The 72,089-nt window shown below is 38.5% G+C and overlaps 2 long non-coding RNA genes across 2 annotated transcripts; both read right to left on the bottom strand.

Moving 5' to 3' along the window:
* Nucleotides 1-45,361: 45,361 nt before the first annotated feature.
* On the bottom strand, nt 45,362-46,332 carry LOC128659408 (uncharacterized). The gene is made up of 2 exons (XR_008402369.1): nt 46,212-46,332; nt 45,362-45,544 (listed from the first exon to the last, which is right to left on the bottom strand). It is a non-coding gene; the product is annotated as an uncharacterized LOC128659408 (long non-coding RNA).
* A 1,541-nt stretch (nt 46,333-47,873) lies between these two features.
* LOC128659407 (uncharacterized) lies at nt 47,874-54,910 on the bottom strand. Its single transcript, XR_008402368.1, has 4 exons — nt 54,803-54,910; nt 52,612-52,753; nt 49,521-49,636; nt 47,874-47,893 (listed from the first exon to the last, which is right to left on the bottom strand). It is a non-coding gene; the product is annotated as an uncharacterized LOC128659407 (long non-coding RNA).
* Between the last annotated feature and the right edge of the window lie 17,179 nt (nt 54,911-72,089).

Here is a 72,089-nt window from a genome sequence, read left to right as displayed (position 1 = left end):
TTCCTTTCGTCTGTATCTAGTATGGTCTCGATGTATCATACTTTATGTCTTAGTGTTTTTAGGACACTAATATACATATTTACTTCTATGGTGTTAGGAATACGATATCATGATTTTTCTAGTATTGTGATAATATTTACTTTTGCCCGTGACATGTTTTCATGTCTCATGCTCAATTTGTTAGTGTTTTTGATCATTAATTTATTTATTTTTATTAGTATAGTTTTAATGTATCATACTTCTCGTCTTAGTGTTTTTAGGGCACTAATTTATATAATTTATATATAAATAGTTATTTCTATATTATTTCTATATATTTCTATATATAAAAAAACAAAGTATGATACATGAAATTATACATATTGGGTTGTTTCTCTGCTGGAGCTAGATGTCTAATTTGGCTACCATCGGGTGGCAGTTCAATCTGAATTAAATTAAATATGTGTATGCTCTCAATCTCTTTTATGGTAGGAGATTATTACACTTTTGATGGCATGTCAATCACTTTCGGCTAGATTACGAGTTTTGCATTATGGCTGGCTCGCTAATTACTTATTTCCATTGCATATCTTTTTATAATGTAGGTATTACGAGTGTGAAAACAACCTCTTAACGCGTTGCGGTAACACGACTAATGCGTTTATTTAATAAGCGTAATTACAAGCTCGTTAAACATTCTCTCATAAATGAAATAATCACAGAATTTTCAGCTAACACTCGATCTCGCTAGAAATATGCACTGCTCTGTCATATTACGTATACCACATAATGCACAACAAAAACACAGCTCAAATGTACAAACAACAATCGCTCACGCAACATAGCACATATGCATTACACATTCAGAATCAGAAAATAAAAAGAATGCACAACATTTACACGAAACCAGGAATCGATATATACGTTCAGATCTTGCAACACAGAACAAAACATGAAAAAAGAATTGCACACTGATACACAAACCAAACATTTGCATTGACGATTACGTAACATTAGTACAAATAAACATTTACAACACTTGACAAATACGAGACCATCACAAATCACCATTTACAGATAATACTTTTGGACAATGTTATGCAAAACGATCACTATGACATAATCACATTATACACATTCCACAAATACTAACTCAATATGAGCATGCGCAAATTCACACAACTAATACACATTGCACACATACTAATTACTAACAAAGCACACCTGAACATACTTTACTTTGCAAACCGGTACATCATTAAACATTTATATAGGGAATATAAGCAGGCTCTAAGCATGGCTTCTTTGACTGTATTGCTTTTTCGAGTTAGGTGCAGGTCTAGGAGTTGGAGGGTTTGGTGAGATTTGATAGGAGAGAGATTTAGTGAGAGTAAGTTAATGTGAGAGAGTGAGTTAGTGTTAGTGTGAGAGTTAGTGTGAGTTAGTGTGAGATAGTGAGTTAGTGAGAGAGCGTTAGTGAGCGAGAGTTTGTTTTGGTGAGTGTGCCAGTGTTTTTTGTTAATACTTATATAAACACATTTACATGCAAACACATTCAATACATACATACACTTATCACTAACACTACATACACTCCATACCCCATACCCTCTCAAACTACACTCCATACCCCATTCCCTTTCATCCCATACCCCATTCCCTTTAAACCCATACCCCATTCCCTTTAAGCCCATACCCATCCCATAGTTAGATTTTGTTGGATTTACAACTTATTGTTTACATATCCTCATTTTAGTCTTTTTCTACATATACTGTACGTTTGTCTGTTTAATACCCTTTACCCTCTTTTATTTATATCCCTTTCACACTTTTAGCACTTTTTACTTTTTGTTCATTATTTTGTCCCCCTTTCATTTGGGCACATTCACTTTTTGTTTGAGTATGTCGGGAGGGGGGATAGGGGGCAGATTAGCCCGGAACTATTAGAGTTCATTAGGCAGGAGGTTAGAGAAGAGCTTGTAGAGGAGGTTAGGTAGGAGGTTAGTCAGGAGAGAGGGAGGGGGAGAGGGAGAGGGAGGGGGAGGGGAACTGTACAGGAAGGTGGAGAGGAAGGGGGAGTGGAAGGGGTGGGACCCGGCCACTTTGTTGAAGATGAACTGGGCCCAGTGGTGTGCAGTGTAGACAGGAAACTTCACAATCTGAGAAACAGAGGCTCACACTGCATGGGAAGCCCAGGCAGAGGTAGGAGAGATATACCATGGATGAGAAGGAGGCCCTCATAGAGGCTTATATGAAGAGGGCTAGGAGGCTGCAGGCACAGAAGGCCACCCCTTCGAATAAGAGGAAGTTGTGGCTGGAGATCAGGGATGCCGTTAATGCAGTGGGGGTCCATACCAGGGATGTCAAGTCTATCCAGCATCGTTACTGGGACTGCAGAGCTGAACTAAAAAGAAAGCTCTCAACGGAGAATGAATACCTAGCAGGGAGCCGTCCGGAAATTATATTTGAGTATTCCCGCTGGGAGGAAATGCTGCGTCCCAACATTTCCGAGGTGGCACTGGCCATAGTCGGTATTGGAGGAGTTGATACAAGGAACCTGCCCCTCTCATCTGCCAGTAAGCTCATTTAATAATTTCTTTACATCAACCTCATAATCCATTCACACACGAAAATTATTTAAGGATATGACTATTACGCTTTTTTATACATTATTATCTAAACACATTCGCAATTACCTTGAGAAAGTTGCATTTCAAGAAAAGCCATCACATTAGTATCTATTCTACAGATTAGGTGTGCATTTAACCCCTTAACGACCAACGACGTATGGGGTACGTCCTGCAAAAAAATGCAGTTAACGACCAAGGACGTACCCTGTACGTCGTTGGTCTTTGAAAGCAGTGGAAGCGATCCTGATCACTTCCAACTGCTTTCATGTTATAGCAGTGATGCCTCGATATTGAGGCATCCTGCTATAACATTTTTTAGCCGTCCGATGCAGAGAGAGCCACCCTGTGGCCCTCTCTGCATCGGCCATTGATGGCCATGTTCGTTGGTGGGTGGGAGCTTACCAAGGGAGGCGGGTGGGCGGCCATCGGTGGGAAGGGGGGCGGGATCGAGTGCGGGTGAACTGGAGCAGGTGCGCGCGCGTGCACGGGAGCGTGCGTGCGTGCGTGCGTGGGTGGGAACCCTACACTATGGAACAATGATGGTACTCGGTGGGAGTGAGGGTGGGCATCTCAAAACAATGTTTAGCGATCTGGCAGGGGTTGGGGGGTTGGGGGTTGAGGGAGGGCAGCTACACTACAGAAAATAGTATTTTTTTTAAAAAAAATAAAAAAAAACATATTTGATTTCAAACTGGGCACTGGCAGACAGCTGCCAGTACCCAATATGGCGCAATATGGCAGAGAGAGGGGGATTAGAGAGCTGTTTGGGGGGAATCAGGGAGGATACTACAGAACAGAATTATTATTTAAAAAAAAAAAAAAACCCTCTTATTTTAGTACTGGCAGACTTACTGCCAGTACTTAAGATGGCGGGGACAATTGTGGGGTGGGGGAGGGAAGAGAGCTGTTTGGGAGGGATCTGGGGGTGTGATGTGTCATGTGGGAGGTTGATACCTACACTAAAGCTAAAATTAACCCTGCAAGCTCCCTAAAAGCTCCCTAATTAACCCCTTCACTGCTGGGCATTATACACGTATGGTGCGCAGCGGCATTTAGCTGCCTTCTAATTACCAAAAAGAAAAGCCAAAGCCATATATGTCTGCTATTTCTGAACAAAGGGGATCCCAGAGAAGCTTTTACAACCATTTATGCCATAATTGCACAAGCTGTTTGTAAATAATTTTAGTGAGAAACCTAAAATTGGGAAAAGTTTACGTTTTATTTTTATTTGTTTGCATTTGGCGGTGAAATGGTAGCATGAAATATACCAAAATGGGCCTAGATCAATACTTTGGGTTGTCTACTACACTACACTAAAGCTAAAATTAAAACTACAAGCTCCCTACATGCTCCCTAATTAACCCCTTCACTGCTGGGCATAATACACGTGTGGTGCGCAGCGGCATTTAGCGGCCTTCTAAATACCAAAAAGCCATATATGTCTGCTATTTTTGAACAAAGGGGATCCCAGAGAAACATTTACAACCATGTATGCCATAATTGCACAAGTTGTTTGTAAATAATTTCAATGAGAAACCCAAAGTTTGTGAAAACATTTGAGAAAAAGTGAACATTTTTTTTTATTTGATCGCATTTTGTAGTGAAATGGTGGCATGAAATATACCAAAATGGGCCTAGATGTCTTCTAAAAAAATATATATACATGTCAAGGGATATTCAGGGATTCCAGACAGATATCAGTGTCCCAATGTAACTAGCGCTAATTTTGAAAAAAAGTGGTTTAGAAATAGCAAAGTGCTACTTGTATTTATTGCCCTATAACTTGCAAAAAAAGCAAAGAACATGTAAACATTGGGTATTTCTAAACTCAGGACAAAATATAGAAACTATTTAGTATGGGTGTTTTTTAGTGGTTGTAGATGTGTAACAGATTTTGGGGGTCAAAGTTAGAAAAACTGCGTTTTTTTTCCATTTTTTCCTCATATTTTATAATTTTTTTTATAGTAAATTATAATATATGATGAAAATAATGGTATCTTTAGAAAGCCCATTTAATGTCGAGAAAAACGGTATATAATATGTGTGGGTACATTAAATGTGTAAGAGGAAAATTACAGCTAAACACAAACACCGCAGAAATGTAAAAATAGCCTTGGTCCCAAACGGACAGAAAATGGAAAAGTGCTGTGGTCATTAAGGGGTTAAACAGACTGAAGTCAAATGCAAAAAGACATTCAGATTGACCATATAGATATCAGAAACATGGGTTTGCAAATGCTGAAATCGTATTGATTGCTTTTGCTTACAATAGAATTACAAAGGCAGCCTCATTAATACACTTTCAAATAGAATATGTATATCTTTATTTGGAACTGTGCTAATATCTCGATTTCTTTCTTTTTACAATATACAGAGTCTGAGCCCGGGGAGGAGGCAGCACAGCACCCACAGGCTCCTCCTTTACCCAGGCATGAGAGTGGTGCAGATGACTCGCCACCTCTGGGAGACATGGAAGACATCCCTGTACCATCAACCCCTGAAGAAGCCCGCGCTGCAGAAGAGATCCCTGCAGCAACCCCTCGTGAACCAGCAGCCCGCCGTGCAGCAGCTCCTCAGGAGAACATACCCCAAGAGATACCAGAGGTGCAGATCTTAAATGATTTTCTCAAAGAGATGCGTGCCTCCCGGAGTGAACAGGCGGAAAGCAGAGTCTACCTGACGGGAGTACTCAATGATATTCGCCAAGACCAAAGAGAGATTTTGAATACTCTTAAGTATATGTTGCAGGTCCTCCGGGAGGCGCAAAACACACCATCTGCTGCTGCCCCATCTGCTCCTGGACCATCTGCTCCTGGATCATCTGCTCCTGGGCATCCTCCATCTCCTCCTCAGCCTCAATCTCCTCCTCAGCCGGGTGCTCCCTTAACCACTCACAGTACTCCTCCTCTTCCCCAAACATCTCCTATGAGAACTCATTGGAGGGGGCAGTTGCCCCCCCAGGCCTCAGTCTCGTGGGAAGAGGGGAAGGAAGGGGAAGTCATTTTTTATATGTTTTAATTTATTTAATGTGTAAAGGATAGGTATGTGGTGATGTGGTCTTCTTACACTTGTGGAGCACACTCTGTATTTAATAGGCTTCTATGAGACCGGGTCCATGGAGGCAGATTGTTTGCAGAGTGTGTTTTACAAGTTTGTGGAGACCACATCATCACATACCTATCCTTGTTGATTACATTGATTGGTTTTTGCGATGTGATGTTCAAAATGTTTCCCTAATCTCAAACAAAATGACCATTATAATTATACATGATTGCATATCACTGTTTTGATGTCAACAACACAGCGTAAAGGGACATTCATAACATGAATTATTGTTGGTTACAAAGAAAACACTGTATTACGCATTATCAAGTTTGTAAAAACAAGACTTAGAGAAATACATGATTTACTTCTTTGATTAACCTTGTATCTATGCCTCTGCAAAATGACCCCTTATTTCAGTTCTTTTGACAGACCTGCATTTCAGCCAATCATTAATGTTTTGCTTGACTTGACTGTCTCTTTAAACAAGAACATATGCTAACATATACTAATCCTTAGGGCTTGTTGGTATATCTACACGTACTTGTTCAAACAAGAAAATATTTGAATTTGATACTAAGCCTGTATGCCCAATTTCTCTCGACGTGTTAAATAAAGTCTATTTTATTAAAGCTATATTATAGTTATATTATATTATATTATAGTGTTTGAATTATTTAAGAAAGACATTCCATTTAGAAGGAAATCTGGTTTCATGTCATTTTAAGAGTTACATTAGAAATATATGCTCACAGTAATATATTTGGAGATTAACAATGTGGAAGCCATACATGACATGATACTGAGCATTTACATTAAGAAAAAATATCAGGACATAACATCTAGAATAAGTAGACATCTCATATATTTATAATAGGAATTATATATGTAGAAAATTCAACACAACACAGTAATTATTTATTAAAGTAAACATATTGTTGACAAACATATTAAACAAGATGGAGTATATTCATGGATTTGCACTTGACTCAAAATATATTCTGCATGAAAAACATATTGCCTTCATTCCTTTCTTCAATGGGACAGCCATCAAAAGAGATTTTTCTGTTCTTTATCAGCTATGGTTCAACAATGTACATGATTGACACAATCCATAATACAAGAAAGTCATGGTTTTAAACTTGTGTTCTCATTCGCAAACGTCGGTTACGTGGAAAATCAAATATTGCGGGACAACGTAATTCAATCAGACGGATTTAACACCTTGGCATTTGACGTCTTAAGCAACATGGCGTATCCGAGATCGCATAAAAACGTCATCCAATCAAAGGCGCATCCAAGATCGCGTAAAAACGTCATCCAATCAAAGAACTCATTTTACAGCTTGACATGTGACATCTTAAGAAACATGGCGCATCCGAGATTGCGTAAAAACCTCATCCAAACAAAGGTGCATCCGAGATCGCGTAAAAACGTCATCAAGTCCAAGAACTCATTTTACAGCTTGGCATGTGACGTCTTAAGCAACATGGCGCATCTGAGATCACGTAAAAATGTCATCCAATCTAAAGGCGCATCCGAGATCGCATAAAAACGTCATCATTTTACAGCTTTGCATGTCAATAAGAAACGTATTTATATTTTAAAAACTAGTATGTGCTATATTGTTATCTATGAATGTCACGCTAGATAACGTAATACTGTGATATATGAAATATAATCCATTGTTGGTAATAACTATATATTTCATTAGAATAGGAGGATTCAGAACTATTTAGGAAGCAGCAGGGTTGAAATGGACATGAAACCCACATTTTATGTTACACGATTATGTACAAGATTGCAATTTGAACGTCCTTTTCAAATTTAATGATATTATTAAAATTTGCTTCTTTCTCTTGTTATCTTTTGATGAAATGTCTTTAGAGGTAATCTCAAGAGCACCTATGTGTTAATTTAGAAACCTGTAGTGCACTTTTGCTCCTTAAAAAAATGATACAAAGAGACTGAATCAAATTTGAGAATTTAAGAAAAATTTAATTTTGTTTAAAATAGTATGTTATACCTAAATGATAAAATAGATTATTGTGTTTCATTTCCCTTTAAATGAGAAATAATGCTACAAGATACATTATGAAAATCTGGATTGGTTATACATTATATGTTAACTATAGCTCTGGTGTACATCATTCCGCTTTAAAAAGGGACACATGAGAAATACATATGTCAGGGATGTTTTAAGATCTGTTTAAAGATTTTGTTGGAATAAGAATAATGACATTTGTATTTATCATATGTGTCACTTATTCAAGTGGAAATATGGTCAGCCTACCTATAGCAATATATTGTTGGATAATTAAAGAGAATCAATAATAAGAGAAATATCTTAATCATCTAAAATATGTGCAATACACACAGTGATTTCTTTTGTTAGACTACTACAATAAGATATAAGTGAAATTGGAATACATGTGCTGTCAACATTCAAATAATAGTCTGTTTTAAACATATGATATGTCTATGTTGATTTAAAAAGTAAAAAAATACATTAGAAATGCATATCCATTCATTAAGAATTGTGGTCAGCATCACTTAAAGGGACATGAAATACAAACAATTAAGTTCAGGATTCACAGAGAGGATACTATTTCTATCAACTTCATAATTTACATCGATTATCTCAGTTTAATAATCTTGGGATCATTTGTTAAAGGTGCATCAATTCACAAATAGTTTCTAAATTAACACATGGATGAGCCAACAACAACCAATATATATATGCAACCAACAATCAACATGTAGAACCTCGGTTCTCTGCTACTCATGATCTTGCAAAGATAAACCTTTCTGCAAAGTATATCAAGAAAAGGAAGCAAATTAAATAAAAGATGTAAATATGAAATTTCTTAAAAATTGTATTATATATCTGAATCATGAAAGACCATTTTTTGTTTTCATGTTCCTTTAAAGATTAACCACACAAAATATAGATTTTAATAAATGACATGAATAAATAAAGAGGAAAAATAATATATTAATGACATTTTTTTTATTATGATGTCATAAAACATAAAGAAATAAGATAACTTTAAAAAAAGTCATATTGATAAATTAGCCCCATTGGAGCCATCTGACAAGGTGAAATAATGCATCACAGCCCTTGGAGGGAGTTGACAAGGGCAAACAAAGGCCAGCACAGCCCCATTGGAGCCATCTGACAAGGTGAAATAGTCCATCACAGTCGTTGGAGGGAGTTGACAAGGGCAAACAAAGGCCAACACAGCCCCATTGGAGCCATTTGACAAGGTGAAATAATGCATCACAGCCCTTGGAGGGAGTTGACAAGGGCAAACAAAGGCCAGCACAGCCCCATTGGAGCCATCTGACAAGGTGAAATAGTCCATCACAGTCGTTGGAGGGAGTTGACAAGGGCAAACAAAGGCCAACACAGCCCCATTGGAGCCATCTGACAAGGTGAAATAGTGCAACAGGCACAACAAGAAAACAACAAAAGGCCAAATGGCAACAAATATATAAAAAAAAAAACAACATGTGGATGGAGGAGTTATTAGTTCTCCCTCGGGCCATCTCCAGATCCTCCACTTATGGGGCATCAGCATCACCCTCATTGTCCTGTGCATTTCCAGCTGCGGCTTCATGCATTGACTCTAAACACATTGTGCATTTTAGAATCAAGCAAAGAAGCCGCAGCTGGACATGCATGGCGTCATGCATCTTTCCCAGCAACTGAGTGTTACTCAGCATTGTCTGCTCTATGTGTGCTAGAGCCTCTAGCATTACCCATGCTGAGTCACAACCTAAACAAAAAGAAAAAATACAAACTAATAATAATTACAGAACATAATAAAAAGAGAACAAAGAGACACTGTATATAGAAGATTTATATAGAAGATTTACACATTAAATATGTTCTTCAGAAATAAACCATTAAGATATTAAGACAAATCAAAACACTATCAATCGTGACAAAGATATTTCTTTGGTTTATGACACACTGTGAAAAGGACAGTGATACTAAATACAAAATATTGGCATATATATACATAATAGATATCCAACATCTAGGCAATATCATTTAGATATTATAAAATGTGGATGTTGATTTCCCAAACTGAAGATTGGAAACATTTACATTAATCAAATAAAGAAAATGTTTATCAAAAACATTTTCAAATCAAATTCAATTTATGTATAATTAGATCAGTATAATGTCCCTTTAAGAAAGTATGTTATAATGTGAATTTGTAATGATACTTACATCGGTGGCTGGGAAGGAAAATCCGACACCCAGGACAATGAAGGTGGGGACTGGGGTTAAAATTCTTGATGGGAAGGGATGGAGTGAGGTGGGGGATTGGGCTGCCGCCCCAGGGAGCCTACACAGCTAGGGAGACAGGGGCCTGGGGAGTTGGTGGCTGTGCAGGTGGGGGAGCTGGACAGTTGGCCAAATGGGTGGCGTGGGGGGCAAGGCCTCTTTTTTGGGAGGGACAAGACAGGAGTAGGAATGGAAAGGGTCGGGAGTGGGTTCTGGCTGGGGAGGGGCGGGAGGGGCTGCTGGTGTGGGAAGGGGGGAGGGGCTTCTGGAACGGGAGGGGTGGGAGGCTGATGCCCAGAAGGGGAAGATCCATCTGAAATATATAACAAAAATATATATACATATATGATATGAAAATATATTATTATATTTAAAAAAATCAGGATTCAACATTATTTAAAGTCAGGATTCTTGTTCTCCTAAAATATTTAGACAAAGTCACAATAATGACTATGTTTTAAGTTACTGATTGCTTTTAATCAAATATAATTAATAAGAAGATTTAATTGATCCTTTAAACTCTGAATGTTCACTGTTATTTTTCCTGTAACATTTCGTAAATACATTACAAATTATATTTTTTAAAGTCAACATTATGTGCTAATATTTATGATTTGATAATATATTTATCTTTTGGACAATATTTTGGTATGCATGTATGCATTTGAGATTGAAATGCAATAGAGTTCTTTTAGACACATGCCCGTGGATTGATTTTTGAAAATCAAACAATTGAATAATATGGGAGTGTGTAATATGATCAAATTTAAATGGCCACTACGCCTAGCCTTTGAAACCAGGTAAACACTGATTTACATATCTATTTCGGTGATTGCCTTTGTAATCTTAAATTGACTAATTGGAAGATTTATGCTTCAATCAATACTACCGTTCATATTAAATATTAAGAATATAATCTTCTCTATCTGATATTACATTTTCTGAGTTTTTTTTGGAATCTCTCTTTAACATTAGGATTAAATGAATGTCATCCCAATATTAATAGACACATTCCGAAATGCATGCTTTATTTCTGAGGAATATTAATGTTTGTTTAATTGAAATGGACAGTCTACACATAAACTTTTATAAAAAAAAACATTTACATATCATACATCATGAAATTAAATCAAGTAATTTCAATATGATTATGTTTTATGTATACTTAGAAGTGGTTTAGAAGTTCTAAACAATGATGACATAATGATATGGTCTGCATCTAGGCACTCAGATGAATAGCAATGACTGTCTGTACAATCAGAAGATGATTATTGGGGGTTTGCATGGAATATGCATGTGACATCATGATGTCATTAGTTACAAATAATACATAAATTTAATAAAAAATAAAAACACATGTTCACGCTGCATGATATAGAAAGGGGGCAGTAGTGTATTGAAAAAATAATGGAAGAATATATTTTAAAGGGACAAAGCTGTAGACTTTATTTTTTCATCAAGAGTATGTTTTGTAAACAATGATACATGTTAGATACATGTTCTATATATTTGGCGTACCATCAGACTCCGAGGGAGCCACTTCCTCCTCCATCACACATGTTGTTACATCAATCTCTGTAAAACATAATATGTTGTGTACATGTTAAAATCAAATATTATAACATATTTTACTGGAGCTCAAGGACACACATCAATGTTGGATTAAAGAGATACGGAACCAAAGTTAGGAATTATATCATTTTGATGGAGCATGCAAATGAAATACGATTTGTAATTATCGATGAGTAATAATTTGATTTTAGTGACTGTATTTTGAAAATATTCACAAACGCTGAGTACATGGAACATTTAAGAGTTCTCGTGTGTGTATCATTTGATGATTGTTGTCTAAATATATACTAAATATAAACATGTGCTAGCCATGTTCTGAAGCACAAAGGTGTAGACTAAGAAGCTTTGAGATCTTAATCTTAAAATAATAAAAAATTATATATATATATATATATATATATATATATATATCTATCATCAGAGGAGTACATTATATGTTTTATTCAAATGGAATGCTTCATCAGAATCATGATCATAATATTTATGAAAAATACACCTTTAATGACATATGAATGAGTCAATGGACTTATCAGAAGCCTGCAAAGGCAGGTCACCATCGTTGCTGGATTCCTCTGTGCTCGTCACAATAACTAGTTCTATTAATGATATTAAAAAATATTAGTGAACACAGTTTGGACATCACTAAATAACATTAGTCTAAAATATTCCAAAGAATATACTTAGAAATTTGAAGATTATAGCACTAATATGAACAATACATTTATGAGTTCATCAAGGTAATTGTAAAGAAAATTATGTCTTTCACATATGTTGGATTTCATACTATATTAGACAGCCAATTCTTCTCATATGAATCTATGGCATATCTAAATATAACTATTGATCCCTGTTATAAAAATAATACACACACAACACTTTGAATAACAACTGGTGACAAATAGAACCTAATCCATGTGGCACATAGATCCATTTGTGCAATGTACAGTAATCTGTTTTAGAACACAACACATATTGATCACAATGTAAAACATAAGATATTTGTAAAACTATGTCATCATGGTGCTGTTAGAATATGCTTATATATATAAAGGTAGTCCAAGAGTGAAAGATGTGATTTAGATATCAATATTGTTTCATCAAAACAGTGTAAGGATTAATGAAGATATTTTTTATTAAAGGGATACTGAACCCAATTTTTTTTATTTTGTGATTCAGATAGAGCATGCAATTTTAAGCAACTTTCTAATTTACTCCAATTATCGATTTGTCCTCGTTCTCTCGCTTTCTTTCTTTGAAAAATAAGATATCTAAGCTATTTTTGGTTTAGAACCATGGAAAGCACTTGTTGGTGGGTGAATGTATCCACCAATCAGCAAGAACAACACAGGTTGTTCACCAAAAATGGGCTGGCATCTAAACTTACATTCTTGCATTTCAAATAAAGATACCAAGAGAATGAAGAGAATTTGATTATAGGAGTAAATGAGGGAATTTATTAATATTGCATGCTCTATCTGAATCACAAAAGACACATTTTGTGTTTAGTGTCCCTTTAATATTAAATATTAAAATATCTTTATTTGACAATGTCACTGTTAATGACTTGTCTAGTCCATATGTTGATGTAATGAATGGGATGGAGCATGCAATTACAATCAAGTATATCATTTCAGGATATCCTCAGGATATCATGAAAAATCTTTAATTATCCTTCTCTCTTAAAGGGACATGAAACTCCAAATGTGTAATTGTATTTATTTTCATGATTCAAATCCAGCCTGTGAATTAAAAAAACTTTCAAATATACTTTTTATTCTTTATTTTGCTTCATTGTCTTAGAATCTTTTTTTTAAAGGAGCAACTATGCACTACTGTTATCTGAAGACATGTGTTGAACCAATGAAAATAGGCAATTTTGTGCATCAACCAATCAGCAGGTTACTCACAGTAATGCATTTCAGCTCCTGAGCCTAGATATGCTTTTCAACTACGGATACCAATAGATTGAAGCAATTTAGATAATAGAAGCAAATTTGAAAGTTGTTTAAAATCACATGTTGTGTCTAAAAAAAGTAAAATGTTGGTTTTCATGTCCCTTTAATGATAAGAAGACAATATCAAAGCAGATGAGATGGATATTTATATAATCTGCACATATGTAAAAATTTGTTAGTGTTGTCTAAATTTCGCCAAAAACTGTCAAGCACTACCCAGGGGCAGAATAAAAAATTGCCATGAACCTAACATTACATTAAAATGAAAATATCAAGAATCAAAGGAATATCTTCAAATACTCATAAATTGAGATTTGTATTACAATGGAATCCCAACTCTGATTCGTGATTCTTATTTTAAAATAACAAGAAAAGAGAATTAGAGTATCCATATTAATATAGATCAATGTGAATGGATTATGTAATGTTATGTCCAAGTTTGTAAGACAAAGGTAAATTAAAATGAGACATACTATACTCTGACGAACACGGGCTTGAGGTTCCAGCACCAACATCCATATCTGTAAATATTCAATCAGGATTGGATATCATTAATACAAATCAGACCATGGACAAGAACAGTCAGATTTTTTTATTCTGATTGACAAAGTAAAATAAGATTTATATTCACGTGAGTTCATTGTTTTCTAAATTAATGTATAAATAAAGAGATCATGTATTCTTATTTTCAATCTTTTATGTTGTTGACTGTCGCTTTGTCATTTTTTGTCTTCTTGCATTGTCATCAATTGATAGACATTGATTCATTTTTATTTTGATCTTTGCTAGCATAGCTTTTCTAATGTAGAAGATTGTACATAAGGATACTGTATTCTTCACATATATACTAATTCACGTATACATTTGACCAACGTCTAAAGTAATGCCACTGTTACAGCAAACACATGTTCACGTGTCTGCGCAATTATATATTTTGTAATCATTGCGCAATGATTCTAAGCGTAATTGCGCATCCGTGATTTGACCAACATGTCTAAAGTAATGCCACTGTTACAGCAAACATATGTTCACGTGTCTGCGCAATTATATATTTCGTAATCATTGCACAATTATTCAAAGCGTAATTGCGCATCCGTAATTTGACCAACATGTCTAAAGTAATGCCACTGTTACAGCAAACATATGTTCACGTGTCTGCGCAATTATATATTTCGTAATCATTGCACAATTATTCAAAGCGTAATTGCGCATCCGTAATTTGACCAACATGTCTAAAGTAATGCCACTGTTACATCAAACACGTTCACGTGTCTGCGCAATTATATATTTCGTAATCATTGCACAATTATTCAAAGTGGAATTGCGTATCTGTGATTTGACCAACATGTCTAAAGTAATGCCACTGTTACAGCAAACACATGTTCACGTGTCTGCACAATTCTATCTTTCGTGATCATTGCGCAATTATTCAAAGCGGAATTGCACATCCGTGATTCAGAATTGATTTGGATATAGTAGTGTGATGAGTATCATTTCTAAAGACTTCAAATATAGTTGCAATTGGGTGTATTACGAGATTCCAAACGTATATTTGTTTATATTGAATGATACCAATAAATATTTATAACTTTGGTATGATTTGATATTCAATGTATGAAATCGCGGATGATAGTTATTTCATGGGTGCGCAATTCCAATATAGCTCTGTGGCGCATATTCTGGAGAGCGCAAGAAACATCATTCCTATTTCATGTATGACGAATCTTAATTCAGATATCGAAACATCATATGTAATGTGTGTTGTGAGATATATATAGGTTGAATATATGACTATATACATATTTCTTAAATATATACTCAAATATTAATATATTATATGAAGTCTGATATTTACCTGGTTCAGCCTCTAAACTTTCTTCTCCCAGGTCACCGATTGGAGAAGCTGCTGCATTGGCCTCCGGGATTTGAGTGTTAGAGCAAGAAACTGAGGATTGAGAAGAGGTCGAGGAGCGTGCAGATGCAAATCTGCTGGGGAAACAGAGATTGAGGAGGGTGCATAAAGTCTCCTCATAAGTTTGCAGATATAGTTTCCGTGGGGGTGGATCCTTCTTTCCATCTCTCCAATGGTCTTTTACCCACTCCTTCATAAGGTGGCCTTTTTTGCAAAGCCACAACCTCATATCCCCAAATCTCCACATGATTTGATCTGGGGTCCTCTGGATGTCACACACCAATTTAACATTTTCGGTGATAGACAACCAGAGGGCTCTCCTAATACTCTGCTTCTTCCACCTCTTCTTGTTCCCAAACAGCTGCGGATAAAATTCCTCAACCACGTTGACCAGTGCAGCACTTTCCGACCGTGTGAACCTGGCAGACGTCATGCCTGCTAGTATTGGTGATAACATAATATATATATATATATATATATATATATATATATATATATATATATATATATATATATATATATATATATATATATATATATATACTGTATATAGCAGCTGGCATTAGAAAACTGACAAAAATGGCAACGTGTAATGGACTTTTATATGGTGAAGTAAACATGCTTTGCACCATGGCACATGGTATCTGTACATCTGATTGGATAAAATATTGAAATTTTGTTATCATGTCTGTGAGACCATACTGACTCAAGTTATGATTGTGTAATGAACTCTGATTAGCCATTCCTTAATGTTTAATATCTTTGTAACTTCCATACACATACCTTCTGGGGGTGCTGTTACTCCATTTGGCATGTAGACTTATTTGTAATTTATGGGACTGTTATGCGTATATGTGTGACGCAGATTTAATATACGTGATCCGTTAAATATTAATATATTAAGTTTATATTTGATCTAGATTTTATTTTTACTCACGATAGTTAATATAATCCAGTCACATTAGTAAATGTTTTACACATTTCAATGTTTAATATTGATCAGGTTATTTAATATAAATATATTTTATTATAAAAAGTAAACATTGTATGTATTTATTGTTTATTAAAGAAATATTGTGACTCATTGTGAAGTATTGACATTGCTCTATTAAAAGTATTTACAATCCCAACAATGCACATCGATTGTGTGATAGTGCGTGACATTAGAATAGAATTTTTAAAGATACAAATCTCGTGTTGCAAGATACGTTTACCACGCTATATTTCTGAAATGCGTAATTTGTATTTATAATGGACGTAACTTGGATAAAATATTTGTACATTTTAAAATCCACGTTTGTTCATTATTAGTAAATAAACATCAAACTTGTGTTAGTCTGAACTGCTCACATATGTTATTGGGCAACGGCGTCTTTATTTTTAAAGGGACATTACACCCAAATATTTTATTTCATGATCCAGAGAGAGAATACAGTTTTAAAAATAAAAATGTAACTCAATCTATTTAGCTTATTCTTTACATATCCTTTAGAGAAGAAATAGCAATGCACATGGTTGAGCCAATCACACAAGGCATCTCTGTGCATCCACCAATCTTCAGCTACTAAGCATATCTTGATATGGTTGTAAAGGAAAGTATATCAAAATAATGAAGGAAATTATATAATATAAGTACATTTTAATGTTTAAAAATATATTTTCTTTAGGAATCATGAAAGAAACGCTTTTGAATTAATGTCCCTTTAATGAGCTAATATGCAAGCTTTAAATTTATCTAAAGACATCTGTCTAAACATTGTAAATATGCATTGTTGCCCACCCACAAATAAGTAGATATTTCCCAGTAATGCTTTGCTGATTATAAACCTATGTATCCCGCTTTTTCTAACTTATAACATGAGAATAAAGCATATTTGTATTACCATATGTATTGTATGCCCCACTGTGAATGAAATATCTTACAATGGCTGTATTTATACAGCTTTACCTTAAAGGGACATTAAACAAGAATATTTTCTTTCATGATTTAGATGAATAATACAATGTTAAAAAACTTTCTGGGGGACAGAGCAAGCCGGGTTCGACAGCAGTCGCATAAAACAGTGGCTCTTGCTAAATCATTTTAATTAGCTATAATATTAGCCCATTTTTGCCACTTATGCCAATATTTAGTGCTATTGTGAGGGTCTGAGTCTCAGCGGGTTGCTGGTCAAAGGAATTTTCCTGTTTCTCAGCAGTGCGGCTCTTGTTAGCAGTAAGTTGTAAGTTACGCAGCGAGATAGGAGCTGAGGCACGATTTTATTCCCTACTACAGTTCAGTAATAAAGATGACTTCTACTTGGGAATCAGAATTGCTCTGTATCTTTAGCGAGCACTCTGACAGGATGGATCACACTTTGTTATTTGCTTTCCAAGGGTAGCTAAACAGGACCTGGCTTGATGTGGGAGAGATTCCTGGAACTGAGCAGCTAGTGGAGACCATGCCTGCACAGTGCTACGCCGGAGAAGGCCATCCAGACATGTATGGAGCTGCAGTGAACGCAAGCACTCAGAATGTCCTCATGGGTGATGAAGCGGGGAACTGTTCCTCAGATACGACTATGGAGCTGAGTACAAATACACTGCTAACATCCACTACATGGAACTCTGCTGAATCTGAGACCTTTCATCCTAAACGGATCAAAGGCAAGTCTCCAATTGTCCCTCAGCTGGGGTTTTTGGACCACCATGCAGAGCTTGTTATATATGCTAAACAAAGTGCTGTGCTTGCTGCGGATCAGTTTGGAGGCGATCTGAAGGAACACAGGGCATTTCAGAATGAGGCCTCTGTTGATACTTACCCCAGGAGCGTCTTACAATTATCCGTTATTTGGCGACATTGGTTGATGTTAAAAGGCAGTTCACCTATGATCCACAACCCAGCCCTTGTTAAACACCTGACAGTTAAAGCCTCAAAAGTTGGAATTGGCTAATCATAAAGATAGACACGCACAGCAGCCTTGTTTGGCATTTCGATGACTGATAATATGCTCCACGGATTAGGCTAAGTATTTATGAACTCTTCCTGCCAGTCAGTTGTTTTTTTAACAAACTCAAAGTAATACAAGAGAATCTCAGAAGCCTTACTATCTGAGTCAGCAGATACTGTGGAAATATCAGGGACTTTTGTGCAAAGAGGCAGCTACATAGTACACACGTTGTTGCCAGGGTCATTCAGGAACCCTGAAATGTTATGGAAGCCAGCTCTGAATATAGCAGACAAGCAGAAGACCAAACTCCCGACTACATTTGCACCTTTGCAAGGGACAGTACACATGACAAGTTGTCAGATAACAGTTCTAGCTAGAGTACAACAAAAACTGGCACAAGTTAGAGTTTCTCCACATCCGAATCACACAGTGGCATAGGTTGGAAGAAAGACTTCTGGAACGCAGAGGAGATGGTCAGACAAAGTTACTTCTCTAATTAGTAACACATTTGCAACTGACTCAAAAATTGATTTACGTGCAAGCTGTTTTATGTCATAATCTCTCTTGGTGACATGTCGCTTTATACATATCTTTTATGATGCTGTCCATAATATATAACTGGTGGCTGAGAAAATGGATATGTAGATATAGCAACCAGATGTCAGCTGTTTAAGTTTAATGGGTACTGTTATTATTAATAGTTAAGTCGATGTAACAACTTACTTAATTGCATATGATTGCACCAACTAGCTTAATAATGCAAACAACATATATGTTAACATATAGCTTATTGCGTGAGGTTTATTCCTAAAAGAGAGTCTTCTTCACTACTTGTAGTGTCCTAACATATGACATAAATAGTCTGTTTGATATAATCTGAGAATTGTGTGTATACTTATAATTATGTACAAGGTGATATTCTGGTAGGCAATGTTTACTGAATTATATTTAGAGGTTCTGTTTCTAAGCTACTTACTTACTGCTTGGAAGAGGTCTATATGTCTCCCTTAGTTTTATCTAATTAGAATATTACATTGCCTAAATGTTGCCCGAGATATTTGCCCAAATATTTAAAACGGCAGACTGAAGATTGCTAATAAAATATTCAGAGATACAATGTAAGTACCATCTGTCTCCACTAGAGGGGAGTCAAGTATTGGTTTCAGATTTATATATAAAGCTGGTGTACGTGATCCTGTAGCGTACTCTATTTTACTTGATCAGGTCTCCTTCAAGCTGACCCTAGACCTGTTTAAACTAGGCTAAATATGTATATATAGATCCTCTTAAGCAGCATGTGTCTTACTACACACCAGATATCACCCAGCCAAATACTTCTCAATATGTAGCTCTAAGATCTTCTATAACACTAATAGCTCTTAAAGACTGTTCTTTTGCATAGTATATTTCTGATATATGAGCTCATTTGAAGCAATTTGGGCTATGATATAACCAGTATGTCTACCTTCTGCGCAGTGTTTATGGGACTGAACCATCCTAAGCAGATTGCAAGACTTATTACGCTTTCCATAATGGGCACTGAAAGTTTGTAAGAACTCCTGAACCACTGTTAGCTTTTGCTCTGTCATTGCAAGTTACATTTGTTTACATTGTGTTTTCTGTTTTTTGTACTTTGTATTAGTAATAAGTAGATAGCTTTCAGATAGCAATTCTGAAATAAGAATTGGTTAAATGGTCACTGCCCCTTGATTTCTCGTCAGCTGCTAGGCTATATAAAGGATCCTGACCTTTGTATGACAAGGTTAGTACTACCTATGTCCATTAAAGTTAATAGGGGTTCCCCAATCCATGATGCTATAATACAGTTAATACAGATCATCTTAGCTATTTAGCCTGAGTTATATTTATTGGTTCCTGAACTGCTCTACCCTTATTTTGAATCCACAAATGGCTATTGAGTAATACTCCCTACCATCACCTCTTGCCTCACATTTCAGGCTTTGTCAGTTCCTGCATGGGCACTAATTTCCCTTAGAGGTTTGCTACACACTATAACTTTCAGCATATTCTATGGAATTAACAAGTATGTGTCTATATCCACAGAGAATATTAATTTTAATATTATTGTGCTTTGTTCAGGATTTGCTGAGGCACGCTTGATTGCCAGTTGTTTGCAAACCCAGGCATGCATTAGCCCTATGTAAACCTATATCACTTGTGTTATTTGCATAAAAACATGTCATACTGTAGAATATGGATATAAATTAATATTTCTAGATAGAAGATGCAATTGCCATTCCCAAGCTGGGTGTTAAACCCACGAAGCTCTAGATATTATCTTTTAGTTATGGAAACTTGCGTGTATATATATGGTTTGTCTGTTGCTGGGTGTAGGGCCCACACCTAGACGACATGATTTATCAATAATAATACAGATCTATCGATGTTTATGCAGAGTCAATGCAGTCCATACTATATTTTGCTGCTATGGAGACATGTTCCTCATTATACTGATGCTATTCTGTTAGAGAATATGTTTTCCTTCCATTATTTTTTTTTAAGCCTGACGTTTCCCGTCAATCTACTAAATATTGTTACTTTTCACTTAATGACAACGATAGGGTAGGTTGCCAGCTATTTGTATTTTCTGAAGTGGTTGATTAGTCGAAGGTAGAAACTTTGCATTTATGATGACCCCCTCAAACTTTTAGATAGGCTGTAATGGGCTACACAATGCCTTCAATGATGATGTTAACTCCTGATTAATCCTTATTATCTCTGCACATAGATGCCTTGTGTAATTGGCTAACCCATGTGCATTGCTATTTCTTTAACAAAGGATATCTAAAGAATGCATCTAATTAGAAAATAGAAGTAAATGTGAATGTTGTTTTAAAAAATTGTATTCTCTGTCTGAATCATGAAATAAAATTTTGGGTTTAATGTCCCTTTAAGGACAAAACCATTAGGAATATGTGGAGTTAACATTGGAGAAATAAACTAAGATAAAGGGTAACGGAAATACCTATAGATATGTGATACACTCCAACAGGTAAAGAGAATAATTGTGAGAAATTATATTTTGATATGTCTATAGTAAACTGACCCTTCAAATGACTCCACTAGAGTGAAAAGTCATCAATATGGCATACAATAACTAGCTTGGTATAAATGTGAAATTAACTTACGTTTTATTTAAAGATAATTTAAAATATATGACCTTGAAAATAATTAAAGCATAATAACCTATATTTATTGTAAGAATGTTTTTGGATACCTAAGAAAGATTATAGAGATTAGAATGTAAATATAACATTAACTTCTTACATTAAAGTGACAGTGTAGTTTAAACACTTTCATTTCTTAAAAGTGAAATTATCAAAGTTGTTATGTATAATTTATACTACATATCTTCGTCATAAACATTTTATGATTTTAATATCTATAAATCACACAATAAAATCATAGATGGCTGTATCTAACTCCACCTTAAATTTAATAAGATACTTGACTTTAACATTATCTGATTAAGCTGGGTTGATATTTTTTCATTCAGTACATTAATCAAAATTAGTATATTTGATATCAGGTATGTGCTTGTAAAATAGATACTTTAACAGTCATGGGACTGAAGATTAGATGGATGTATTTATTCTTATCTTACTGTGATAGAGATATGTATAAAATAATATGTATTTCAATAAATAAAATGGAAAAATATACATGGTAAATAAATTTATTTTTTAAAAAAAAGTAAATTTTGGAATTCATCAAAAACGAAACTCTGAAAAAGAGAGAAAAGAAATATTAAAAACATTAGTCATTTAGGTTATTTAATAAACACGTCTTAAAATATTAATTAAATATAATAATTGTAAATTCATCTTCTGTCTATGCTCTAACATGTATTGTTTGTCTTGATATTAAAAACAAGTTCAGACTGGAAATCTATATTTATCCATAATTTGAAATTAATCACATTAAATTGTCTAATCAATATTTGAGTTACACATATTAGCATTTAAAATTAGACAAAATAATGCATAGCAAACTTTGAAAAATAAAATTTATTCTATTGTATGAGGGACATAATTGAATGTAATATTTCATGTCCCTTCAAATAATAATATACCTAAATGTCAACTACAAAATGTATCCCTTTGTCTGATTGGTCAGAATCTGAGTCCTCTCTAGCACAAAGTAGGGGTAATGCATATAAAATAAACATATTCTAAAATAGGACATGTATATATTCAGAATTCTTTAAACATTCTTCCTCCTATGATTCTTAAATAGCATGCATTTTGCAAACTAACCTGGATGTTTGGTCTTTGAAAGTCAATTATCTTGAAAATAACAGTTTCACTTCATTAGGTGTCTTATTCATCATTTTCAAAATAGAGGATTGTGAAATACCATCTAAAAATAAAACAAAATATGAACCATAAGTGTCTCCCATAGAATGCATCCTGCACACCCAGTCTTGTTCCAGAGAATTGTTACCACTTACCATGTGAATGTGTCTTTGTATGTTTTTCAAAGTCAGCACAGTTGAAAGACAATACCACAGACATGATCACATTGGGATTCTTCACTTTCAGTCTGGGATTCTTCACTTTCAGTCTAGAATTCTTCACTAAAAAAAAGTGTAAATAAAATCATTAATAAAAATGTGTGGCTTAGTTCTGCATCCCCCTAACCATTTTCTAAACTATTTAGATCAATAGCTTACTAAGCGTATGTAGCATCTTTTGTGTTAGCTTTACACTTGATTGACAGAACATGAGTCATACATTGTGCAGACCTAACCACTGATGTATGACTTTGAAGCACATAGTACTGCTAGAGTATCCCTTTCTAATTATCTAAAAATCTAGTAAAGTGTAAACTAAATACTACATTTAAAATGTTATGCCATATGATGGATCATTGTTCAAAATCCCCCCCCCCAGTCCAAACATTGTGTATACTTACCATCTGATGTTGTCTTTGAAAATCAGGTGGCAAAGTCATTACAGGAGCCAATGCCAGAATCATCTGATGTATAAATTACCTATGATAAGAAAAATATAAAATAAAATTTTGATAATCATTTGCTGAACAATCCTAACATGTTTGCACAATTCTCTACTTCTCATTTCCCTAAATTGCACACATATTCGCAATGCTCCTATATAACTTCTAGTATTTACCGTCTGAAGCTGTGGTTGATAATGTTTGCTCTGACATTGAGCCCCTCGTCCCGGAATGGCCCCTCTAGAACAGGGTCATCCTCCTCATCTTGGAGGAGGTCTCGGGGCGCCTGGAAGGCCTGCAGCATCCCAGCCCGCTGAGCTATGTTATGCAGCATGCTGCAGGCTATAACGATCTTTGCCACCTTACTAGGGCTGTATTGGAGGGCTCCTCCAGACCTGTCTAGGCATCGTAACCACATTTTGAGGAGCCCAAACATCTTCTCCACTACAGCCCTAGACCTGGGCGTCGTCAGCTGAATTACGTATAGGCGTAATTAGCCAAGGCCGGCTCATGTAACCTGAATCACCTATAAATAATGAACATAACAAAATGTCAAATATTATAAATATCGTTAAAATTATTATCTTAAAATACAATGCATTTGTGTACACGAAAATTGCCTAAACTAGACATTTGCAAAAAGAGAAATAAATGGTTAAATCGCATCCTATAGCTGCTCATTTAAGCTAGGACATGCTACATATGCGTTTTTCGCATAAACTAGACATTTACAAAAAGAGAAATAATTGGTTAAATCGTATCCTATAGCTGCACATTTAAGGTAGCACATGCTACATATCTGTTTGGAGCTAAAACTAGACATTTGCTGAAAGAGACAATTAAATGGTTAAAGCGCATCCTATAGCTGCACATATTGCACATTACACAAACACAACTGTTTGCAAAGATTACAGTGGCTATTGCTATACTCACCAACAAACCACCAATGGGGAAACTGTCTGCCCTCAAACTGCCGCCACAGGGACGACTGCCTGAGGATACGGGCATCATGACAAGCCCCGCCAAAATTTGCACACACCTGCATAATCCGTGCGTCGCAAACAAACTGCACGTTCAGACTATGGAAGTGTTTGCAATTTAGGAAGGGCAGGTCATCTGCTGGAGCATGCAGCGCAATGTGGGTGCAATATATTGCTCCCAAGACATTGAGCATTCGAGATATTGCATAGAATTCCCTCTTCAGGTGCCTCCAATCGCCATCATTTTGAGGGAATCCTATATAACGCTTACTGACTCATACCATGGCATCCAGAAAGTTGTCAAAAACCATAGAGAAAGTACCCTGAGACAGCCCATGCATGTACCCCTTTCCGGATTGAAAACTTCCAGAGGCCAGGATGTGTATGCAACTTAGCATCTTGGTCATTCCAGGGATTGCAGTCCCCATAAGTCTACGTGGCTCCAGAGGAAGTTTAAGTACATCGTAAAGGCTAATGAGCTGCTCGCGATTGAGCCTATACTTGTCATAAACCTCAAAGTCGCTCATGTTATCCAAGGTGGGCCTCACCCTGTGAACAGGAGGACCTTTAATCAGACGAGCCCTTTGTCTCTCTTGGAGACGCCGAGCACGCCTGATTCTGTTGTACACAACTCGTGCAACAGCATCAGCACCAACTGCGGATCATCCATATTTGCCAAGCTAAGCAGCACAAAGCCAAGCAGCAGAGCAAACACACAAGGAGTAACAAGGTATGCAAAAACACAAAAGCGATTTGATACAATTTAGATCACCAGGGACGCTTTGGCCATGTTGTTTGGTGGATATATAGTGCAATATGTCCAATGGTAGCGTGTTCGCAATGATTGCTGATTGTATACACTTGTTTGTATGTAAGCGGCGTGAATACTTTCAAAGTGGGCAATTTTTTAGGTGTTTGCTGAAATTTCCCCCCCCCCAATATATTGTAATGTGAAAGTGTAAAATGTAACATATACAGTGCACCTTCGTAATGTTTGTTCATATGCATAATAAATACTCATTAAACTCGATCTTATAGTAAAAAGCACACCTTCACGCTAACATGAATGAAAGTGCCAACTTGTGTAAAATGTGCATAGACATGGCATAGAATTTTATCAATCAATGTTGCTGCAATATTGTTTCAGAACGATAAAGTAAAGGGTGACATCTATAATATTAGATTATATATATAAGTGATTGTCGAGATGTCAATATTTTACACGTCCCATTAATATTTCAATAATAATGAATATCTTCCGGCTGACATCTGTAATATTCTATATATAAGTGATTGGCGAGATGTTAATATTTTACGCGTCCCATTGTAATCAGAATAATAATGAAGATCTTCCAACCCTGTCGTTTACGTATATGTAGTATTGAGTGAGAAACTTCTGAAAGGGGGGGGGGTACAGTCCTAATGCTGTAATCTGTATGGTTGAAGATTAGAATGATGTCATCATATTAGCAACCTGCCTGTCTAGTTTGCAAATCTTCGTTCTGTTGTTGTAATTTACAACATTCTTATTGTGTGCTTATTAAAAAGATAAATGTGTGCTTTGCTGTTGTGTGATGTGTGTTATGTAAATCTATGTACGTATGGTGATTCTCTCCCACATATGCTGATTTATATAAAGCAGTATAGCATTGTTGTTCTTTCCAAAAAAGCGACAACTCTAATATTTTCTAATGATATGCTATTATTGTACGTAATTCCTAATGGTATATTATGAGTAAATCATGATGTTAAAGGGACACTAAATCCATAATTGATCTTTCGTGATTCCAAGAGAGAAACCAATGTTAACCAACCTTCCAATGTAGTTGTATGATGTAAATGTGTTCATTGTTTATATGTGTTTTTTTTGCCTGAATATCAATGCACATGTATGAGTCAATGGCAAAAGTCATGTATGTGCATCCATCAATCATCATCTTGTGAAACTATGTAGATATGATGTTCATCCAAGCATACGAGTTGAATAAATGAATTGTTATAATAGACGAAAATTAGATGTGTTCACAATTGGCTACTCTTTGTGAATAATGAAATGTAAAAAAAACATTTCTGTCCGTTTAAATATGATTTCATTTTGTAAACCGATTTCGTATTGTTGATGATCGAATTGATGGTGATTTGTAGTTGATGTAATGTAATTTCCTTTAAGAATGTGATGTTGTAGTGGATTTCACACAAGTAAAAGCCATAACTCCATAGGGAAATAGTAATTTCTTGATCTATTTGTCATAGAGGGACTAACGCAAGAATGAATTAATTAGCACCACAATTGTAACGCTGGTATTACGAGTTTTAAAGTCTATGAATTTTGTGTGCGTTAGGTAAATCTACCTGTCACGAGCACGAGCACGTCTTCCCCATTGAAGTCAATGGAGGAGAGAAATGTCCTGAGAAATAAAACCAAACACTTGTGTTGAGCGTAAAGTGAGTGACGTCATGTCCTTGTGTGAAAAAGTAGCTAAATGGTGTTAATTTCATAATAAAAATATGTTTTGTGTAGGTAATGTGCTGTATTTTGTTTGTATGTATCGATTTGTGTATGTATGTGATAATATTTGTAGTTAGATGTAGCTAGATGAGTGTATGTTCCCGTCTGTCTATGTAAGTGAATGTAAAATGTTTTTTGTGTACTTTTTTTTAAACACCCGAGGTCTCGTAACTTTAATCCGTTATATTTGGACATTAAAAATTTTATTATTAAAAATAAATATTGTTGAGTGTAGTTTGTGTAATGTTTTTGAAGTGATTCGTGGATGTTTTTGTTATCGATATATCATTAACTACTAGGTCTGGGTTTACGTTATGGATTTGAGCGTAGATGCTGAAATTTGTGGTGCTACGGAAACTTGTAATAGCAGCGGTAGGGAAAAAGCAGTGTTAGGAGGCTTTTTCACTCATAACGCACAACTCGTAATCTAGCCATGTGTTTTGTATGGACTAGATTACGAATCTTGTGTTATGAGTGAAAAAGCAGCGTTATGGGTTATAACGCTGCTTTTTCACTACCACTACTATTACGAGTCTTGTCAAATAAGCTGTCCCGCACACTTTTTTGGCAATACCGCAAGTCTTTTTTCAATGGGACTTCCATAGCGCCGATATTACAAGCTTTTTCTGGGAGTCCAAAAAGTGAGTGGTACAGCCTATCCCGCAAGAATCGTAACGCAATCTAAAGTCAGTAGTTATGAGTTTTACGCTACAAAGCTGTAGCATAAAACTCATAACTAAAGTGTTAAAAAGTACACTAACATCCATAAACTACCTATTAACCCCTAAACCGCCACCCTCCAGCATCGCAAACACTCAAATAAAATTATTAACCCCTAATCTGCCGCTCCTGACATCGCCGCCACTATAATAAACATATTAACCCCTAAACCGCCGTACTCCCGCATCACAGACGCTAGTTAAATATTATTAACCCCTAATCTGCCGGCCCCAACGTCAGCTCTTTTACCTGTAAAAAAAAAAAATAAGACCAACCCCCCAAATAAAATCCTCACTAAAAAAACCTAAGCTCCCCATTGCCCTGAAAAGGGTCCAAACCCTAATCTAAAAATAAAACCCACCCAATAAACACTTAAAAAAGCCTAACACTAACCCCCGAAGATCCACTTACAGTTTTGAAGACCGGACATCCATCCTCAATGAAGCAGAGAGAAGTCTTCATCCAAGCCGGCAGAAGTGGTCCTCCAGACGGGCAGAAATCTTCATCCAGACGGCATCTTCTATCTTCATCCATCCGGCGTGGAGCGGCTCCATCTTCAAGACATCCGGCGCGGAGCATCCTCTTCTTTCCACGGCAAACGATGAATGAAGGTTCCTTTAAATGACGTCATCCAAGATGGCGTCCCTTCAATTCCAATTGGCTGAAGAGGACTTCTTGCCGCTTGGATGAAGACTCCTCCCGACTTCGTTGAGGTTGGATGTCCGGTCTTCAAAACTGTAAGTGGATCTTCGGGGGTTAGTGTTAGGCTTTTTTTAAGGGTTTATTGGTTTATTTTAACTAGGTAGCTAGTAAATAGTTAATAACTATTTGCTATTTACTAACTATTCTACCTAGTAAAAATAAATACAAACTTAGCTGTAAAATAAAAATAACACCTAAGATAGCTACAATGTAACTATTAGTTATATTGTAGCTAGCTTAGGTTTATTTTACAGGTAAGTATTTAGTTTTAAATAGGAATTATTTAGGTAATAATAGTAGGTTTTAATTAGATTTATTTTAATTATATTTAAGTTAGGGGGTGTTAGGGTTAGATTTAGGGGTTAATAAAATTAGTATAGTGGTGGCGACGTTGGGGGCAGCAGATTAGGGGTTAATAATATTTAACTAGTGTTTGCGATGTTGAAGTGCGGCGGTTTAGGGGTTAATATGTTTATTATAATGGTGGCGATGTCCGGAGCGGCAGTTCAGAGGTTAATAGGTATAATGTAGGTGTCGGCGATGTCGGGGGTGGCAGATTAGGGGTTAATAAATGTAAGATTAGGGATATTTAGACTCGGGGTTCATGGTAGGGTGTTAGGTGTAAACATTAATTTTGTTTCCCCATAGGAATCAATGGGGCTGCGTTACGGAGCTTTACGCTGCTTTATTCCGGTGTTAGGCTTTTTTTCAGCCGACTCTCCCCATTGATGTCTATGGGGAAATTGTGCACGAGCAAGTAAAAGCAGCTTACCGCAATGCTGGTATTGGAGTGCGTTATGGGGCTCAATTTTGCTCTACGCTCATTTCTTGCCTTTTAACGCCAGGTTTTTGTAAATCTGTAATACCAGCACTATAGGTAAGTGAGCGGTGCAAATAACTTGCAAGTTCGCACCGCACCACTCATAACGCAAAACTCGTAATCTGGCCGTAAGTGAAGTCACTGATATCTTGGTTATTTATCATAGCATATTTATTATATGTCTTGATTTATGTTATCCTGTTCTGTACAGTTTGTGCCATATTTTTATCTCTCTCACATTAAGAGACTTTCTATTTATCCTTTTCATGTTTTTGATCCTTTTTATGTAGGGGTCTTATTTCAACATGAATGTATCCATGTATCATAATTTTGTAATGTATATTTTTAGTTTTTTTTTTGTTTTAAAGTAAAAGAGCTGGTTATATCACGGCAATGCCCTACAAAAGGCCCTTTTAAGGACCCTTGGTAGTTTATTCTAGAGTAGGGTTTTTTTTATTTTGGGGTGGGTTTTTTTTTCTTTGTTTTTTTTTGTAATGGTAGGTTTCTTATTTTTGGTAATGTTAGGTTTTAGTGTAAGGCAGGTTAGGTTTTTTTTCACAGGTAAGTATGTATTTAGTTTTAAATAGGTATTATTTAGTTAATAATTGTAAATTTAATTTAGATCTAATTTAATTATGTTAAAGTTAGGGGGTGTTAGGTTTAGGGGTTTATATAGTTTAATTTAGCTTGTTGCGATGTGGGGGGCTGGTGGTTTAGGGGTTAATAAATGTAGTATAATGGCGGCAATTTTGGGAGCGGCAGATTAGGGGTTAATGTTATTTATGTGGTGGCAATATTGGAAACGGCTGATTAGGGGTTAATAAATGTAGGTAGGTGTCAGTGATATCAGGGACAGCAGTTTAGGGGTGTTTAGACATAGTGTTTATGTTAGGTTTAAAAGGTATTTTAATTTCCCCATAGACATCAATGAAGCTGCGTTACGGAACTTTTTTTTTTTTGCCAGCTCTCCCCCATATCAACGCAACCATATCGCACGCAAGAGAGGTATGTTTGAGAACTTGTAATAGCAGCGCTATAGGAAATTAAATAACGTAACTTTTGTGGCATTCGTTAATTTCTCTATAGAGCTCAAAACTCGTAATATAACTGCATGTTTACTAATCATCTGATTATTTCAACGGTGCTCCATTTTAGATATCCTCAAAATCTGGCCTGTTGTGGAGGTCGGAGGAGAGGTTTGAAAACCAGCGTGCTAAAGTAATATGTCTAACATTAACCATAAAACTCAGATTTGCCCCAGGAAAGACCATAAATACGTGGTTCAAATAATGTCTTATCGGTGGGGGGCGGAGCCAACTGCCAGGGGAGCTGGTCGCATATACCATGAGCTCCTGCTTTATACAATAATTTTACAAGGCTATCCAGCATATTCTCCCTACTTCTACCTATATCGTGGAGGCATAATTTGGCTGTTATCTTTTGAATGCTGCTGGGGGAACTTTGCAGTGCTCAACATTGTGAATTTCACATCTCCTTCTCTCTGCCTTGTAACGTGACTCTGAGCACAGAAAAACATGGCTGCGCTTTTTCTAACTCAGCTAATAGATTTGCTTGACAGCCACAACAATGCTCTTTTGGATGCTGTGACTGAGGCATTTAAGCCTCTTAGAGCTAGCGCTTCTGATCTGACTACCCTAACCGTCAGCGAGGATAAGCTACAGGAGGAAGATATTACAGATCTGCAACAGTCGCCATCTTTAACCCTACAGCCTGGGCACTACACGTGGCGCTATGATGAAGCAGACTGTGAGGGACACGAAATCAATGAAGAGTTGAGTCCAGTTAATAAGATGCAGGTCTGCCTTACAGACACACCTCTTGGCGACATACAGGAATCACTGTTCACACATACCCCCCAACCTGGCCAGGGGTTGATTTGGGTGCATGGTTCATGTAGGAACCCCGTGCTGCAACTAGTCTACCAACACCTCTCTGAGGAACAGATGGCTGATCACCCCAGGCGAGATTTTGGGGACATTCAGATCTTATTTCCAACTTTACCTGCAGCTATGGGGCGCATGAACTTTACAGACCGCGATCATGTCTGGATTGCAAGGCAAGTTGATGTCAAGCTGGGTATCGGTTAGCCGGCCCCTGACAACCTCCCTGAGGTTATTCTCTCTCTAGTCACTTACTAGGTTGGATCCCAACGGCAACATACCCCTGGACTTGGCCATTCTACCCCTCTTAACACCGCACAGTTATGCCTGCCTGTCAGGATTATATGACTGATTTGTGTGCTGCATATGATACTTTAAAGTTACTGCTTGTTTAACACTCTTGATTGTAAAAGTCTCTACGGATTGAAGATCAGATCAGCAATAACCCCTCTCAGAAAAAATCTACACAGGTATGGTTGATTGGACTGAGCAAGTGTCTGTTACCAACAGCCGAATTTTTTTTTTTTTAGTCTGGCTATCTTAACATGAAGATTCACGAACCTGACACTTTCCTGAACAGCTATGCCACATTTCAATTGTGATCTCAAGCGGAACATTTGTTATTATATAATTGTTTTTGCTGCCACTTACACTGTTGGACATTTTTCTTGCTTTTAGAAGCTGATCAATGGGGAGTTACTTTTTATAGTTAAACATTTGGTTACTGTTTTTCTATGTGATAGGAATGTACATACTTGTTGCAATTAACCTGTTTACCTTAGCACAATATTCACGGAAGGATGATGTAATTACCACTTTCCACCACTAGAGGGGAGTCATGGCTTATTTATGATTTATACACCTCAAATCTCTGTGTTTTATCATTATATTGCCTTTGCCTCCCTCAAGATTCTTAGCCCTTTATGTTTGCTGAGAATCATGGTCACTGACAGACTATTAACCTAAGCACACTCTGCTGCAGAATAGCCTTTTTCAATATTTTAATCTCTATTCTTATGTTCTATCTAAGTAATATTGAATAACAATCCATTGTCAGGGGAAACTAGTAGACCCTTTAGCTCACTTCTCTTAGCTCAGACTGTTTTTTAGCTTAAGTCTTTTAATTCAGGCCTCCTTTCTAGCATAATAGGCATTAAACATAGTATACAAATAGCTCAGGGAGATTTAGTGAATAACTATTTGAGTTACACACCTATACATATAATTGCTCTACCTGTTGTTTGGACATAGGGCCCGTGTCTGGGCAGCAGGGTATAAATAGTCCAAGGTTGTGGAAGAGCCATACCCCCTGTCTACACTATAATGCCTAATTATTAGCTATGCTTCAAATTGTGGTTCTCTCTAACCAGGTAGGCATTTTAGCCTGACTATGGAAGACTTAATTGCTATAGGCTTATATGTTTAGCTATATTTATAAGCAGGAAGAACCATTACTCTTTGTATCTAGTTTACTTGGCCTGTATTTACATGGTTACATTTTTAATGTTAATATTTTATGTAACAGGAGCAATCTCACGTTCTATTATGTTTTACTGCCCCTACACTCAAAGAATGGGAAAGGGAAAGAAAAAAAGAGAAAACAGCAAATGTGAGGTTTATCTCTAATTTACCCTGTATGACTGTGACGTAACAGATATGTTTATGTATCGTGGCAATGTGATTGGAGGGTGCCTAGAAGATCTTTCTCCCTATGCCAACACTTCAGCTGATATAGTGCCTGTGTGTTATTGTTTACGTGAGGCATAATTTGCAATACTTTCAACATGATGAGGAATCAGGGTAGTTTTGTAGGTATAGAACTAGGCCCTATTATGTCAGATATACCCTTAGCTCAATGAGTAACTAATCCACTTTTATTTTCTCCCTTGTTAACCAATATGTTCCTGTGAATATATATATCTATGACTGTCAGTTACAGCTATCGTAGGATTTCAGTTTAAATACAGCCATCCCAGCTCTATTTTTTGTCTGCCCTTGAAACTAGTCAGCAGTGTTGCTTTTGATCTCCAAGTGGGAAATATTGTGCTAACCTAATAAGTTGTTACTGTAAATGCTGTTATAGGAGGGTGTGTACTCTTGTTGTGAACCATTTGTTACGTCACTTCAGTGGGCGGGACCCACATTGCTACTCTTACTTATGGTTCCCCTGCGCATAAAACCCTAAACGAATCATAGCTTCACAAAAGACTTTAACCTTAAAGCTCTAACAGGCCAATCCGCTCAACAGCCTAGTATGACACTAACCCTTTACTGTCATTCCCTTAGTAACCCATATGCTCCTGAGAGCACTACTGAAGTTCGTCTCACGTTTGAGTTATTGTATTATAAGCCATCTTGTCTCTCCACCGCACTCTAAATAACCTCCCCCCCCCCAACATAATGTGCCTCCAATATGTGGAGGACTACCTAAGCGGTTTTTCTCTTCTATACCGCATCCATAACAATTACTATAACAGACCTACATATCTCATTATAGCACCTAAGCATAGGAATGACGCCTCATCGTTGATATCACTTAAAATGTCAATTGCTAACCTATTTGAAGCTTATAGATCTACTCAAATTAGCCATTTTCCTCGTCTAGAGATCCTTGCAATTTATAAGGGGTACAAGAGTTGCCTCTAGTGTCAAATGAGGAAACACATCGTGTTTAGGCTATGTAAAAAAGTAAAAGAGGTTCCAGTTTCTGTATAGAATTACCCAGAATGTGAATTTTATGTATCTATATAGAAGCAGTTAAATTGAAATGTATCATTTATGTCTGTCTTATGATATGCTGTTTCAAACAAGTTGTATTGTTCTCGCACAACCTCAATAAAAATCTGTTTAAAATAAATAATGTCTTATCTGTAAAACAGGGATATATAATTCATTTAAACATTATGATGCTAATATATAGATTTAATAAACATTATTGCGCCTCTTCGTATGGATGTCAAAACATTTGAGTTCAATGTCCCTTTAAAAGTTACCATCCTCTCCATATTCATGTGATGGGACAGTGACATTCAAAGAGCTTTCAATAGATGTTTAGGAAAGTTGACAAAAATGGATAAGATAGCATGGTTGTTATATGTTAATAAGGGTAGGTTCAAATATTGTGGAAGTTTTACCCAATCACTTATAGTTAAGGGTCTTACAAGGTTCTTTGAAGAGATTTTTTTTTTGATCAGTACTCCTAATGATCAGGAAGGAATACTAACAGCATTTCTGGGGTAAGGCATTCTTACACTCACTTATATAGGGAATACATAAATTACAGTCACGTAAAAGGAAGCCCACCAGTTATAATTAATTTTCAATAGTTCATCCTTGTAGAGTAATTAACCTGAACTAAAAAAAAATGTGAGTTTCGGCATGAAAATATATTGATCATCAAACCTTTTAAAGTAGAATGCTTGCCCACCAGCAGAGCGGGGTTTTTTAGTAGAATCATTGTCTTGGTTTAACCCCTTAAGTAAGAATGGAAACACATGGTCATTTTCAGCACAATATATTTAGCACGGATGACAACACCTATTACAGCCCCCATGCACTTACCCTACATCCCTGGTGGTGGAGGACTCACCAAGTCCCGGAAGTGCCGGGAAGGACAACAGGACTTAAAGGGCCACTAAACCCAAAATCTTTCTTTCATGATTCAGATAGAGAATAGAAATTTAAACAACATTTCAATTTACTTCCATTATTTATTTTGCTTCATTTTTTAAATATCCTTAGTTGAAGAAAAAGCAATGCACATGGTGAGCCAATCACACAATGCTTCTATGTGCAGCAACCAATCAGCAGCTAGTGAGCATATCTAGATATGCTTTTCATCAAAGAATATCAAGAGAATAAAACAAATTAGATAATATAAGTAAATTAGAAAGATGTTTAAAATTGCATTCTCTTTCTAAATCATAAAAGAAAAAATGTGGCTGGCATGTCCCTTTAAGGGCTGAGATAGAGGGGGAGGGGGGAATCTCCGTTCTCTGAAACCCACAGGACCGACTGTTTGAAAGCTTATAACCTGCTCTTTCAAACAGTGTGTGACTTGGTGTTAACGTTTAAGCACTTTAAAAAAAAATAAAACACTAGTTTTAATACACTTATGGCTAGATTACAAGTGGAGTGCTAATTTATTGTGCGCTTGTAAACAGGCAAATTCGCCCATTTACGGACACGCAATAAATAACCAGCCATTACAAGTGGCTGGTTATTGCTACTGTGAGCTTGCGGTAATATAATTCGTGTTCCAAAAGTCGACAGGTGTGGGGAGTTAGAAAAGAAAATTGCAATGAAAAGTGCCTTTACATTGCGGCCTATGGGGAACTCTGTGTTACCTGTAAATAACATAATTTATGTAAGAACTTACCTGATAAATTCATTTCTTTCATATTGGCAAGAGTCCATGAGCTAGTGACATATGGGATATTTAATCCTACCAGGAGGGGCAAAGTTTCCCAAACCTCAAAATGCCTATAATTACACCCCTCACCACACCCACAATTCAGTTTAACGAATAGCCAAGCAGTGGGGTGATAAAGAAAGGAGTAGAAAGCATCAACAAAGGAAATTTGGAAATAATTGTGCTTTATACAAAAAATCATAACCACCATAAAAAGGGTGGGCCTCATGGACTCTTGCCAATATGAAAGAAATGAATTTATCAGGTAAGTTCTTACATAAATTATGTTTTCTTTCATGTAATTGGCAAGAGTCCATGAGCTAGTGACATATGGGATATCAATACCCAAAATGTGGAGTCTTCCACTCAAGAGTCCCTAGAGAGGGAGAGAATAAAAATAAAAACAGCCATATTTCGCTGAAAAAATTAATCCACAACCCAAAAAAATAAGTTTATTTTCATTTTTGAAAGAAAAAAAAACTTAAATCAAAAAGCAGAAGAATCAAACTGAAACAGCTGCCTGAAGAACTTTTCTACCAAAAACTGCTTCCAAAGAAGCAAATACATCAAAACGGTAGAATTTAGTAAATGTATGCAAAGAGGCCCAAGTCGCCGCTTTGCAAATCTGATCAACTGAAGCTTCATTCTTAAAAGCCCACGAAGTGGAGACTGATCTAGTAGAATGAGCTGTAATTCTCTGAGGCGGGGCCTGACCCGACTCCAAAAAAGCTTGATGAATCAAAAGTTTCAACCAAGAAGCCAAGGAAACAGCAGAAGCCTTCTGACCTTTCCTAGGACCAGAAAATAAAACAAATAGACTGGAAGTCTTCCTGAAATCTTTAGTAGCTTCCACATAATATTTCAAAGCTCTTACCACATCCAAAGAGTGTAAGGATCTCTCCAAAGAATTCTTAGGATTAGGACACAAGGAAGGGACAACAATTTCTCTACTAATGTTGTTAGAATTCACAACCTTAGGTAAAAATTGAAAAGAAGTCTGCAAAACTACCTTATCCTGATGAAAAATCAGAAAAGGAGATTCACAAGAAAGAGCAGATAGCTCAGAAACTCTTCTAGCAGAAGAGTTAGCCAAAAGGAACAACACTTTCCAAGAAAGTAGTTTAATGTCCAAAGAATGCATAGGCTCAAATGGAGGAGCCTGTAAAGCCTTCAGAACCAAATTAAGACTCCAAGGAGGAGAAATTGATTTAATGACAGGCTTAATACGAACTAAAGCCTGTACAAAACAGTGAATATCAGGAAGTATAGCAATCTTTCTGTGAAATAAAACAGAAAGAGCGGAGATTTGTCCTTTCAAGGAACTTGCAGACAAACCCTTATCCAAACCATCCTGAAGGAACTGTAAAATTCTAGGAATTCTAAAAGAATGCCAGGAAAATTTATGAGAACACCATGAAATGTAAGTCTTACAAACTCTATAATAAATCTTTCTAGAGACAGATTTACAAGCTTGTAACATAGTATTAATCACTGAGTCAGAGAAACCTCTATGACTTAGAACTAAGCGCTCAATATCCATACCTTCAAATTTAATGATTTGAGATCCTGATGGAAAATCAGACCTTGAGATAGTAGGTCCGGCCGTAACGGAAGTGGCCAAGGCGGGCAACTGGACATCCGAACCAGATCCGCATACCAAAACCTGTGTAGCCATGCTGGAGACACCAGCAACACAAAAGACTGTTCCATGATGATTTTGGAGATCACTCTTGGAAGGAGAACTAGAGGCGGAAAGATGGAAGCAGGTTGATAACACCAAGGAAGTGTCAGCGCATCCACTGCTTCCGCCTGAACCTGGACAGGTATCTGGGAAGTTTCTTGTTTAGATGAGACGCCATGAGATCTATCTCTGGAAGCCCCCACATCTGAACAATCTGAGAAAATACATCTGGATGGAGAGACCACTCCTCTGGATGTAAAGTCTGGTGGCTGAGATAATCCGCCTCCCAATTGTCTACACCTGGGATATGTACCGCAGAGATTAGACAGTAGCTGGATTCCGCCCAGGCAAGTATCCGAGATACTTCTTTCATAGCTTGGGGACTGTGAGTCCCACCCTGATGATTGACATAAGCCACAGTTGTGATATTGTCTGTCTGAAAACAAATGAACGGTTCTCTCTTTAGCAGAGGCCAGAACTGAAGAGCCCTGAGAATTGCACGGATTTCTAAAATATTTATTGGTAATCTCGCCTCTTGAGATTTCCAAACCCCTTGTGCTGTCAGACATCCCCAAACCGCTCCCCAACCTGAAAGACTTGCATCTGACCCGCATCTGTTGTGATCACAGTCCAGGTTGGGTGAACAAAAGAAGCCCCTTGAACTAAACGATGGTGATCAATCCACCATGTCAGAGAGTGTCGAACATTGGGATTCAAGGATATTAATTGTGATATCTTTGTATAATACCTGTACCATTGATTCAGCATACAAAGCTGTAGAGGTCTCATGTGAAAACGGGCAAAGGGATTGCGTCCGATGCTGCAGTCATGAGACCTAAAACTTCCATGCACATAGCCACTGAAGGGAATGACTGAGACTGAAGGAGCCGGCATGCTGCAACCAATTTTAAACGTCTCTTGTCTGTTAGAGACAGAGTTATGGACACTGAATCTATCTGGAAGCCTAAAAAGGTGACCCTTGTCTGAGGAATCAAGAAACTTTTTGGTAAATTGATCCTCCAACCATGTTTCTGAAGAAACAACACTAGTTGATTTGTGTGAGATTCTGCAGTATGTAAAGACTGAGCTAGTACCAAGATATCGTCCAAATAAGGAAACACCGCAATACCCTGTTCTCTGATTACAGATAGTAGGGCACCCAGAACCTTTGAAAAGATTCTTGGAGCTGTTGCTAGGCCAAATGGAAGAGCGAAAAATTGGTAATGCTTGTCTAGAAAAGAGAATCTCAGAAACTGAAAGTGTTCTGGATGAATCGGAATATGAAGGTATGCATCCTGCAAGTCTATTGTGGACATATAATGTCCTCACTGAACAAAAGGCAGAATAGTCCTTATAGTTACAATTTTAAAAGTTGGTACTCTTACATAACGATTTAAAATTTTTAGATCCAGAACTGGTCTGAATAAATTTTCTCTCTTTGGTACAATGAATAGGTTTGAATAAAACCCCAAACCTTGTTCCTGAGGAGGAACTGGCATGATTACCCCTGAAGACTCCAGGTCTGAAACACACTTCAGAAAAGCCTCAGCTTTTACTGGATTTACAGGGATGCGTGAGAGAAAAAATCTTCTCACAGGAGGTCTTACTTTGAATACTATTCGATACCCTTGAGAGACAATGCTCTGAATCCAATGATTTTGGACAGACTTTATCCAAAAATCCTTGAAAAACCTTAATCTGCCCCCTACCAGCTGAGCTGGCATGAGGGCCGCACCTTCATGTGGATTTAGGGGCTGACTTTGGTTTCCTAAATGGCTTGGATTTATTCCAATTTGAGGAAGGCTTCCAATTGGAGCAGATTCCTTGGGGGAAGGATTGAGTTTTTGTTCCTTATTCTGACGAAAGGAACGAAAACGGTTAGAAGCCTTAGATTTACCCTTAGGTTTTTTTATCCTGAGGAAAAAAACTCCTTTTCCCCCAGTGATAGTTGAAATAATAGAATCCAACTGAGAACCAAATAAATTATTACCTTGGAAAGAAAGAGATAGTAATCTAGATTTAGATGTTATATCAGCATTCCAAGATTTAAGCCATAAAGCTCTTCTAGCTAAAACAGCTAAAGACATGGATCTAACATCAATTTTGCTAATATCAAAAATGGCATCACAAATAAAATGATTAGCATGTTGCAGTAAGCGAACAACGCTAGATATATCAGAATCCAATTCGTGTTGTGCTAAATTTTCCAACCAGAAAGTTGATGCAGCCGCAACATCAGCCAAAGAAATAGCAGGTCTGAGAAGATAACCTGAATATAAATAGGCCTTACTTAGATAAGATTCAAGCTCCTATCTAAAGGATCCTTAAAGGAAGTGATATCTTCCATAGGAATAGTGGTACATTTAGCAAGAGTAGAAATAGCCCCATCAACTCTGGGGATTTTTCCCCAAATCTCTATAGATTTTGCTGGTAAAGAATACAATTTTTTTATTTATTTTATTTATTTTTTTAATAATTTTTATTGAGGTCATGGGAAAATACAACATGTGTGAATTGCCGTAAAACATAGATATCATATTACATGACAATCAGAAACATTTTGATTAAAGCAACAAGAAAAGAGAAAATATATTAAATCTGTATGGCTAGTCATCTGAAACCTCTGTTTTATATTATGTTCTAAAGTGAGTTCCTGTATGAAAACAACAGGCTACTTTTGAACCCAACGGAGCTAATGGACACAGAGAGGAAATTAGCGTTGAGAGTGGTCACTTTTGGACCTGGTACTTAAAAGAGCAAGATGGGGGAAGTCAGCAGGTTAGTGCTGCTTTAAAGAGAGGAAGAAAAAGGGGGGGAGAGAAAGGGATGAAAAAAAGGGAAGTGCAGAGGGAGTATGTGGGGGGGGGGAGGTTGGATTCTTGTTAGACGTGTGTCTTATCTGAGGTTATGGGAATATGCAGAGGGGAGAGGTGGGGAGCATCAACCTGGCTAGGCACGTACAATATCTAGATAACTCAATAAATAAAAGTTTCAGGGATAGTACTCTTGCCTCATGTGTGTATGCATGGAGACGCCTATAGCTGCCGTCTGAGCTAGGGGAATCAAGCGGCTTACAGGTAGTATCAGGTAATGTCGCATAGTGAGAGAGATTAGATTCAGGAGGGATGAGAGTTGGAAACATCAAAGTGGTATGCTTAAGATAAAGGTAGAGGGGGTTCATGTCCCTTTAGATAAAATAACAATTGTTGTAAGATATATATGGAGTCACATTGCAATGATAAACTAAACAGTGAGCAATCAACAAAAACCTCCCCAGATTCTGCAGTAATAGTCCTCATCTTATGTTTGGCATCTTATATCTCTCTTTATCTTCAAATAAATGTAATAGGAGGTGAGTAATATAATAAGGTTGTAGTTCCAAGTAGCTCCTGTCTGGCTAACCTTATAACTTGTGAAATAAAGCTCATGGAGCAGATTTGATAACATTATATAACAGCTATAGAGGCTGGTATTTGAGATATTAAATGCAGAAAAATGTAATAACTACCCCAATATTTCACAGTGAAAAAACAATAATCAAGCTGCCTAAACACCAACTAAGATGTCAGGTATTCTGATCAGGGGAACATCAAAAAGAGCTGCCGTGAAACATATAAGGCAGCATAGAAATAATACACTGCAATGATGGGAGTCTGACTGCAACATAAACATAGACTTAAGTCTCATGGAGTCAGGGGGCGAACCCTTATAGAGGTAAAAGTGTCTTTCTAGCCCACTCCAATTTTAATGTCAGCTTTGAAATCTAGGCTGGGCTCTGTGTAAACTCCGCTGGAGAGATGAGACCTTTGTGAGAAGGAGTGATGAGGAGTTTTGCCCTCAGGGAAACCAGACAGATCTGCGGTCCGGACTTCTCTCCCCCATGCTGTGATCGCCTTAGCTATGATGCGGCCAGGCGTCCCTGACCGCTCGCAGCAATCAGCTGTATCTCCCAGGATCTTAAGTGCGGTAGGTGCCAGAGCTGTCCGGGAGCGAAGGTAAGGAGAGGGTAAGATCTGAGGTGGTGTCTAGTGATGGTCGCAGTGGGACCTGTGGGCTCCAGTATGGCCACCTCAGAATGAAGCAGGACTTCAGGGTGTGGTTGCAGTGAGTCGGAAATTGCAGACTGTAGCAGTGTGCTGGCTGGGACATGACTGTCTGTCTCCTCTGTGCACATCAATGATGGTGCTAAGCTGGCAGGGGGTCTTCCTTTCAATTCTCCACAGAGGAGTCAGATAGATTTAGTGGAGGGGCGCCATCTTGATTGCGCAGTTCGATGAGCGTAGTTTGCAATCCATAGAAGCATCTGTTAGCTTTTCTGCTTAAGTCATCCAGAAGAGAAATAAGGCAGATTGAGAGTTCCTCCATGTTGCTAGTAGTGTAAAGGGACTGATAACCAGTAAGATGAGTGGCCAGGGAGTAGGCTAGTTCATGAAACGGCTAGTTGTCAGTTCTGGTTTGAGCCCCCCTGCTACTGCTTCAGCTAGCTGATGAATAATAATGTCGGCAGTTTCATCTTGGGCTCAGACAGAGAGATCATGTCCTTATGTTAGGTCAAGAGCGAGATGTAAACTATATAGGCACTTAGGACCCCATAATTAGTTATTTTAGTGATCTGCATTTCAGGAGCTCTGTAGTAGCACGTCTTGCTCCTTCGGCGGTTAGCTCCGCCCCCCAAGAATACAATTTTTTAAACCTTGAAGAAGGAATAAAAGAAGTACCTGGCTTATTCCATTCCCTAGAAATCATATCAGAAATAGCCTCAGGAATGGGAAAAACCCCTGGGGAAACCACAGGAGGTTTAAAAACAGCATTTAAATGTTTATTAGACTGAACGTCAATAGGACTGGTTACCTCAATATCCAAAGTAATTAACACTTCTTTTAATAAAGAACACATATACTCTATTTTAAATAAATAAGTAGATTTGTCAGTGTCAATGTCTGAGGAAGGATCTTCTGTTTCAGATAGATCCTCATCAGAAGAGGATGAGTTATGTTGTTGGTCATTTGAAATGTTATCAGCTAAATGAGAAGTTTTAAAAGACCTTTTACGTTTATTAGAAGGTGGAAATGCAGACAAAGCCTTCATAATAGAATCAGAAAAAAATTCTTTAAAATTTACAGGTATATCATGCACATTAGAAGTTGAAAGAACTGCAACTGGCAATGTACTATTACTGATGGAAACGCTATCTGCATGTAAAAGTTTATCATGACAACTATTACAAATGACATTCGGTGGAATAATTTCTACAATTTTACAACAAATGCACTTAGCTTTGGTAGAACCGATGTCAGGCAGCAATGTTCCAGCAGAAACTACTGAGACAGAATCAGATTGAGACATCTTGCACAATGTAAGAGGAAAAAACAACATATAAAGCAAAATTATCTATTTCCTTATATGACAGTTTCAGGAATGGGAAAAAATGCAATAGCATAGGCCTCTGAAAGCAAAAAGCAAGAGGCAAACAAACAAGGGGTATTGAAATAATGAAAAAAGTTTGACGCCAAGTATGACACACAACGTAATGTAAACTCTTTTTTGGCACCAAAAATGACACTTGCGTCACTAATGATGAAGTTGCATCATAAACGTACCTTTTCGCGCCCAAAATTTTTTTTCGCGCCAAGAATGACGCAATAAAGTTTAGCATTTGATGCACCCGCGGTCCTAATACCCGCAATTTGCAAAAAGTAGTCCATTGAAAAAGACTAAACCCCAGGTAAGAAATAAATTTCTTAAAAATTTTTACATTCCCAAATATGAAACTGACAGTCTGCAGAAGGAAATACATGAACCTGACTCATGGCAAATATAAGTACAATACATATACAGGTGGCCCTCGTTTTACAACGGTTCAATTTACACCATTTCAGAACAACAACCTTTTTTTCCCCAGTCATGTGACTGCTATTGAAAAGCATTGAGAAGCAGTGCATTTATTAAAATAGCCAGTAGGTGGAGCTGTCCGCTTGTGTTGCAGCAAAGCCAAGCAAGCTGAAATTAATCAGTTTAACCAGATCTGAGCTATCGAGCAGATTTCAAAGGAACAAGATCTTCCTGACTATAAATCAGTCCAGATTGAAATGTATAGAAAGAACTGTTTGCAGAAAGATTCAAGTGAAGTCTGCATTGTGTGATAATTTTTTAAGGTTTATAATGCTGTTTAGCAAATGTTTTTGTTCATTTAACTTAGTTTATATATTCTGTGTTGTGTGATTATTTTGTTAGGTTTATAATGCTGTTTAGCATTTAAAGTCTTCATTTCAAAGCTTTAAAAATAATGTATTAGGTGTTACTTATGATAATTTTGAGAGGGGCCTGGAACGTAACTCCCTTACTTCCCATTGACTTACATTATAAACTGGGTTTCAATTTACAACGGTTTCGATTTACAACCTTTCCTTCTGGAACCTAACCCCGGCGTAAACTGAGGGCTACCTGTATTTAGAACTTTACATAAATGCATAAAGTGCCAAACCATAGCTGAGAGTGTCTTAAGTAATAAGACACACCCATCCACATATAGCAGATAGCCAAACCAGTACTAAAACAGTTATTAGTAGAGGTAATGGTAAATTGAGAGTATATCGTCGATCTGAAAAGGGAGGTAGGAGATGAATCTCTACGACCGATACCAGAGAACCTATGAAATAGACCCCCGTTAGGGAAATCATTGTATTCAAATAAGTGATACTCCCTTCACGTCCCTCTGACATTCGCTGTACTCTGAGAGGAATCAGGCTTCAACAATGCTGAGAAGCGCATATCAACGTAGAAATCTTAGCACAAACTTACTTCACCACCTCCATAGGAGGCAAAGTTTGTAAAACTGAATTGTGGGTGTGGTGAGGGGTGTGTTTATAGGCATTTTGAGCTTTGCCTCTCCTGGTAGGATAGTATATCCCATATGTCACTAGCTCATGGACTCTTGCCAATTACATGAAATAAAAATATATTTTTTTTTATTATTTATATAAAATGCCCTTATGTAGAGATGAAAGTTACATAACTATAGAAAGGCCAGAATTTAAGATAACCCCTTATTTTTACTTTAGAGTATAAAGTTCTTACTTTTACTGAGGACCTTTAAGTTGCCTATGTCTGAATGTTTGACTAGGAGAATGTCTATGTTTTAACCGTTTATTTGCACGACTTGTTACATAGGAAAAATCCCATCAATTTCCAGTCAACACATTAGATTTGCATAATCAACAAATGCAAGATAAGACAATACAATAGCACTTAGTTTGAACTTCAAATGAGTAGTAGATTTTTTTTTATAACAAATTTCAAAGTTATGTATATTTCCACTCCCCTTCTACCATGTGATAGCAATCAGCCAATCGCAAATGCATATACGTATAGTCTGAATTCTTGCACATGCTCAGTAGGATCTGGTGACTCAAAAATTGTAAATATAAAAGACAGAGCACATTTTTTTTTTTAATGGAAGTAAATTGAAAAGTTGTTTAAATTACATGCTGTATCTGAATCATGAAAATTTAAATTTAACCTGAGTGTCCCTTTAAATACTTAACAAGCAAAGCATAAGCAAAACTGATTCTTGCTAAACCCCCCTTCAAATTAGCAGCATTCAAGCAGCTCCCCTTATTTTTAACAAAAAAATAAAAAAAGTCCAAAAATGTTCTGGTCCAAAGCAGTTTGGATAAATGGTTTTGTAGCCGTTTTTTCATTGAGTGACTTTTCCTCCTTAGTCAATAGCCGTGCTTGCCCATTGGCATTATGCCGTAGACTAGCATGGCTATTGGCTAAGAGGAAGAAAATGTCACCTTCATTGAAAAACTGAACTGTAGGCAGTCAGAGGCACTTTAAGGGACATAAAACCCAAAAAAAATCTCTCATGATTCAGATAGAGAATATAATTTTAAACAACTTTCTAATTTACTTCTATTATCTAATTGGTTTCATTCTCTTAGTATCATTTGTTGAAGGAGCAGCAATGCACTACTGGTTTCTAACTGAACACATGGGTGAGCCAATGACAATCTGTATATATAGCGACCAATCAGCAGCTAGAACCTAGGCTTACCTAGATATAACTTTTAGGAAAGGATAACAAGAGAAGGAAGAAAATTAAATAGAAGTAAATTAGAAAGTTGTTTAAAAAATTGTATTTTCTTTCTGAATCATGAAAGAAAAAATAAAATGTGAGTTTCATGTCTTTAAGTTAGCGTTAACTTTTTTTTAAAAAAAACAAATGAATGATTGTCACCTTTATTTTTAGGGATGGTAAATCCTACCATTTATGAAACGCTGAAGTTTACCATCACTTTAATTCAAACCCATATAAATAAAAGAAAAACTAAAACAAAAATGTAAGAGCAGTCACGGCTTTATTAAAAGAACAAATATCATCAGAAACACTTTATTAGCATTTTATTTAAATATCTAGTGGCCATACAAGCTTTGTTGTCATAGCCAAATTACATCCAGGTTTCTAGTTCAAACAGAGAAGACGGAGTTACACAAAACACGCACGTACTCCAGCGGTTACAAGATCTACAAAATAAAATATATATTGTGAGAATACAGAACAAAATTTTCCTCCTACATACCCTAGAGTATAACACACAGTAGAAATGGTGTAAACGTTTCTCCTCTCAACAAGATCCATTTAAATAGATTATATTCAGGTAACACCTAGGGCTGGTAACTCCTTCAGCAATATACAGTTTTTCCTTTTAACTCGGTACCCTGTATAATGCTGCCCGTTTAGCCCTTATGGGTAGGTTGAGGGGGGCCGCTACATTTTTTTAAAATAAATAAAACTAGATGGCAGAAACTAGAGGGGGAGGGTTAGAGTTTGTTTGGACGGGGGTGGGGGGGTTAAATCTGTGCCTATAGTAATGTTTCTATTACAATCTTATGACCTCACATTTCACCTGCATAATACACACACACACACACACACACACACAGGGCCCACTTACAACAGTTAAGGGACAGTAAACCCTAAAAAGTTCATTTACGATTTCCAATTTACTTCTATTATTAAAAATTTACTTAGTGACTTAGCATTAATTGTGATTGGTAGGACAATGATGTGTATTTTGTGTTCAGTCTGGTAACCATTTTCCTAAATAAAGTAAGCAGAACAATAAGAAGCAGGAAAACAAAAATCTAAGCAAGTTGCTAATGCTACATCTTCACAACCATTCATTCTTACCTGGGTTTCTGTAACGGAGATAAGTTACATGGAGGAATTTTGTCAAGGGCTTGAAAATCTGTATATAAAACAAAATTAGAGAGTAAAAATCTAGACAACCTGGTGCTTTAAATGCGCCAAGTGTACAAAGTACAGAGTTAAAGTTGCCTTTCCCATATTGAAGCCAAATATTGTTAACAATAGTAAAATTGGAGTTGTCAATACAGAAAGGACATAGATATAAAACAAGTCTGCTAAAAGCCAATTGAAATGCAGACAGACAACCAAATAGATTTGCAATCTGTTTAGCTTCCCATGAACACACACAGTGAGTGCAGTCCGCACCCTACTCCCACTGTCCGTGAACACTTCAGCAGACACAGAATTCAAAGTGTTCATGGTTACCATATACTATACATAACAAAACATATAACTAATAATAATAATAATAATAAAAAAAAATCACAGTTCAAAAAGTTGATACATTTAATGTTTCCAAATATTACTTTTGGTAACAAGGTTTGCTTATGCAAACAAGTTGAAACTTGCAAGTTTTATCGATTTATTAATTTTTGTTTTGTTTGAGAGTTCGAAAAAAAATAACTGGTTGAATCCTTGAATGTTGTAGACACAAACAAATTTAAAAAAACTCAACAACTTACCAACATGATGACTTTATATAACGTTCCCAATGAAGTCTCATTTTGTGGAGCAGAATGACGTAACCAATGTGTGTGAGCAGCAGATGATCAAAGTAAATTTGTAGCAATCCTTCCCATGCAGCAAACAGAATTCGAGGACAAGTGTCCCAAAGGGTACAGATTGGAATCTGCCTAGCTATCCATGATCACAGACAGCGGGAACAGTCCGCACTCTGCTCCTGTGGTCTGTGAACACTTCAGCATGTACAGAATTCAATGTGTACTGAAACTTACCAACGTGGCATTCTGGTCATGCCTGAGGATTAAAGAATCTGGTTTAATCCTTGGAATCCTTGAATGGTGTAGACGCACCAGGATGACTTTACGTAATGGTCCCAACAAAGTCTCATTTTGTGGAGCAGAATGACATAACCGATGTTGAGCAGCAGATGTTCAACTTACATTTTTAGTAGTCCTTTTCATGCAGCAAAGAGTAGCTTGAAAGGATAACCTTGAGCAAACGTTCAGGGGAGATGTACAGGAGACAAATTAACACATTCACAACAGACAAAGAAAAAAAATGTCAAAAAGGCATTTGAGGTACAGATTGGAATCTGTTTAGCTTTCCATGATCACTGGTGGTGAGAGCAGTCGGCCGTCCTGTCCCCACTGCCTGTGAACACAGTTGTCATCCACAGAATACAATGTGTACTTCCTGCCTTTGTTGCGGCAATTTCACAAGAAATAACAATTGGATCAGTACATGAATAAACATTAAATCATAAAACCTCACCAAAACAGCAGCATTAGGTTTCTGCTTTATAAAGTTATAAAGCAGTTTGTTACACAATTTAATCTTATCTATGGGAAAGGCAACAGTAGCCCCAGTGAATCCTTACCTGTGACCTGTCCTCTTGCAACCTGGGTGTGAGGTTTTTGCAAACATTCTACACTTCATCTTATCGGCCAGTAGTGATTGCATAAAAGCGTTTCCTTCATAGACACAGTAAAGGTGAAGAGCGCTCTTTGTACCTTATGACCTCTTTCTTCACATTGATAGATCTGTTGAGAGAAAACAAAGTTTCAGTTCTTGCACAGCAATACATAAGTAGCTATAAAAAGTATTGATTTATTTTTAGTAATCACTAAAAGGCAAATTCCAAGAACAGATTATAAGAGCAATACTTTTTCCAATATCTGTCTTACAATATCTCTGCCTCTAATATAATCTGTTTCACAAGGATGTGCATAAAAAAAAATGACTCATAGGGGCACAGACAAAAAAAAAAAATCATAAAAGTGCTAAAATAAAGGGGGGGGGGGCACAACACAAATAAAATATTTAAACTTAAACATTGCTTTATAAATCAAACACCCTAGAGATACTAAAACCAACCCTGCTGATGGCATTCCTTGAGCATATTAATAATACAAAAGTGTACAATAAAGTCAAATTTAAACATTAATGATTCAACTACAGTATGTCATTTTAAACAGCTTTCCAAATTTATTTCTATTACCAAATTTGCTTTGTTCTTTAGGTATCTTTGTTGAAGCGTAAAGCTAAGTAGGCTGAAAATAGCTCAGGAGTGTGCACGTCTTTAGCACTCTATGGCAGCAGTGAATGTAGAACATTGCTATCAACAATAACATGGTTGCAAACAATGCAGCCAGGTGGCTAAAGATATGTGCACACTCCTAGTGTCACTTAAGATGAGTCTTTTAACAAAAGGATACCACGATAACTAAGCAAAATTGATAACTTTTCAATTGTAATTCTGATGTTTAAAATATAATGCTCTATCCAATCCATTTAAGGTTTTACTTTACTGTCCCTTTAAGCCACTGGCTGTTATGATCCTATGTGCAAGCAAGTACATTGAATATATACATTAATACAAAGCTGCCTAGGCTCTGAGATCAGGTCAATGTCAATCTTGCATAAGAAGCTAAGGCGTTTGTTTTATCTTGGTTAAAAAATAAAATGGTAGCTATATTGCCATAGATACTATTTTATGTCGATTTGAAGAGACAAGATGCACCCTATGACTAACAAGAACTGCTTACCACAAAAATGCACTGCAAGGACAAGTGGACAACATTAGAGGGTTATTATAGAGTTAAAATGATTTGCTCTAATTTGTAAGAATAGGTCATTTTAAGACTAGTGACCCTGCACTACTGTGTGGGTTAAACACAGAGTAGAAGTTCTGCTCAGGACCCACAGAGCAGTGCTGGTCCCAATTAAGCAGCGCTTTCTGCTTAGTACTAGCAGTGCTCAGTGGGTTTTGAGCGGAACAGCATTGCTAGTGTTAAAAATGACATGCTGTAATGCTAGGTGTTTAGCCCCTGCAAAGGGTTAAACACACACTTAAGTCCCAAGCAGATGCAATCATTAGCACAACTCAGATGTGTAACTAGCGCTGCCAATTGGGACCAGTACTGCTTTGCGGGTGCCGAGAAGTACTTCTACTCTGTAAACCCCTTAGCGGGTTAAACACACAGTAATGCAGGGTCAAAGTCGTAAAAATGTCATGTTCTAACAAATTATAGCATGTAAATGACTATTATGGCCATTTAATTATACTATAATAATATGTCTGCAACAAAAAGGTATCTACTGTTTTACAGGAAACCACAGCTCATATACTATGAATTTATTGTCTCTTTACAACAATTTAACTCTTACCTGTTTAACATTACAGCACAAGAGGCACAGAAACATTTATTTTGACAATTAACAAGGCACTGCATGTGTTGCCTGTGTGTCAGCTGCTGCTGTAAATTTATTACCTTTAGCATCACCTGCAGAGAGAAAAAAGAAAGTACTACTTAAAAGGGACAGTCAAAACCAAAAAAATAAAAATAAAAAACTTTCATGATTTAAATAGGGAATGTAATTTTAAACAAACCTGCCTATTTACTTTTATCACCAATTTTGCTTTGTTCTCTTGGTATTCTTAGTTGAAAGCTAAACCAAGGAGGTTCATATGCTAATTTCTTAGACCTTGAAAGCCGTCTCTGCATTTGACAGTTTTTCACCAATAGTAGAAGTGAGCACTGATTGGCTAAAATGCAAGTCTGTCAAAAGAAGTGAAATAAGGGGGCAGTCTGCAGAGGCTTTGATACAAGGTAATCACAGAGGTAAAAAGTGTATTAAAGGGACAGTCTACACCAGAATTTTTATTGTTTTAAAAGATAGATAATCCCTTTATTACCCATTCCCCAGTTTTGCATAACCAACACAGTTATAATAATATACTTTTAACCTCTGTGATTATCTTGTATCTAAGCCTCTGCAGACTGCCCCTTTTTACAGTTCTTTTGACAGACTTGCAGTCTAGCCAATCAGTGCCTGCTCCCAGATTACTTCCCATACATGAACACAGTGTTATCTATATGAAATATGTGAACTAACACCCTCTAGTGGTGAAAAACTGTTAAAATGCAATCTGAAAGAGGTGGGCTTCAAGGTCTAAGAAATTAGCATATGAACCTCCTAGGTTAAGCTTTCAACTAAGAATACCAAGAGAACAAAGCACAATTGGCGATAAAAGTAAATTGGAAAATTGTTTAAAATTACATGCCCTATCTGAATCATGAAAGTTTATTTTGGCCTAGACTGTCCCTTTCATGTAAGAAAAAGGATATTGTGATAAATTTGCCTCGACTATAGGTTTATGCCAGTAACCATGTTAGGACTAATTGGACTAACAGGAGATAAAAAAGTAGATTATGCTGTTAAGCAGCCATCAAAAATAGGGGAAAATGCCATGCTAGAGGCAGGAATGACTTATTTTAGACTATTTACATGTGCAAAGGCATCCGAGACAATTTACAATCCACCATAGATTTACAGCTGTAGTCACGGGCACTAGGAGCAGGCGCGCACTGCTCTAAGCGTCCACAAAAACAGCTGCCACCATGACAGACAGCTCACGGTAACATCTGCCAGTGACCATGTTGGGTCTAACAGGAAATAAGTAAATTATGCTGCTAAGCAGCCATTAAAAATGGGGGAAAATACCTTGCTAGAGGCAGGAATGACTTATTTTAGACTATTTACATGTTCAAAGGCATCTGAGACAATTTACAATCCACCATAGATTTACAGCTGTAGTCACGGGCACCAGGAGCAGGCGCGCACTGCTCCAAGCATCCACAAAAACAGCTGCCACCATGACAGAGAGCTCACGGTAACATCCACCAGTGACCATGTTGGGTCTAACAGGAAATAAGTAAATTATACTGCTAAGCAGCCATTAAAAAAATAGGGGAAAATGCCATGCTAGAGGAAGGAATTATTTATTTTAGACTATTTACATGTTCACAGGCATCCGAGACAATTTACAATCCACCATAGATTTACAGCTGTAGTCACAGGCCCCAGGAGCAGGCGCGCACTGCTCTAAGCGTCCACAAAAACAGCTGCCACCATGACAGACAGCTCACGGTAACATCTGCCAGTGACCATGTTGGGTTTAACAGGAAATAAGTAAATTATGCTGCTAAGCAGCCATTAAAAATAGGGGAAAATGCCATGCTAGAGGCAGGAATGACTTATTTTAGATTATTTACATGTGCAAAGGCATCCGTGACAATTTACAATCCACCATAGATTTATAGCTGTAGTCACGGGCACCAGGAGCAGACGCGCACTGCTCCAAGCATCCACAAAAACAGCTGCCACCATGACAGACAGCTCACTGTAACATCTGCCAGTGACCATGTTGGGTCTAACAGGAAATAAGTAAATTATACTGCTAAGCAGCCATTAAAAAAAATAGGGGAAAATGCCATGCTAGAGGCAGGAATTATTTATTTTAGACTTTTTACATGTTCAAAGGCATCCGAGACAATGTACAATCCACCATAGATTTACAGCTGTAGTCACGGGCACCAGGAGCAGGCGCGCACTGCTGTAAGCGTCCACAAAAACAGCTGCCACCATGACAGACAGCTCACGGTAACATCTGCCAGTGACCATGTTGGGTCTAACAGGAAATATAAGTAAATTATGCCGCTAAGCAGCCATTAAAAATGGGGGAAAATGCCTTGCTAGAGGCAGGAATGACTTATTTTAGACTATTTACATGTTCAAAGGCATCCGAGACAATTTACAATCCACCATAGATTTACAGCTGTAGTCACGGGCACCAGGAGCAGGCGCGCACTGCTGTAAGCGTCCACAAAAACAGCTGCCACCATGACAGACAGCTCACGGTAACATCTGCCAGTGACCATGTTGGGTCTAACAGGAAATAAGTAAATTATGCTGCTAAGCAGCCATTAAAAATGGGGGAAAATGCCTTGCTAGAGGCAGGAATGACTTATTTTAGACTATTTACATGTTCAAAGGCATCCGAGACAATTTACAATCCACTATAGATTTACAGCTGTAGTCACGGGCACCAGGAGCAGGCGCGCACTGCTCCAAGCATCCACAAAAACAGCTGCAACCATGACAGACAGCTCACGGTAACATCTGCCAGTGTCGATGTTGGGTCTAACAGGAAAGTAAATTATACTGCTAAGCAGCCATTAAAAATAAGGGAAAATGCCATGCTAGAGGCAATAATTATTTTAGACTAGTCACATGTCCAGAGGCTTCAGAAACAGTTTACGCCCCACCATAGCTTTACAGCTGTAGTCACGGACACCGGAGCAGGTGCGGACTGCTCCAAATGTCTGCAAACTACAGCTGCCACCATGTGCAGAGAGCTCACTATATCATCTGCCAATGACCATGTGACACCTACATATTAATAACCTGTACTTACCTGCAAACTGGCCTCACAACCTTGTGGAAGAAAATTAAGCTGTCATATGCTTGCAGTTGCCACAAAACCATTCTGCCATGCCACCACCTGTTTATAACCACTGGAGCCATTTTTGAGCAGGGCAGATATTCCAACAAGCCAGCTAGAAGAGACAAAACAGAGACTTTGTACATCTACGAACTAGATTCCAATAAGAACAGTAACCTAGATATGGCAACAGTATAAAAAGGGATTTATTATAATAATAATGGGAGAAACCACTCTTTAGCCTGTGTTATTTATGTAAAACACAAACAAGACACAACCACTCTCAATATACTTAAAGGGACACTGAACCCATATTTTTTCTTTTGTGATTCAGATAAACCTTGAAATTTTAAGCAACTTTCTAATTTACTCCTATTATCAATTTCTTTGTTATCTTGCCATCTTTATTTGAAAAAGAAAGTCCAGCACCTTGGACAGCACTTGTTTATTGGTGGATGATTTTATCCACCAATCAGCAAGAACAACTCAGGTTGTTCACCAAAATGGGCCGGCATTTAAACTTACATTTTTGCTTTTCAAATAAGGATACCAAGAGAATGAAGAACATTTTCTAATAAGAGTAAATTAGAAAGTTGCTTAAAATTGCCTGCTCTATCTGAATCCCAAAAGAAAATGTTTGGGTTCAGTGTCCCTTTAAATAGAAATGAAAAAACAGAAATGTGCATAAATGCATTTTAAATAGAAGCATTTTCACTATAAACAAAACATGCTAAACCAATAGGAAGTCTACTTGATGATTTTAAAGAATATGGTATAAAGTTTTTTTTTTAATACATGGTTTGATATTAAAGGGACAGTAAACTTAAAAAATGTTATATAATGCAGCACATAGCGCAGCATTATATAACATTATCTTAGCGGCAGGTAGCAAAAAAAAAAAAAAAAAGCATTGCAAGATATTTTATATTAAACCTGGATTTAGCAGCTCTCCGCTCCAGGATCTTGTGAGCGGGTGTTAAATTTTAAAAACGATTCGCAGGTGAGCTGTCTAATCACAGCACGCCTGATCAAGCCATTGAAATGAATGTAGCTTGCTCCCGCTCTGGCTTGGTAGCGGGAGCGAGCTACATTAATTTAAATGGCTCGATCGGGCGTCCTGTGATTAGACAGCGCGCCTGCGAATCGTTTTTAAAATTCAAGACCCGCTCACAAGATCCTGGAGCAGAGAGCTGCTAAATCCAGGTTTAATATAAAATATCTTGCAATGCTTTTATTTTTGCTACCTGCCGCTAAGATAATGTTATATAATGCTGCACTATGTGCAGCAGTATATAACATTATTTTTTAAGTTTACTGTCCCTTTAAAAAAAAATGTTCCTTGTGCAAGTGTGTAATATACCCATTTATTTTAAACTTTGTTTATATTGGAAACTTTAGAGACATTTACAGACTGATTCTTACACACACAAAAAGTTTGGGACATTTAAAAAGAATTAAAATACAACACACACATACAACCACTGAATTTGCAACAGTTTCAATCACTTACCTAATTATGTGATCACGCACAAAAACAAGCTACGCAGCCCATTAATTAAGTACAAAGCAGTTGTTTTAACTTTAGACCTGTATCTCATTTACTTAGGAACTTTACCCACTGAAATCAAGAGTACTTTCTTTTATTTATAATCTCAGTTATATATCAATCAGTACTACACAACTAAACTTTTATAAAACTTCAAGAAATCTATTTTAAAAGTTAATGAGACATGAAGTTTTTTCTTTCATGATTTAGGTAGAGCATACAATTTTAAACAACTTTTACAATTTACTTCAAATATCAGATTTGCTTCATTCCCTTAGGATCATTTGTTGAAAAGCAAAAATGCACCACTGGTTTGAACACATGGGTGAGCCAACAACAATTGGAATATATAATATATGCAGCCACCAATCAGCAGCTAGAACCTAGTTTTTTGCTGCTCCTGAGCTTGCTTAGATATACCTTTCAGCAAAGGACAATAAAAGAAAGAAGCAAATTAAATATTATTAGTAAATTGGAAAGTTGTTGAAATTGTATGCTCTGTCTAAATCGTGAATGTCAAATTATGATTTTACTGTACCTTTAATGGTCCTTTACATGATACAAATCACACATTTTACATTGTAAGCCATATAGTTTGCAAAGTAATACAAATCTCACCTGCTAAAAACCCCACAAAATTCTCATGAATTTTGGCGCAATTTTAGTCTTCCGGTAGTTTCCAGCCTGTGTACAGGAAGTCAGTAAAACTAAAATGTTAATGAAACCTTTTAAGGGTTTACGATCATGTGGCATAAAGCAACCAATCAGAATAAAGGTTTTTAGTTTTTTTTTTTACATGCTTTATTTATAAGTAACACTACATGATGTAGAAAAATGCAGTACAAGTTGTACAACTCAAATTAAACCTTCTAAGGGCTTATGACCATGTAGTATACAGCAACCAATCAGAATAAAGAGTTTTGTTTCCCCTTTTTTCTTTAAAAATGCTTTATTTATAACACTGCATGATGCAAAGGAAAGAATGCATTTATATGTTTCTGCATTTTAATGCAGCTAAACAGTTTACTAGGTCTTATAAGCACACAAAATATAAAGCATAATATGCAGACAAGACTTAAACACTTAAATCATACACACACAAATCTGCAGGTAAAATTAAATACTGAATACATGATACAAATCACACATTTAACATCATAAGGCAGATTGTTTGCAAAGTAATACCAATCTCACCTGCTAAAGAACACACAATTCTGATGAATTTTGGTACAATTGTAGTCTTCCAGTAGTTTCCAGCCTGTGGTAGTCAGTAAAACTCAAATTAAACCTTCCAAGGGTTTAGGATCATGTGATATAAAGCAACCAATCAAAATAAAGTTTTTTGCCGCCTATTTTCTTTAAAAATGCTTTATTTATAACGCACTGCATGATGCAAAGGAAAGATAATGCATTTACATGTTTCAGCATTTTAATACAGCTAAACAGTTTACTAGGTCACATAAGTACAAAAAATATAAAACATAATATACAGACAAGAATTAAACACTTGGTTCATACACAAAAATCTGAAGGTAAATTTAACTGCTAAATACATTTTACATCAAAGTAATACAAATCTCACCTGCTAAAAAACCCACAAAATTCTCATGAATTTTGGCGCAATTTTAGTCTTCCTGTAGTTTCCAGCCTGTGTACAGGAAGTCAGTAAAACTAAAATGAAACCTTTTAAGGGTTTAAGATCATGTGGCATAAAGCAACCAAATCAGAATGAAGGTGTGTTTGTTTTTAGTTTTTTTTTACATGCTTTATTTATAAGTAACACTACATGATGCAAAGGGAGTCTGGCTTAGGTTTGCCACCTTGGCCATATTTTCCTGGACACTTATGAGTTACACATGCTGCAGGGTGTGCAGAAGGGAACATGTATTGTACTGCTGGACATCACAAAAATAGTGTCCCAGGACTGCAACCTGCAGCATGTGTAAGTCATAAATGCCAGGAAAGCATTACTGAGGTGGCAACCCTAGTCTGGCTGCAGACTGGAGAGCCACTCTAGACAGGAAACATGTGACCTCCACTCAAAGGTTGTTTGCTTTTTTTTTTTTAAATGAACTTTAATGTAACAATCAATAGACACACAACAATTCTAAATACTAAACATTTTGCAGCTTTCTTGTTCTTAATGTTCACTCACAGTGGTTTATGCTAATTGTCATTTATTAGATAAGCACTGTGAGTGAACACTAAGTACAAGAAAGCTAAAAAATATTCAAGGCTGAAGTTATCTTCTTATTCACAGTCAGCTGAACCTAAACAAACTTACATTTTATAAAACAAATCATCTTATACTTATATTGCAATAAACAGATGGCAAACATGGCACAATTTTTTAATATGTTTTGAATAAGTAATTGGTATTTTAAAAGGGTTAAAATCCTTTGGGCCACTATTTTCTGTGTGGATATATACAGGGCATGAACCCCATCCCATCATACAATCCAAAAATGGCCCTTTACCTAAGCTTACATTCCTTCTTTTTTTACAGGAATGTAAGCTTAGGAAAATATTTTTTTTTAGTTCTGCACCAGATTAGTGCCAGGTAATTGTTTGCTAAATGTATCCATCAATCTGCCGGCTCTACTCAGGTGCTGAACCAAAAATGGCCATTTACTTAAGCTTACATTCTTTTTTTTACAGGAATGTAAGCTTAGGAAAATGCCCATTTTTAGTTCTGAACAAGATTAGTGCCTGTCATGAGATCCAGGACACAGCAAGGATGGTACAATTCTATTTTATTGTAGAGCATGGAAACATACATCTGGTAGCATTGATCTCACTAACTAACTGCGACACAGACAAACTGATCTAAGCCCCGCCCCAATCTGGTGACGTCACTTCCTGCTCTCATCACATCTTCCCCCTTTTCAAAGGACAAAGCATGCATTTTTTTTCCCATTTGAATATAACAAATAACAAGGTATACAACAACAATTTTGTATAGAATATAACAAATAACAAGTTACAGAAAATATAAATGACATGAATTACATCCTGACTAAGGTTGCCACCTCGGCCATGTTTTCCTGGACACTTATGAGTTACACATTCTGCAGGGTAAGCAGGGCGGAACATGTATTATGCTTTTGGACATCACATGATTAGTGCTGATGAACAGCACAATACATCTTTCTCCCTGCTTACCCTGCAGCATGTGTAACTCATAAGTGTCCAGGAAAACATGGCTGAGGTGGCAACCCTAATCCTGACTTGAACATCGGGGTAGACTACCCTAGTCCACAGTGACCATGGGATTATTCTGCCCATACTTCCGGTCACTTTTCTAACTAAAGTTAATCCCAATATCGGGCCAGAAGTTTCATCACTCTTCCGCTTGATGTAACTCTACATGAACTGTCCTCTGATACAGAAGAAGGTGATTGAGAGTCCGCTGGATTCAAAGACATATCCACGCTGTGATCTTGCTGAGGGGAAGGCACCCCTTTTAAAACAGGGGATCCCACTGGCGGTGGTACTGAGGTATCCAGTTCCAAACTCTCAGGGACAGGCTGAAGATGTTTTCAATTACGGCATGTAACTGTCCCTCCATCAGTAAGGACTACATAAGACCTTGGTTCTGGAGAGCGTCCAATTATCATAGCAGGCGTCTTCCATTTCTTCTCATCATCCAGTTTAATTCTGACACTTTGCCCAACATTCAGCTCCTGCAAGGGCCTCACAGAATGTCTCCTGTCGTAGAAGAATCAATAGCTCCTTTTTGCCTCTTCATCCCTCCTAAGGACTTGGTGCCGAGGAATAGAGCTAGTAGGCTGGAAGACACCCACAGAGGGTAAGGTGGTGTGAATCTGACGTCCTAGCATCAGCTGTGCCGGGCTAAACCCCTTGGCTTGAATGGGAGTCGCTCTATAGGACAAGAGGGCCAGGTACGGCTCAGATTGCTTTAAAATGAATTTTGTTGTTTGAACTGCCCTTTCAGCCATTCCGTTGGCCTGCGGGTAATGTGGACTTGACGTGGAATATATAAAATCATATTCCCTGCTGAAAGAACTGAACTTTGTGGAAGCGAACTGTATTCCGTTATCACTCACCAGCTCCATTGATATGCCCCACCGGGCAAACAAGCTCTTGAGATGAGTGATAACGGCTTGACTTGTAATTTCATTCAAAGGTGCAATTTCTAAATACCTGGAATAGTAGTCGATCACGACTAAGAACTTTTTCCCGTGCAGTTCACACAAATCAGCAGCTATTTTCTGCCACGGGCCTGCAGGCAGCGGAGTAGAAATCAAGGGCTCCCTTCTCTGAGTAGGCCGGCGTTCCCGGCAAAAGGCACATTTAGACACATGGCTTGCAATGTCGGAACTGATTCTATGCCACCATACAGCCGTAGCTGCCCTTTCTCTGCACTTTGTAATGCTTAAGTGGCCATCGTGAATCCTGTTTAACATATCCTGCCAAATGCTAACAGGAATAACAATGCGGTCTTGGAACAGCACCAACCCATCCAGCTCCGTGAGCTGCGATCTTTCTGACTGGTAAGAACTTAAAGACATCCAGGCTTGCCCGACTCTTGGGCCAACCTTCTTTTATGTACTTTATAACTTCTTGAAGGTCTGTATCTAAATATGTCTCTTTCTTTATTTGTTCTAGCTTCCCTGAAGAAATGGATTTGGAGGCCAGAACTGAATCTACATACAATTTTACATCTGATTCCATTGAAGACTCTTCAGCAGCAGCCAGCGGGAGCCTGGACAGTGTATCTTCCACAACCAGTTGTTTCCCCGACACATGCACTGCCTGAACGTTTAATCTGAGCAGCCTCATTAGAAGTCTCTGGCATCCTAGCAGTGTTTTGTCAATATCATAGGAATTGATTAGAGGGACTAGTGGTTTATGATCAGTCTCCAGACTAAATTTCTCTAAACCCACTAGGTAACGCTGAAAGCGCTCACAGGCCCAAACTGCAGCCAGGTACTCTTTCTCAATTTGGGTGTATTTTGACTCAGCAGCCGTCAGTGTACGGGAACAGTAGGCAATGGGCTGTAGTTTGTTTTAATGCAGCTGCAGGAGGGCAGCCCCTAACCCATAACTGCTCGCATCAGCACTAACCACAGACTTTTTGGAAGGGTTGTAGAACCCCAACACTGGGGCAGACCCCAGCAGGGACTTAACCTGCATAAAAGATTCTTCCTATGAAGGTCCCCAGACCCAGGCAATATCTTTCTTTAGCAACTCTGTGATAGGTTGTAGTATTGTGGATAAATCTGGAAGGAACCTGCCCACATAATTTATAAGGCCCAATATTTGTCTCAGCTCATGTACATCAGAAGGATTTTTCATCTGTTCAATAGCACAAATTGTCTCGGGGTCTGGCTTGATGCCATCCCCATTGATGATATGCCCAAAGTAACATAACTCAGCTTTCCCAAAATGGCATTTCTCTTTGTTTAGCTTCAGCCCGGACTCTCTGATAGTCTGCAGCACATAGCTCAATCGCTGATCATGTTCCTCTAACGTAGACCCATACACTAATATGTCATCCATGATTACTGCCGTGCCCACATGGTCTCTTAGGAGAGAACTCATTTCTCTTTGGAAAATTTCAGGAGCAGAGGATATCCCGAAGGGGAGTCTGCAAAAACAAAATCGACCTACTGGTGTAATGAAGGTAGTCAGTTTGCGGCACTTTGGGTCTAGAGGTATCTGCCAGAAGCCGCTAGAAGCATCCAATGTAGAGAAGAACTTTGCCCCCGCCAATTTCAGAGCTATGTCTTAAAGTGTTGGCAGCACATATCTCTCTCTCTTCACCGCCTAATTCAGCCTTTTCAAGTCTTCGTAGATGCGTATCTTCCCGTTCTTCTTTGCAACGGGCACAATGGGGGCACACCAGTCAGTTGCTTCAACAACCTCTTCACTAACCCCCATATTCTTCATACTCAGAAGCTCCTTCTCCCCTTGAGGCATGAGTGGGAATGGAATTCTACGGGGAGTGGTAATGCTGTATGGGACTGCGTCACCTTTAAGTGATATACGGACTGGGTTGCAATTCAGTAGGCCCAATTCGCCAAACATATCTTCTGTGATCTCATTCACTCTGGTCACTAGGCCCAAACCACAGGCTGCTTTTCTGCTCAATAAGTTGTTAACACACTGACCTCTAATCACATGCACCCACATAGTGAATTTCCTTTGCTTGTCCTCGCAGCTGGCAAGAAATTTCCCCGCACAATCAATACGGCCACCAGGACTATGGACTTTTGTTGTAACTTTTTCCAGCTGGGGCTGTCGAGGCAGTTTTATGAATTCTGCAAAAGACATTACAGTGATATCTGCTCCTGTGTCAATCTTAAAGGCAACTTTGGCTCCCATTACAGTAAGGGTAACCCTCCAATCATCTTCTGAACCCGGCCGTTCAACAACAGACCCCACAAAGGACACTTCTTGACCCTCCTGGTCGCTATCCACCTGCATCTCCTTAATATATTCAGTCTTACACACCACTTCAAAATGTCCCATCCTGATACATTTTCTACATTTTTTGTCTTTAGCAGGGCATATGACACTCTGATCATGGGCACTGTTGCACCGTGTGCATCGGGCTTGCTGCGCCCATCCGCTTCTGGGCCTATCTGTTGCCCTTGGTCTACCGCTCACATTGTGCCTTTCCCTAGCAGCTCTCCTGAACTGCTGCACTTCATCCACAATACTCTCAGACCTCAGATCAGCACTTTGCTTTTTCACCAGTTCACTCTGGCGGGCCATCCTAATAGCCCATTCTAATGTTAAATCAGACTCTAACTGCAGCTTCAGTGAGACTCAGCATCTGCAATTCCAATAACTATTCTGTCTCTGATTTGCTTTTCTTTAGCAACACCAAACTCACAGAATTCAGCTAGTTCATACAGGCTGCACACAAATGACTCCACAGATTCTCCCGCACGCTGAGTACGTTTGTAAAAACAAGCCCTCTCATGAATCGCATTTCTTGTGGGCACTGAGTTTATTCATAACTAATTCAAAGTCAAATTTTTCCCTTTCTTGGAAAGTAAAAGCATTAAACACTGGCTCCACATCTTTCCCCATAGAGTATAAAAGAGAATGGAAGTGGAGGGCCCTCTACTGGGCCTGTAACAAAATTAAGGGATAACTGAGTTGAAGTCTGGAAGGTACTAGATGTTACATTGTTGCAAGTGGAGGGGCGGGTGTTTCTGCTTACCTTTATAGGTCCTGACTGCAGGGAATCCAGCCCTCTTTTGTTCCTGGTTCCAGACTTCAAGGAAGAACTTTTCTGTGGAGATGGAGCGTGCCAAGAGAAAGTCTGTGCCTCCAAAGCGATACAGTAAAGTTGTGAAGGAGGTTCCAGGCATGAGGGGAGCTGCAAGAGAAAGTGGATCAGCTTCTGAGGATGTGGTACCCCCTTCCCCAGTTTCAAAACTAAGTCGACCCCCAGGGTTCAGAAAAGGCCTACCACGAGGGGGGGCTGGGAACCAGAGCCACTGCTGTGAGCTCTGGGTTCCAGGGTCTCCCCTCAAGCACTCAGCCCACGCACCCTGATGCTCTGGGTGCTGCTGGGGTTCCGGTCCCTGATTCTGATATGCCCGGGCCTTCATTGCTTAGGGTGGGGTCTTTTGGGGCTGATGCTCATTCACTGCCCAGGGTTTCCTTAACGCAGCCGGATTCCCCCCCTCCCCTTTACCCTCACGTCATGGATTCACTTACTGATCCCCCTCCTGGGGATGGGGTGCAACCGGGTCATGCTGCTGCCGGGCAGGCGTCCTGGCAGCAGCTTCAGGCCCTTTCACCCGAGGCCTTGGCCTCGGTTCTGTCAATGACACAGGCCCTGGTGGGGAACTTACCCCCTGGTGGTCTGGTCATTGGCCCTGGGGAGCAGGCCGAGCGGCAGGGCGCCCACGTGGTCCGGGCTCTCAATGTCCCTGGGCTTGCGTCGGGCCGTAGCCCCGCCCCTTCCGGCACCGCGTCACGCGCATCCTCCCTGAGTGATGTTTCAGACAGGGAGGAGCGTGGCCGAGGCAGAATGCGCAGCGAGCAACACAGGAGCAGGTCACCGCATCAGAGGAAGCCCTAGTGAGTTGGGGAGGCTCCTTGCGGATGGGAGGGCACCTGGGGTGGCTGGAGCGTGTGCGAATGTGCGGTCTGTTGGTGTGGCTGGCAAGGCAATGGGGAAAACGCCTGGAGTCAGGAGAGCTACTTTGTTGCGGCAGAGGGGTAGAGGGGTAAACTCCGGTCATGCTGCTCAGGCCAGATCATGCTCTGGGGTCCACAGGGGGATAACTGTGGCTAGGCAAGGGGCCATACATGGGCATACCGAATACCTTGATGTGGCAGGTACTGCCTCAGGGGGAATCTTTTCCAGGTGGGGAACCCCCCAGGGGTCCATTCATCCGCAAGGAGTACTCCCCAAAATGTTTTGTTTCCACAGGGTGTGTCCATGGATATGGCTGTTCCGGCTATGGCTTCTACATCCCGGCAAGGAGCAATGCCGATTGCAGCTTCGTCACCAGCTACTGCAGAGGACAGATACCAGCAGTCGCCGACAGGAGCTGCGCCGCTACTGGCCCCCAGCGGTGAGTTTCTCTTACACACATCTGCACACGTAGGGCTGGGTTCATCCTCTAGTGGGTCTGGATCTGAGAGTGAGGGTGACTTAGGCTTAGTTGGAAAAGGGCAGAAGGAAATGTTTAAGATGATAAAGAAGCTGGTGGCTGCACAGGTAAAAGGGAAGGTTCCTAGAGCGGAGAGTAGTCATGTAGTTCCATTAGCTCAGGAATCTAGCATTGGGTTCCTGGCCATGGGGGCATCCCCGATGTCACGACATGTGGCGTCTCACGGCGACACTTACCCGTGCTTGGTGCACTCCTTATATGGACACCTGAAATTTAGGTGGTCAAAAAGATTCAGGATGGACGCTACGTCAACATCTTTGAACTTTCCCTGGAGGCGTGTAGGGCTAGGGAACGCGTGGCGGATGGCACAGGGCCAAAAAAGGTCCAGCGGCCAGAGACATTCGAGGAGTGGCACAAATGCTTTAGGGTGCTAGCCACGTGTTATGTAGATAAATGGCCCACTCAGGGTCATAATCTATTTAAGTACGAGGATACCATTGACGATATCCGCGCTAGGTTCAAGGAAGGTGCGTGGCGGGAGTACGACATGGCCTTCCGCAGGAAGATGGTGGGTAACCCCCTCCTGCATTTTGGAACCAAGGATATTGATCTGTGGTCCAAATTAGGGCTTGAAGGGGTGCAGGCAGCACCCCTGGGCCGCGGCTAGGGGCCAGCAGAGTGGCGCAGAGGCCAAAGCAGCGGGGCAGGGAATGCTGGAAATTCCAGGATAAACAGTGTGACAGAGGGGCTAGTTGTTCCTTTTGTCACATATGCAAATTCTGTAGTGGACCACATTCAGGGGTGGATTGCATCAAAAGGAAGGATGCTGGTGTGCTTTTGGAGTATGTGAGTACCCACTTTATACTATCAAGCACACACCTATGTATCATCTTTAATGGTCTGCACATATAGTGCTCTCTGTTTGTTTTATCACACCTGTTGCAGCACTACAGCATTGGAAGTATCCCTGAACGGGTGAGCTGTTACACCTACCTAAATCTACAGCCTGTCTCTACCAGCACATAAGTGTGCTCCTGGAGTATGTGAGTACTCATTTGGCTATTCTGTTACATATTATATGTCTTCATCCAGACAATACTACACATGAGGCGCCCCTCTGTTGTTTTTAATTTTTCCTAGTTCTTACCTGGATCATCCGGTGAAGAGGAGGCAGCCACCGCCAGCTATCAGCTTAATTCAAAAAGACAATTTCTTCTCTATTTGATTCCAAAAGGGATTTATATAAAGATAACCATATATTGATATATATTTTTTATATAACAAGATAATATCAGCTTATCTAAATTGTAGATTGTTTTTGTGGGTGCCTAATTATCACCATCTAATTGTATACCATTTTGCGCCCCCTCCACTGTGATTTTATCACACACCAGATTGTTACTGATGGTAGCCTTTGTTACGTTCGTCCCAGCTCTCTGCAGGTCATTCTCTAGGTCCCCCCGTGTGGTTCTGGGATGTTTGCTCACTGTTCTTGTGATCATTTTGACCCCATGGGGTGAGATCTTGTGTGGAGCCCCAGATTGAGGGAGATTATCAGTGGTCTTGTATGTCTTCCATTTTCTAATTATTGCTCCCACAGTTGATTTCTTCATACCAAGCTGCTTGCCTATTGCAGATTCAGTCTTCCCAGCCTGGTGCAGGTCTACAATTTTGTTTCTGGTGTCCTTCGACAGCTCTTTGGTCTTTACCCTAGTGGAGTTTGGAGTGTGACTGTTTGAGGTTGTGGACAGGTTTATACTGATAACAAGTTCAAACAGGTGCCATTAATACAGGTAATGAGTGGAGGATATAGGAGCCTCTTAAAGAAGAAGATACAGGTCGGTGAGAGCCAGAAATCTTGCTTGTTTGTAGGTGACCAAATACTTATTTTCCACCATAATATGCAAATAAATTCTTTCAAAATCAGAAAATTTGATTGTCTGGATTTGTTTACGCATTTTCGCCTAGATTTAGAGTTTGGCGGTAGCCGTCAAAACCAGAGTTAGAGGCTCCTAACGCTGGTTTTTACCGCCCGCTGGTATTTAGAGTCAGTCAGGAAAGGGTCTAACGCTCACTTTCCAGCCGCGACTTTTCCATACCGCAGATCCCCTTACGTCAATTGCGTATCCTATCTTTTCAATGGGATCTTTCTAACGCTGGTATTTAGAGTCTTGGCTGAAGTGAGCGTTAGAAATCTAACGACAAAACTCCAGCCGCAGCAAAAAGTCAGGAGTTAAGAGCTTTCTGGGCTAACGCCGGTTCATAAAGCTCTTAACTACTGTGCTCTAAAGTACACTAACACCCATAAACTACCTATGTACCCCTAAACCGAGGTCCCCCCACATCACCGCCACTCTATTAAATTTTTTTAACCCCTAATCACCGCCACCACCTACGTTATCCCTATGTACCCCTAATCTGCTGCCCCTAACATCGCCGACACCTACATAATATTTATTAAACCCTAATCTGCCCCCCACAACGTCGCTGCTACCTACCTACAATTATTAACCCCTAATCTGCCGACCGGACCTCACCGCTACTATAATAAATGTATTAACCCCTAATCCGCCTCACTCCCGCCTCAATAACCCTATAATAAATAGTATTAACCCCTAATCTTCCCTCCCTAACATCGCCGCCACCTAACTTCAAGCATTAACCCCTAATCTGCCGACCGGACCTCACCGCTAATACATTTTTTTAACCCCTAAAGCTAATTCTAACCCTAACCCTAACACCCCCCTAAGCTAAATATAATTTAAATCTAACGAAATAAATTAACTCTTATTAAATAAATTATTCCTATTTAAAGCTAAATACTTACCTGTAAAATAAACCCTAATATAGCTACAATATAAATTATAATTATATTGTAGCTATTTTAGGATTAATATTTATTTTACAGGCAACTTTGTATTTATTTTAACCAGGTACAATAGCTATTAAATAGTTAATAACTATTTAATAGCTACCTAGTTAAAATAATTACAAAATTATCTGTAAAATAAATCCTAACCTAAGTTACAATTAAGCCTAACACTACACTATCAATAAATTAATTAAATAAAATACCTACAATTATCTACAATTAAACCTAACACTACACTATCAATAAATTAATTAAATACAATACCTACAAATAAATACAATGAAATAAACTAACTAAAGTACAAAAAATAAAAAAGAACTAAGCTACAAAAAATAAAAAAATATTTACAAACATTTGAAAAATATTACAACAATTTTAAACTAATTACACCTACTCTAAGCCCCCTAATAAAATAACAAAGACCCCCAAAATAAAAAAATGCCCTACCCTATTCTAAAACTAAAATAGAAAAGCTCTTTTACCTTACCAGCCCTGAAAAGGGCCCTTTGCAGGGCATGCCCCAAAGAATTCAGCTCTTTTGCCTGTAAAAGAAAACATACAATACCCCCCCCAACATTACAACCCACATACCCCTAATCTAACCCAAACCCCCTTAAATAAACCTAACACTAAGCCCCTGAAGATCTCCCTACCTTGTCTTCACCACGCTGGGTTCACCGATCGATTCAGAAGAGCCTCTGATGTCTTGATCCAAGCCCAAGCGGGGGGCTGAAGATGTCCATGATCCGGCTGAAGTCTTCATTAAAGCGGGAGCTGAAGAGGTCCATGATCCGACTGAAGTCTTCTATCAAACGGCATCTTCAATCTTCTTTCTTCCGGATCCATGTTCATCCCGCAGACGCGGAACATCAATCTTCACCGACGACTTCCCGACAATTGACGGTTCCTTTAAGGGACGTCATCCAAGATGGCATTCCTCGAATTCCGATTGGCTGATAGGATTCTATCAGCCAATCGGAATTAAGGTAGGAAAATTCTGATTGGCTGATGGAATCAGCCAATCAGATTCAAGTTCAATCCGATTGGCTGATCCAATCAGCCAATCAGATTGAGCTCGCATTCTATTGGCTGTTCCGATCAGCCAATAGAATGCAAGCTCAATCTGATTGGCTGATCGGATCAGCCAATCGGATTGAACTTGAATCTGATTGGCTGACGTCCCTTAAAGGAACCGTCATTCGTCGGGAAGTCGTCGGTGAAGATGGATGTTCCGCGTCGGCGGGATGAACATGGATCCGGAAGAAAGAAGATTGAAGATGCCGCTTGTTAGAAGACTTCAGTCGGATCATGGACCTCTTCAGCTCCCGCTTGGATGAAGATTTCAGCCGGATCATGGACATCTTCAGCCCCCCGCTTGGGCTTGGATCAAGACATTGGAGGCTCTTCTGGATCGATCGGTGAACCCGGCGTGGTGAAGACAAGGTAGGGAGATCTTCAGGGGCTTAGTGTTAGGTTTATTTAAGGGGGGTTTGGGTTAGATTAGGGGTATGTGGGTGGTGGGTTGTAATGTTGGGGGGGTATTGTATGTTTTTTTTTTTACAGGCAAAAGAGCTGAATTCTTTGGGGCATGCCCGCAAAGGGCCCTTTTCAGGGCTGGTAAGGTAAAATAGCTTTTCTATTTTAATTTTAGAATAGGGTAGGGCATTTTTTTATTTTGGGGGTCTTTGTTATTTTATTAGGGGGCTTAGAGTATGTGTAATTAGTTTAAAAGTGTTGTAATATTTTTCTAATGTTTGTAAATATTTTTTTATTTTTTGTAACTTAGTTCTTTTTTATTTTTTGTACTTTAGTTAGTTTATTTCATTGTATTTATTTGTAGGTATTGTATTTAATTAATTTATTGATAGTGTAGTGTTAGGTTTAATTGTTGATAATTGTAGGTATTTTATTTAATTTATTTATTGATAGTGTAGTGTTAGGTTTAATTGTAACTTAGGTTAGGATTTATTTTACAGGTAATTTTGTAATTATTTTAACTAGGTAACTATTAAATAGTTATTAACTATTTAATAGCTATTGTACCTGGTTAAAATAATTACAAAGTTGCCTGTAAAATAAATATTAATCCTAAAATAGCTACAATATAATTATAATTTATATTATAGCTATATTAGGGTTTATTTTACAGGTAAGTATTTAGCTTTAAATAGGAATAATTTATTTAATAAGAGTTAATTTATTTCGTTAGATTTAAATTATATTTAACTTAGGGGGGTGTTAGTGTTAGGGTTAGACTTAGCTTTAGGGGTTAATACATTTATTATAGTAGCGGTGAGGTCCGGTCGGCAAATTAGGGGTTAATTATTGTAGGTAGGTGGAGGCGACGTTGGGGGTGGCAGATTAGGGGTTAATAAATATAATATTGGGGTCGGCGGTGTTAGGGGCAGCAGATTAGGGGTACATAGGTATAATGTAGGTTGCGACAGTGTTTGGAGCGGCAGATTAGGGGTTAAAAAAATATGCAGGTGTCAGCGATAGCGGGGGCGGCAGATTAGGGATTAATAAGTGTAAGGTTAGGGGTGTTTAGACTCGGGGTACATGTTAGAGTGTTAGGTGCAGACTTAGGAAGTGTTTCCCCATAGGAAACAAGGGGGCTGCGTTAGAAGCAAAAGTATCAAATTTGTAGAATTTAGCGAAGACCAAGTCGCCGCCTTACAAATCTGTTCAACATAAGCATCATTTTTAAAAGCCCATGTGGAAGCCACCGCTCTAGTGGAATGAGCTGTAATTCTTTCAGGAGGCTGCTGGCCAGCAGTCTCATAAGCTAAGCGGATTATACTTCTTAACCAAAAAGAAAGAGAAGTTGCTGAAGCCTTTTGGCCTTTCCTCTGTCCAGAGTAGACAGCAAACAATGCAGATGTTTGACGAAAATCTTTAGTAGCTTGTAAATAAAACTTTAAAGCACGAATGACGTCAAGATTGTGTAAAAGACGTTTTTTCTTTGAAGAAGGATTAGGACACAGTGACGGAACAACAATCTCCTGATTTATATTTTTATTAGATACCACTTTAGGAAGAAACCCAGTTTTGGTACGCAAAACTACCTTATCTGCATGGAAGATCAGATAAGGGGAATCACACTCCAAGGCAGATAACTCTGAAACTCTTTGAGCTAAAGAGATAGCTACCAGAAACAGAACTTTCCAAGATAAAAGCTTGATATCTATGGAATGCAGAGGTTCAAACGGAACCCCTTGAAGAACTTTAAGAACTAAATTTAAACTCCAAGGCGGAGCAACAGGTTTAAACACAGGCTTGATTCTAACTAAAGCCTGACAAAATGCCTGAACGTCTGGAACATCCGCCAGACGCTTGTGCAAAAGAATAGACAGAGCAGAAATCTGTCCCTTTAAGGAACTAGCTGACAATCCCTTCTCCAATCCTTCTTGGAGAAAAGATAATATCCTGGGAATCCTGACTTTACTCCATGAGTAACCCTTGGATTCACACCAATGAAGATATTTACACCATATCTTATGATAGATTTTCCTGGTGACAGGCTTTCGAGCCTGAATTAAGGTATCAATGACCGACTCGGAGAAACCACGTTTTGATAAAATCAAGCGTTCAATCTCCAAGCAGTCAGACGCAGAGAAATTAGATTTGGATGGTTGAAAGGACCCTGAAGTAGAAGGTCCTGCCTCAGCGGTAGAGTCCATGGTGGAAGGGATGACATGTCCACCAGATCTGTATACCAAGTCCTGCAGGCCACACAGGTGCTATCAAAATCACTGAAGCTCTCTCCTGCTTGATCTTGGCAATCAGACGAGGGAGCAGAGGAAACGGTGGAAACACATAAGCCAGGTTGAAAGACCAAGGCACTGCTAGAGCATCTATCAGCGCTGCTTTGGGATCCCTGGACCTGGATCCGTAACAAGGAGGCTTGGCATTCTGACGAGATGCCATGAGATCCAGTTCTGGTTTGCCCCAAAGTTGAATCAACTGTGCAAACACCTCCGGATGGAGTTCCCACTCCCCCGGATGAAAAGTTTGTCGACTTAGAAAATCCGCCTCCCAGTTCTCTACTCCTGGGATATGGATAGCTGATAGATGGCAAGAGTGAACCTCTGCCCATAGAATTATTTTTCAAACCTCCAACATTGCTAGGGAACTCCTTGTTCCCCCTTGATGGTTGATGTAGGCTACAGTCATGATATTGTCCGACTGAAATCTGATGAACCTGACTGCAGCTAGCTGAGGCCAAGCCTGAAGAGCATTGAATATCGCTCTTAGTTCCAGAATGTTTATCGGAAGCAGAGTCTCCTCCTTAGTCCACAAGCCCTGAGCTTTCAGGGAGTTCCAGACTGCACCCCAGCCCAGAAGGCTGGCATCTGTCGTTACTATTGTCCAAACTGGCCTGTGGAAGGTCATACCCTTGGACAGATGGACCCGAGATAGCCACCAGAGAAGAGAATCCCTGGTCTCTTGATCCAGATTTAGTAGAGGGATTTCTACAGAATCTATCAGAGTTCCTAGGAAGGAAACTCTTGTGAGAGGGGATAGAGAACTCTTTTCTTCGTTTACTTTCCACCCATGCGACCTCAGGAATGCCAGAACAATGTCTGTATGGGACCTGGCGATTTGAAAATTCGACGCCTGTATTAGAATGTCGTCTAGGTAAGGGGCTACTGCTATACCCTGCGGCCTAAGGACCGCTAGGAGTGACCCCAGAACCTTCGTAAAGATTCTTGGTGCCGTAGCTAACCCAAAGGGAAGAGCCACAAACTGGTAATGCCTGTCTAGGAAGGTGAACCTGAGAAACCGATGATGATCTCTGTGTATCGGAATGTGCAGATAAGCATCCTTTAAGTCTACGGTAGTCATATATTGACCCTCCTGGATCATAGGTAGGATGGTTCGAATAGTCTCCACCTTGAAGGATGGGACCCTGAGGAATTGGTTTAGGATCTTGAGATCTAAGATTGGTCTGAAGGTTCCCTCTTTCTTGGGAACCACAAACAGATTTGAATAGAAGCCTTGCCCCTGTTCCTCCTTTGGAACTGGGTGGATCACTCCCATAACTAGGAGGTCTTGAACACAATGTAAGAATGCCTCTCTCTTTATCTGGTTTGCAGATAATTGTGAAAGATGAAATCTTCCTTTTGGGGAAGAAGCTTTGAAGTCCAGAAGATATCCCTGGGACACGATTTCCAACGCCCACAGATCCTGGACATCTCTTGCCCAATCCTGGGCGAAGAGAGAAAGTCTGCCCCTTACTAGATCCGTTACCGGATCAGGGCTGATCTTTCATGCTGTCTTAGAGGCAGCAGCAGGTTTTTTGGCCTGCTTTCCTTTGTTCCAAGCCTGGTTAGGTCTCCAGACCGGCTTGGACTGGGCAAAATTTCCCTCTTGTTTCGTATTAGAGGAAGTTGAAGCTGCACCACTCTTAAAGTTTTGAAAGGCACGAAAATTAGACTGTTTGGTCCTTAATTTGTTGGACCTATCCTGAGGAAGGGGCGTGATCTTTTCCTCCAGTAATATCAGAAATGATCTCCTTCAGTCCAGGCCCGAATAGGGTCTGCCCCTTGAAGGGAATGTTGAGAAGCTTAGACTTTGAAGTAACGTCAGCTGACCAGGATTTAAGCCATAGCGCCCTACGCGCATGAATAGCAAAACCTGAGTTCTTAGCCGTTAGTTTGGTTAAATGAACAACGGCGTCAGAAACAAATGAATTGGCTAGCTTAAGAGCTTTAAGCTTGTCAAGGATATCATCAAATGGGGTTTCTACCTGTAGAGCCTCTTCTAGAGACTCAAACCAGAAGGCCGCAGCAGCAGTGACAGGGGCAATGCATGCAAGGGGCTGGAGAATAAAACCTTGTTGAATAAAATTTTTCTTAAGGTAACCCTCTAATTTTTTGTCCATTGGATCTAGAAAAGCACAACTGTCCTTGACAGGGATAGTTGTACGCTTCGCTAGAGTAGAGACTACTCCCTCCACCTTAGGGACCGTTTGCCACAAGTCCCGTGTAGCGGCATCTAAGGGAAACATCTTTTTAAAAACAGGAGGGGGAGAGAACGGTACACCTGGTCTATCCCATTCCTTAGTAATAATTTCTGAAAACCTCTTAGGTATTGAAAAAACATCAGTGTAAACAGGCACTGCGTAGTATTTATCCAATCTACACAATTTCTCTGGGACTATAATGGCATCACAGTCATCCAGAGTTACTAAAATCTCCCTGAGCAACATGCGGAGGTGTGCAAGCTTAAATTTAAATGTAGACATATCAGAATCAGGTTGAAGTGTCTTCCCTGAGTCAGAAAAATCACCCACAGATAGAAGCTCTCCTTCTTCGGCTTCTGCACATTGTGAGGGTATGTCAGACATAGATACTAAAGCGTCAGAGAGCTCTGTATTTGTTCTAGCCCCAGAGCTGTCTCGCTTTCCTTGTAACCCTGGCAGTTTGGA

Source organism: Bombina bombina, chromosome 5 (assembly GCF_027579735.1).
Source record: "Bombina bombina isolate aBomBom1 chromosome 5, aBomBom1.pri, whole genome shotgun sequence".
Lineage (NCBI taxonomy): Eukaryota > Metazoa > Chordata > Amphibia > Anura > Bombinatoridae > Bombina > Bombina bombina.
The sequence above is the reverse complement of the archived record's forward strand: the minus strand, read 5'-3'. Positions and strand labels throughout refer to the sequence as shown.